Raw genomic sequence first — 59,265 nt, 5'->3', positions numbered from 1 at the left:
TTGTATTTGGTTGAGGTCCCGGGGGCTTCGGGTGAGTTTCAGATGGTTAACGGGTTGAATTTTGGACTTGGAACTCTGCTGGAATTTTTCTAATGCATTGTCTGGTTTCCTTCTTCGTGTTCGCGATAGAGGTCTCGCGTTCGCGAAGAGGAACTGGAGCCAGGCAAAATTTAATCTTCGCGTTCGCGAAGAGGGGACCGCGTTCGTGAAGGGGTATAGGGCAGTGTTCATCGCGAATGCGTGGGAGCGTTCACGTTCGCGTAGAAGGGCGACGCCTGGCCGGGCACTAGGCGATAAGGCTTCGCGTTCGCGTAGGGGAGACCACGTTCGCGAAGGCCAAGTTTGGAAAGGCATCGCGTTCGCGAGACTGACCTCGCGTTCGCGAAGAAGAAATCTGGGGCAGCACAAAAATGTACTTCGCAAACGCGAAGAAGAAATTCCTGGATAGCAGAACTTAAGTTCTGGAAATGGGATTTCGTCCCATTTTTCATTAATCAAGATTTTGAGCTCGGGTAAGGCGATGTTTTGGCGATTTTTACGGGAAAACATTGGGTTAAGTAGTCCTTATCCTATATTGATTATATTTCATGATTCCATATTCATTTACATCATGAATCCGTATATTTATGGAAGAAAAATCAGATTTTTATAAAATCTTCCAAAAATATAAAATGAAGATTTGAAAGCCAATCCGATGTCGGAATTCGATAATTTTTGTATGGTTGAACTCGTATCGGAACGGGTGTTCGGATTTCGTGAGTTTTTCCGGGATTCAAGACGTGGGTTTCACTGTTGATTTTTTAAAATAAATTTTGGATTTTAATCCGAAAAATTAATAAATTCATACGGAATTAATTCCTACGATCTGTATTGAGTATATTGAATTATTTATGACTAGATTTGACAATTTCGGACATGAATTCATGAGGCAAAGGTTTATTAGATTCTTGAATTTGGTTGCAAAGCGAGGTAAGTGTCGTGGTTAACCTTGAATTGAGGGAATAGAACCCTTGAATTATTTACTACGTGAATTTCATGTGTAACGATGTATATTCAAGGTGACGAATGCCTATACTTTGTCAAATTAATTGGTTGCTTAATTATTTAAAATATCTTAAATTGTTTAAGACACGAATTAATTGTTATAATAATTGTTTCTCTCATAATTCTTGCCAAATATTAATTCTTGAATTCCTGCAATAATTGTTACGTGCTTATTTGATTTATGTGTCTTAATTGCTACTTGATATTTAGCATATTAAATATTAAACTGCCTATTTTCTCCCTGATTTCCATAATTAATTGCTACTTGTCATTGTTGTTTCATAAATAAATTATAATTATTGTATGCCTTGATGCTTAACAGTTTCTCATTGAATGTGGTATTTATTGGAGTATATTTATTACATTTAAGAGTTGTTAAAATATATTGGGGGATCGGGTTGCACGCCGCAACGAAAATGAAAATAAATATATTGGGGGATCGAGTTGCACGCCACAACAGATTTATTTAAAGTTTATATTTGGGGATCAGATTGCACGCCGCAATGGAAACAAGTTGAGGAATTGTAACTGCTGAATTGACTTTAATTATTGATATTATTTACTGGTCTTACTACTATTCTCGTTATTATTATTATTATTATTATTATTATTATTATTATTATTATTATTATTATTATTATTATTATTATTACTATTATTATTATTATTATTATTATTGTGTACAGGTTAATGTAAGCGACCTGCCTTAGCTTCGTCACTACTTCGTCGAGGTTAGGCTCGGCACTTACTAGTACATGGGGTCGGTTGTACTGATACTACACTCTGCACTTCTTGTGCAGATTTCAGAGTTGGTCCCAGCGACGTACTATAGACTTGCTCGGATTTCAGTTACCTAGAGGAGACTTGAGGTATAACTGCACAACGTCCGCAGTTCTGAAGTCCCCGTCTACTTTATTTTACCTGTGTATTTTCTTTCAGACAACTTTATTTTATTCAGACCCTTATTGTATTATTCTAGAAGCTCGTGCACTTGTGACTCCAGTTTTGGGATGGTATTTAGACATCGAGATTATTATGGATTATTTACTATTATTTTAGACTTTATTTGCGCATTTGTTTCTTTGTTATTAATTAATTTAAAACTTTGTTAAAATGGTTAATTATATTCTAGCATTGGCTTGCCTAGCAAGTAAAATGTTAGGCGCCATCACGGTCCCGTAGGTGGAAATTTCGGGTTGTGACATAAACCCATATTGATAATTAAAATGATGAAATCAATATTCAAAAAGCTCAAAATAGCAAAAACTGCTAAAAAGAGTAAAAGAAACGTCTACTATAGCTGCTGATGTCAAAACTTGACCTAAAAAAGTAAAACTCTTCTATTTATACGGTGCTGAAATTTTAGGACAAAAATGCCCTTTCAGAGGTTCAACGGCCGCACAATTCTATGTGCGGTCCGCACTTTGCTTCAGGCTGACAGGAATGGAAACCTGCGGCCGCACTTCTCTCTTTCTGCTGTCCGCGCACTTCTGAGTAAGGCCTCACATTGCTTTTTTGCGGACCGCACAAATGTGACTGCGGCCGCGTAGCTGTTCTTCTGCGGCCGCACAATAATTGTGCGGTCCACACTTCTGTTGAACTTGAGATGCAAGTTCTCTAAACTTTTGCTCTTGCCTAGGTTCTGCAGCCACACATGTCATGTGCGGACCGCACTTTTCACTTGTATCTGATAGGAGTGTCTTCACAATCTACGGTTGCAGATAAAAATTTGCGGTCCGCACTTCTGAGCTTCTGTGCATGCTTGTGTCCTTGAGTTCATATCACTCCTTGAGTTGGATTTTATCTTGGGGGCTCATTTTCCACTATTCCTGCAATGAAGCATATTTCATCAGTTTTCGAGAACACAATTAAATATTTTTGGACTAAAACGAAAGCAAAAAGGTGCTAATAAGTAGTCAAAATCGCCCACTTATCACCTGTGTCGCAAATGCGACATCTACAGCTGGTTAAAGGGCTGAGAGACGGGATTTTTGAATTCATTATCTTATTTTTTAACTCTAAACTCGGTAGGAGGCGATTTGGAGAGGAGTTTTTCACCTACAAACCACGGGTAAGTGATTCTAATCCATTTCTAATCATATTCCATCAACAAATCTTAGATTTTAACATCAAAATCATGTGAATCAAAGTGAAAATTTATTAAACTTTGTCAAGTTTTTGAAAAAATAAGAAATTGAATTTTGAGAGTCGATTTGGACTCGGATTTTAAAACTAATCACATATATGAACTCGTGGGGTCATGGGTAGAACAGAATCTACCATTGGACCCAGGTTTTTACCACTCGGGCCCCGAATTGACTTTCGTTGACTTTTTGAGAAAAATATAAAGATCTTAGCTATATCTATTGCAATTTAATTCTCTACCATTGTTTGATGATATTAAGTCGATTTTGGTTAGATTTGAGCCGTATGGAGGCGTATTTTAAGGAAAAAGCTATTTTCAAGTGTTAAATTGGCCTAGTTGAGGTAAGTGTCTTGCCTAACTTCATGTGAGGGAACTACCCGTTAGGATTGTTATTGTTTGATTCAATTGTGCTAAGTGAAATCCGTGTATGCAAGGTGACGAGTGGGTACACTGGTTGTACGTGACATTTGACTGATTTAGGCTACTTAGACTATTTCCATGCTTTAATTGAATTCCATATCATGTTCTAATTCTATTTGTCAATCTATTCTTACTTGTGTTAGTCTATCCTTACATGCCTTAAATTATTTTGTTAATACTTGTTCTACCTCTTAATTGAAAATTTGTTCTCATTCTTTAGTTGAATTGTTATCTCTTCTATTGTTACATGTTATCTTGTCATTGTTGAATATCATTATTTGAAGTCATTATACATGTTGTCTCTTTTATTATTGAATATCATTAATAGAAGTTATTGTTCCTCTTACCTCTTTCATTGTTGATTACCGTTAATTGAAGTTATTGTTCATGTTATCTCTGTTGTTGTTGAATTTCATTATTTGAAGTTATTGCTATACGTTATCTTTTTCATTGTGAATTATTCTTAACATCGTGGTTATATATTGTCTCTCATTGTTGAATTATTGGTGATGAGGTAGTGAAAGTCGTTATCACGTTGAGGTGAAATTGTTATTGTTGAAACATCTCCCTTTTGAGCATTTTACATTCATTGTTGTTGTTGATATTCTTTAACCCGTTGTGGTGGAGCCGTGGGCCATTGTTGTGGAAATATTGATATTGTAGATTGTTGGAAAATTATAATATATGGGCACATGTGGTGCGAGTTGTTATTATAATGTGATATTGACGCGCCTGCGGTGGTATAAGCCTTGGGGTTGTTGTGCATGCGGCTGTATAAGGTGGGACTAATGTGCGTGTTGCTTGTAGGGAAACTACGTGAAGCCACGCATGGTCATAAGGTGGGATAAAGTGCGTGTAGTTATTTCGAGAAAACTGTTTTCAAAACCTATTTCAAATGTAAGGCTCAAGCGGCGGTATAAAGAAAGATTGAGATTGAAATTGAGAAATGTGAATAAGAGGCGATACCTCGGTTGTAATTCTTGATTATACGAGGTTGTACTTCGGTTTTGATTTCATTATACACGAAGCGGTACCTCGTTGTGATTCTTGCTACTATTCATGTTGCAAAGAGTTTTGGTGGGAATACTTCTTGTTGTTTCCTTCTTTATTGTTCTAGCAGATGTTGTCCGTACATGATCACGGTAGCCCCTTTAGTTGCTTCTTTTATGCTATTTCCATTGTTGATTTACGGTACTAGTTCATGCTATTATCTTGTTTCGTATCAGTTATTCCTTTATTTTCCATTACATACCCGCATTACATTTTCATACTACTTATTTATATCCTAGTAGGTGTCTTGACCTAGTCTCGTCACTACTCTATTGAGGTTAGGTTTGATACTTACTGGGTACCGTTGTAGTGTATTCATACTACGCTTCTGCATATTTTTTTGTGCAGATCCCAGTACTTCTGCTCGTTCCGGTCATTAGAGATTATTTGTAGCTGCTTCTTGGGAGACTTCAAGGTATACCTGCTCCATGCCCGCAGGCCTCGGAATCACCTTCTCTTTTATTTTGTTTGTTGTTGTATTTCTTTCAGACAGTGATGTAGTAGTTATACTAGATTTACTCTATAGATCTAATGACTTAGTTCCACCAATTTTTGGGGAGCGTACTGTTTAGATTATATTTTGTATCGGACGGTTATATCCATATTCAACTTTGTTTTAGTATTTTGTTAAATTGTTTCTGCCAAGTTATTATTATTTGCTTGGCTTACCTAGTCGTAGACACTAGGTGCCATCATGATATCCTACGGAGAGAAATTAGGGTGGTGACATCTGGTTGACTACGCTCCCTTCAGGATTTACCCGACGTCGATTGCAATTGTTTTATTCGGTATTGATTGTTACTACTTGCCTTTTACCTATCTTCGGTTTCACATGTCATTATACCATTGGACCATTTATTATAAACCAATTATACCCCATACAAATAGTCCTCCTGCTTTCCGGTGACATATCTTTGTGCTACCAGGAAGTTGGTGAAGATTCCTTTGTTGGCGAAAAAGTTCTTGAACAGTCTCTGACACTTGAAAGGGCGCACGTCTTCTCTCATTTAATTCTCTGAACACGTGTTGCCCCACGATTCAGGAAATAATTTCGCTGATTTTCGAGGTAATCATGACCACAATTCTTTCCGTATAACTTCACTTCTACTCATTATTTTACTTCTTTACTTCTAAAATTTTCGTAAGTCTTTCTTTTTCTTTACTCTCACTCTGCACCTGCTTAGAAAACTTTCCACCTTCTCCAACTCCCTTAGCAGAAAGTTTTACTGACCTTTTATTCTCATGGCTTCATTCGCTACACTTTTTGGAAACTTATGTCTTCTCTTCGGTAGAGGACCAAAGAAGAACATGGATAAAGAAGCCGATGTTGATTCTGAACCTCCCACTGTAAGCACCATTATACCAAAACATGTCAATACTTCTAATGACTTCCAAGAGAAAACCCCTTCTGCGTCTTTACAGACTTAGATTGTTAGTAGGTATCCCTCCTCCATTCGCCCTCTAGTATCCCAACTATGAAGGAGGACTGCAACTGCACTAATCTTGAAATCCTCGCTTCTGATATAATAGAGCGAGTTACCTTCACCAAGGAGGGTTTTACGTATATCTATATATATCTCTTTACCTTGGGTCCATTCTCCCTGAGGTCGAATGAGGGGCTCGACCCTGTAATTTTGGAGTTTTGTCACCGATATCGGGTCTACTTAGCACAAGTAGGCCCATCTATATGGAAAACAGTGTCTTGCCTTCGCCAATTATACACAGAGATCGAGGAAACCCTAACCCTTGCACACATGATATATCTTTACTCTCCCAAAACTTTCTGTGGGGGAGAAATAAACTTCAGCAAACGTGGCCACCACGCTTTTCTCACTAGTGTGGATGATGACAATGATCACGGGTGGATGAAGAAATTTTTCATCATCACTACTAGGGACATCATCCCGACCACAACTCTGTCTTTTCCTGAATCGTGGAATTACTTTCGTAAGTTTTTGATTTATTCATTTTCTTCCTTTGTAATAAGATTACTTTCTGTTGTTTCTGACCCTTTTGTTTCTTTTGTTCAGCTACTAAGTGGGAACCACCACTGTTTTAAGGCCTGGACCAGTAGGTTCAGAAAATTCTAGAAATTATGACACCAGAATTCTGCCGGTGTAAGAAAATGGCCCTCAAATATGGGTGGAAGGCCAAGAATCATGGTAAACCGAGCCCTTATTCTTTTTATCTTGTATGAATGTAGGTAAGTTCATCAAAAAGTTGCTAACTCTGCCCTTTGCTTGCTTTAGGACTTCCGTAGGACACTGTCATCTGTCCTGAGGTTGACGTTTTAGCTAACCCCGAAGAGGCCAGAAGGGTGTTGCAAAGTGCCCTTTCTTGAAGCATTTCTCGCGGATCTGCTTCCTGTGAGGGTGCCTCATCTCGGAGTCCCCATCCCGAGAACAAACAACCAAAAAGGCGATGTTCTTCCTCAGTTGGGACTCAAAATAAGAAATTAAAGAAAGCAACAACCGAGCCGGCCACAGTGGTTGTTGTGGATGATGGGGAAGCCAGTGATGAAGTGGCTCCCCTTCAAAGGAGAAAAACATCTTCATCAACTCAACCGGATGCTTAGCCGGGAAGGATTCAAAACATGACCGCATAAGAGATCCAAGCATTTTGGGGTGAGCTGGAACTAGTAGATAATGCTGATTATCGCTTTCCAGCCCCCATTGTTGTCTCTGGTCCAAAGAGTTTGGACCCTCGGCCTCTTTTGCCTCCAACCACCGAGCAAGAAATAATCAGCGCTTCCCCTACCACAGCTGCTTCTCATCCTTCCACACCAACAACTTCGTGCCCATCAACACCAGTTGGTCCTTCGCCACCAGTACCAACTACATCTCCTCCACCAGCAACAGATGGACGAGAAAGGGGTGCTTCTCCTCCTCGGTCGCCCGACCACAGGAATTTGGGGCATAATTATTCAACCTCTTCCCTAGATCCTTGAGGGAGGAGAAGTGACACTCTTTCGGTTTCGAAAGAGTGCCATCTTTTATCCAAGCTGGTGGAGCTTGCGAATTATGGCGTTGGCTTCAGAGAAAGATTGGAAGAAATTGCGCTCTCTTTCTGGGGAGTGCTTGATGAACAATGCCATGCACAGCGCGGCGCAGGTACCATACTTGTTTTTTTATATCTTCTTTTTAATTTTCATGTTGCAATAAAAAACCTAACTTCAATATTCTTTCCCATAGGCCAACTTTCTTGCTTCTGAAGGCCTGCAGAGATTGATCATGGATAAGCAAGAATTTGATGCCGAGCGGGATCAACTGTTGGCCTAAAGGAACTAACGTGCTAAACGCCTCCCGGTGTTGGAGGCAAAAGCTACTAAGGCGGGCAAGCTTAAAGCCTGATTGCAGAAAAGTGAACAAGATAAGATGGCCCACAACTAAGAAGCCACTCAATTACATGAACAACTTCAAGAGGCTAAGGCTACGTGGGCCGAGCTCCATGATGTTGTGCTTGCTTCTGCCGAGCGCGAGTCTGCCTTCGAGGAAAAAATAAATAATTTGAAGGCAGACTTAAGCTCCAAAACCGAGGAAGCCAATGCTGCCGAGGAGAAGAGGGCCCAAATAGAGGAGGGGATAAAGAGCTCGATGGACCTAAACTGGCTTCATTCGGCTACGAATGTTGAGCGCGATGCTTGCCTTAGTGCCCTGAGATCTGAGAGGGACAACCTCCAGGCCAAAATTGAAAAACTTCACCCAAAGCTCATGGACCAAGATGATTCCCTCGTATTTGAGAAGACTTATGCAATATATCATATGAGGAGGAAGACCTTGGAAGAGGTCAAAGTGGGAATCACTAATATAAATGATTGTATTTCCAGGCCCGAGAACTGGAGTTGTATGCTCGTGAACGCCTAGGACCTTATACCACTGCTCCCGGGAAACCTTTCATGAATGTTGCTCATGCCTCACGTTCGCGAAGCACAAAACGTCATTGCCCAAAGAATAATCTTCGTGTTCGTGGAACCTATCTCGCGAACACAAAACACAAGGATGCCAACCCTCCGCGAATGCAACATTGACTTCGCAAACGCGAAGGCAACTCCACCAGCTCCCAGCTTCCTAACGCGAACGCGACAACCTTATCGCAAACGCAAAGAGGAAAAGTGCCCAACCCAACAAGCACCCTTCGCGAACGCGGTCCCTCACCTGGGAACGCGAAGAAAAAATATTTTCCGGTCCATTCCTTATTCGAAAACGCGATGATTCCCCACGAACGCGATTCACAGCTGACACCAGCAAAAACCATAAATGCATACATGAGAGAAATGGTCTGAAATCATCTCGAAACTCACATAAGCCCTTTGGGACCCCATCTGAACATACCAACAAGTCTCAAATCATAGAATGGACCTACTCGAGGCATCGAATCACACATAACAATATCAAAACCACGAATTGCACATCAATTCAAGCTTAATGAACCATTTCAAAATTCAAAATTCTAAACTTACGCCGAACACGTCAAAACAACTCAGAATGACTCCAAATTTTGCACACAAGTCATAATTCACCATACAAACCTATTCCAAGGCTCAAAATCCTAAACGGGCATTAATAACCTCAAAGTCAACTATGGGTCAAACCTATCAACTCTCCAAACCTTCAAACTTCTAACTTTCGGCAATTAGCCTCAAAATCATCTAGGAACACCGGAATTCAAATTCAGGCATACACCCAAGTCCATAATCACCATCCGAACCCAACAAAACCATCAAAATTCCAATCCGAAGTCAAATATAAAAAAGGCAAATTTGGTTAACTCTTCCAACTTAAAGCTTCTAAATTGAGGTTCATTCTTTCAAATCAATCCCATCGAAAACTCAAACCGACCATACATGCAAGTCATAATACATCATATGAATTTTTTCAAGACCTCAAACCGCTGAACAGAATACTAATGCTCAAAACGACCGATCGGGTTATTATAAAAAATCAACCCCAGGTATGCATCTCGGAACCCGAGAAAACTCAGAAATTCCGAACATTCATTCCAATAAGAGTTCAAATATATGTGTTTCATCCAAATCTGACCTCAAATCGAACCCCAAATCACCCATTTTCACTCTGCAAAAACCATGGCACCCCCCCCCCCCCAGTTTCTTATTTAAATTACATAATCTAGGTGTAATAATCCATAACATCAAAATTAAGTAAAGATTACTTCAATTAGTAGAAATCACCTCTAAACGAGCTCCAAAACTCCAAATAATGAAAAATAACCAAACCCTCGAATTACGTATTCTGCCCCAATATCTGTAGAAAACCCATCGCAGATGCAGGAGTCACTTAACTCACATCTATCCATTTTTGCGGACTTCTCATCACAATATGCGCATCAGCTTGGAAGTACCTTCGCACCTGTGACAGCGCATCTGCGGTCCTACCTCATCCAGCCTAACTTTGCTTGTGCGGCCCCAGGTCCGCTTCTTCGGACTCGCACCTGTAACAAATAACCTTGCAGGTGCGATAACACCAGAACAAGACTGCCAAACAACATGGAAATGATTTGAAACTCATCTAAAACACACCCGAGACCCACGGGACCTCGTCTAAGCACACCAACCAGTCCTAGAATACAACATGGACCTATTAGAGGCCTCAAATCACACAAAATTATACGAATTATACCTCGATTTAAGCCTAAGGAACTAATCAACTTTCAACTTTCCAAAACGCAGGCCGAACCATGTCTAATCAACTCGGAATGACCTCAAATCTTGCGCACAAGTCCCAAATGACATAACGAACTAAATCCTTCTCTCAAAACAACAATACGAACCTCATATCAACAAAGTCAACTCTCGGTCAAATCTATGAACCTTCCAACCTTTTAAATTGTCAACTTGCGCCAAATAGAACCAAATCAACCTAGGAACCTCCAAATCCAAATGCGGGAATACGCCTAAGTCCAAAATCACCATACGAACATATTGGAACCATCAAACCACCATTCAGAGGTCTTTTACACACGAGTCAAACCTTGGTCAACTCTTACAACTTAAGCCTTCAACCATGGGTCTAAGTGTTCCAAATCACTCCAAAACCTTCCCGAAATCAAACCAACCACATACGGGGAACATAAAATAGGGGAAACATGCTAAAATACACAAAACGATCGGCCGGGTCGTTACATTCTCCCCCTCTCAAACAAACATTCATCCTCGAATAAGTTTAGAGCCATACCTGAAATGCCGAAAAGGTGAGGATATCTGCTCCGCATATGATGCTCTGTTTCCCAAGTCGCCTACTCAACCGGTTGACCCTTCCACTGAACCTACACCGATGCAATATTCTTCGACCTCAACTTACAAACCTGCCTATCCAAAATGACCAATGGCTCCTCATCATAAGTCAAATCGTTGTCCAACTGCATCGAATGGAAATCTAACCATGTAACGGATCCTCATAGTACTTCTGAAGCATAAAAACATGAAATACGGGATGAACTCCCGACAAGCTAGATGGAAAAGCAAGTCTGTAATCCACCTCACAAACCCTTTCCAAGCCTCAAAAGGACCAATATACCGAGGGATAAACATGTCCTTCTTCCCGAACCTCACCACACCCTTCATGGGAAAAACTCTTAGTAGAACCCTCTCAAAATGCCACATCATGAGCCTTCCTATCATCATAAATCTTTTGCCTGGACTGTGTTGTACGAAGATACTCTAAAATAAATTTCACATTCTCCAAAGTATTATGAACTAGATTAGCGCCAATAACCTAGCCTCCCAAAGCTCAAACCAACCAACCGTAGAATGACATTGCCTTCTATATAAGGCCTAGTACAGAGCTATCTGGATGCTTGACTAAAAGTTGTTATTGTAGGTGAACTCTACTAACAGAAAAAATTGATCCCACTGACCCCCAAACTCAATGACAAAGGTTCGCAACATGTCCTCCAAGATCTGAATAATACGCTCGGACTGCCCGTCCGTCTGGGGATGGAATGTCGGCTCGACCTGTGTGACCAACTCACGCTGCACTGCTCTCCAAAAATGCGATGTAAACTTATTGCCTCGATCGAAAATAATAAAAGCAGGCACACCATGAAGGCAAACAATCGCTCTAAGATAAATCTGAACTAACTGCTCTGGAATATAGGTAGTCATGACTAGAATAAAGCGTGCAGACTTGGTCTGTCTGTCCATAATGACCCACACAACATATAATCACCTCAAGTTCTATGGCAGCCCAACCACAAAATCCATAGTGATACGTTCCAACTTCCACTTTGGTATATCTAGCCTCTGAAGCAAACCACCAGGTCACTGATGCTCATACTTAACCTGTTGATGGTTCAAACACCGTGCAACATACTCAACATCATCCTTCTTCATCCTCCGCCACTAATAGTGTTGCCTCAAATCAAGTTACATCTTTGTGGCACCCGAATGAAAGGAATACCGCGAACTATAGGCCTCGTCAAGAAACAAAACTCTCAAGCCATCCATATTAGGAACACAGATCTGACCCTGAAGCCTCAATGCCCCATCATCACCAATAGTCACCTCCTTGGCATAATTGTGCTACAACGTGTCCCTAAGGACAAGTAAGTGGGGATTATCATACTATCGTGCCTTGATGCGCTCAAACAAGGACGATCGTGATACAACACAAGCAAGAACCCTACTAGGCTCCAAAATATCAAACCTCACGAACATGTTGGCGAAAGCCTGAATATCCAAAACTAACGGACTCTCCCTAGCTGGAATGAAAGCACGACTCCCCACGCTCTCCACCGTCCTACTCAAGATGTCGACCACCACATTGGCCTTACATAGTGACAAAGAATGGAGATATCATAGTCTTTCAATAGTTGCAAGTACCTTTTTTGCCTCAAGTTCAAATCCTTATGCTTGAATAGATGTTTGAGACTCTGATGATCTGTATATACCTCACAAGACACGCCATAAATATAATGCCTTCAAATCTTGAGCACGTGAACAATGGATGCTAACTCCTAATCGTGCACTGATATTTCTTCTCATGGGGCTTCAACTGACGTGATGCGTAGGCAATCACTCTACCATCCTACATCAACACAGACCCAATTCCAACCCGTGAAGCATCATAATAGAATGTATAAGAACCCGATCCCAAAGGCAAAACCAAAACTAGAGTTGTATTCAAGGCGGTCTTGAGCTTCTGAAAGCTCTTCTCACACTCATCAGACCACCTGAATGGGGCACATTTCTAAGACAACCTAGTTGGTGAGGCTACAATAAATGAAAACCCCTCCACAAAACGGCAATAATATCGAGTCAACCTTAGAAAACTCCGGATCTCTATAACGGTAGAAGGTCAGGGCTAACTCTGAAATGCCTCAATCTTCTTTGGATCCACAATCCACTCACTAGACACCACGTGACCCAAGAATGCCATCGAGTCTAACCAAAACTCACACTTGGAGAATTTAGCATATAGCTTCTTCTCCTTTAAGGTATGGAGCACGATCCTCAAATGTTGCTCATGCTTCTCCTGACTGTGAGAATACACTAATATGTTATCAATAAATATAATGATGATGGAATCTAGATAAGGCTAAAATGCATTATTTATCAAGTGCATGAAAATATTTGGGCATTGGTCAGCCCAAATGACATCACCAAGAACTCATAATGCCCAGAACGGTTCTTGAAAGTCGTCTTAGGAATATCTGAAGCCCTGATCTTCAACTGATGGTACTCCGATTTCAAGTCAATATTCGAGCATACACTAGCACCTTGAAGCTATTCAAATAAATCATCAATACATGGCAGTGGATACTTGTTCTTGATAGTAACCTTGTTCAACTGCCTATAGTCGATGCGCATCCTTATAGAACCATATTTCTTCTTCACCAATAGTATCGGTGCACCCCAAAGCGACACACTAGGCCTAATGAAACCCTTATCAAGCAATTCCTATAATTGTTCCTTCAATTACATCAACTCCGATGGTGCCATGCGATATGGTGGAATAGAGATGGTTTGAGTACCCGACACTAAATCAATATCAAAATTAATATCCTTGTCGGGTGGCATGCCCGACAAGTTTGCAAGAAACACATCTGAACTCCCCCACTACTGGAACTGACTCAACAGTAGGAGTATCAACACTAACATCTCTCACAAAGGCCAAATATGCCAAACACCCCTTCTCAACCATCCGTTGAGCCTTCAAGAATGAAATCACTCTACTAGGAGTGCGACCAAGAGAACTTATCCACTCCAGCCTCTGCAACCCCGACATAGCCAACATCATGATCTTAGCATGACAATCAAGAAGTACAAAAATAACATATATATACGCAAAATCACCTCAAAGTCAACCATACTAAGCAATAAAAGATCAACACTAGTCTCATAACCCCAATGGTAACCACACAACACCGATATACATGATCCACCATAATAAAATCACCAACCAGTGTAGATACAGAACAAGAATATCAAGAGAATCACGAGGTATATCCAAATAACGAGAAAAATATGATGACACATAAGAATAAGTAGAACCAGGGTCAAATAACACTAGCGCATCCATGTGGCACACTGAAACAATACATGTGATCACGGCATCGGAAGCAACTATCTCTGGCCTCACTGGAAATGCATAGCAACGGGCCTATCCACCACCTGACCGACCTTACCATCTAGGGAGACCTCAAATCGACTGACCCCCCCTCCCCAACTGGTTGAGCGGATGATGTAGATAGTGGTACTAAAACCATAGATTGTGTTCTATGATGTGGGACACCACTCAGAATTATGGGGAAATCAATCTTGAGATGACTCAAGTCTCCACACTCGAAACAACCCCTCCTCTGACGAGGTTGTTGACCGTGCGACTGACCCTGATAATCCGAATACCTGCCTATGGAACCCTGAGAAGATTAAGCACGGTAAGAACTCTATGCTGGCATTGCACTAAATGATGACTAAAATGGGCGAGTACAGTATGAATTGTGGATAATTGACGAACTATAGGGAATCTAACGAGTTGCCTGAGTGGGCCTAAAAGGACGGCCTCTGCCATGACTGGCCTCCAAACGAGGCACCACCAAAACCACCTAAACCACGGGGCCTCTTGGACTTCATCTCCTCTCACTCAAGTCCACAAACATGCTCCAAGCGTCTAGAAATCTCAAACACCTAGTCAAATCTAGCATCAATCTCGGCCTCTCGGGCCATACCATATCGAAGTCCATCGTAGAGGCCATCAATGAATCTCTTGATCCTCTCCCTTTTGGTATGGACCAAAAATACTGCATGACATGCCAACTTTGTGAATCTTATCTCATACTGGGTAACAGTCAAGGCCTCCTGACGTAGATGCTCAAACTCCCTACGCAGCTCCTCTCTGTGAGTCTGTGGGATAAACTTCTCTAAGAAGGGCCATGTAAGTGGTTCTACGCCAGCTGGTCTGCCTGACTCATAGGTCTGCCACCACATGTAGGCTGGCTCCATCAGCTGAAAAGTAGGAAAGTCAACTCTATTAGAATCCATAAGCCCCGCTATGTGAAAAATCTGATGACACTGATCAAGAAAACGTTTAGCATGCTCTGACTCTCCTATATTGAACTGGGGTGATGAAGCCTCTGGAATCGCTTTAACCTCTTCTACTCTTCATCAATCAAAGATGGTCCAACCACGGCATGTGCTGAAATAACTGGCTATACTGGCAAAACCCCCAGTGTTTGATAACCCTGAGCTAGTTGCTCCGGTGTACGGGCGACAGGAGTTGGAGCTCCTCCCCCAGTTTGTGAGGTAGCTAGTGCAACTGGTATCATACCTACCTTAGCCAATCTTGTATACACACTCAAGGTCTGGGCCACAGTCTCCTAAAGACCATTTATAGCAATAGGTACCATCGGTGTCTGAGCTGGTCTAACCGGCTCAACAATATCCGGTAGTGTGTACGTAAAACATACCTCTACCCTAAGAAGGTAGCGAGGCTATTTCTGGAAAAACCTCGGTTCGAGAGGATGAATAGAAACAATCAAATAATAACAACAATATCCAAAAAATGATAACAACAATGTAAGAACTAGAAAAAAATAGATGAAGAAAAGCAATAGCACCAAGTAGCAACCACAACAAAATACTAAAAAATTGAAGCGGAAGATAGTAAGAAATAGTCGTAATATTAGCAATCTAGGAACAATGACAAAATACTACTAGACTAGCCCTAAAAAACCCGGTAAGGATTAGTAAAATACTTGACTACCTGCTACCCTTCTACCATAATTCTCGACCTCTACACCCTCCTTTTAAGGGTCATATCCTCGGTGAGCTGAAGTCGCGTCATGTCTTGCCTAATCACCTCTCCTCAATACTTCTTACGCCTCCCTCTACCTCTTCTCGTACCCGCCAAAGTCAACCATGGAGGCCACACCCACATTTGCTTGAATATCCTCATTCCTATCCTTATCCAACCTAGTGTACCCGCACATCTATCTCAACATCCTCATTTCAGCTACGTTGATCTTCTGGATGAGGGAGTTCTTGACTGGCCAAGACTCAGTCCCATACAGCATAGTCTGTCTAACCACCACTTTGTCGAACTTACCTTTTAGTTTTGGTGGTACATTCTTGTCACACAATAAGCCGGATGCTAGCCTTCATTTCATCCATTCCGCCCCAATGCGGTGTGTGACATCCTCGTCAATTTCCCCATTCCCTTGAATAACTGACCCAAGATACTTGAAACTTTCTCTTTTGAGGATGGCTTGTGAGTCAAGCCTCACGTCAATTCAATAACGTTAAATAAAACCATAGGAACCAACCCCAAACAATAAAGCTTTGATCTTGATACAAATACACAAAGTCAATCAAAACGTTAACCCCGGGCTCGTACCTAAATCCAAAAAAATCATAAATTTCGAATATCTATTTCAATACGAGTCCAAATATACGTGTTTCATCCAAATTTGACCTCAAATCGATCCCCAAATTACCAATTTTCACTCTCCAAAAACCATAGCAAAACCCCCCAAAATTTCTCCTTTAAATTACATAATCTAGGTGTAATAATCTATGGGGAAACAATATCTAACATCAAAATCAAATAGTGATTACATAAACTTTAATTAGTAGTGAAAAACTCTTCAAATATCGCCTCTAGATGAGATCGAAAACTCCAAATAATAAAAAATAACCAAACCCTCGAAATAAGTATTCTGCCCAGAAGTCTTCATATTTGTGGACCAATATCCCGCTTTTACGGTACCGAATCTACAAAAAAACCAATCGCAGATGCGGGAGTCACTTAACTCTCGTTCATCCGCTTCTACAGACTTCTCATCGCAGATGTGCATTTGCTTATGCGAAAGTACCTTCGCACATGCGATAGCGCACCTGCGATAGCGCATCTGCGCTCCATGAGCTGCATCTGCGGTTCGTGCCTCATCCAGCTTAACTTCGCTTCTGCGGCCTTAGGTCCGCTTCTACGGACTCACACCTGCGGCAAAAACCTCACAGGTGCGCTAACACCAGAACAAGACTACCAAATAACATGAAAATAATTCGAAACTCATCCGAAACACACCCGAGACCCCCGGGACTCCGTTCAAGCATACCAACCAGTACTAAAATACAACACGGACCTACTCAAGGCCTTAAATCACATAAAATAATATCAAAACCACGAATTATACCTCGATTCAAGCCTAAGGAACTAACCAACTTCCAGCTTTCAAAAATTCATGTTGAACGCGTGTAATCAACTCGGAATGACCTCAACTATTGCGCACAAGTCCCAAATGACATAACGAACCTATTCCAACTTCCGAAACAACAACACGAATCCAATATCAATAAAGTCAACTCTCAGACACCTTCAAATTGTCAACTTTTGCCAAATAAAACCAAATCAACCTAGGAACATCCAAATCCAAATCTTGACATACACCTCGGTCCAAAATCATCATACGAACCTATTGGGACCATCAAAATACAATTCCGGGCTCATTTACATACGAGTCAAACCTTGGTCAACTCTTACAATTTAAGCCTCAAATCATGAAACTAAGTGTTCCAATTCACTCCCAAACCTTCCTGAACCAAATCAACCATCCTCGCAAGTCATATAGCACTAAATACACATACGGGGAGCATCAAATAGGGAAACAGGGTTAAAATACATAGAACGACCAGTCAGGTCGTTACAGTGGTGCTCCTTTCTCTGCTACTGCTTAGGATTTTTTCTTATTCTTATTCTTCTTAATTGTAAAATAATTTTGTTAGATTTGTTGTTATTTAATAAATTGATGATTGGGGTTTGTTCTTTATGATACTTGGAGGTTATGTTTCAAATTTGAGCTCATTTGGAGTAGATTTAGGTGTTGAATTATGTGTTGGTTTGTTAAAATTTGAAGAACAACTTTCTGTTTTTAGTCAATTTGCACTTTAAGCCTATTTGGCCTTAAGTGCATGAAAACATTGGTTGTACTTCAAACCTATTTTGCCTTAAGTGCATCGTAAGTGCAATTTTTTCACTTCAGACCTATTTGGCCTTAAGTCCATGAAAATATTTGTTGCGCTTCAGACCTATTTGGCCTTAAGTGCATCTTAAGTGCAAGTTTTGTACTTTAGACTTAATTGGCCTAAAGTGCATTGTACTTCAGACTAAATTTTGTTTTCCTCAAATTCAGACTCGAAGTTTGAAGTTGATCCAAAAATAGGTAGACTTGTAATTTTTGTGCAAGGTGGGTATAACTTCAATGGTGATCTCAAAATTGGGTAGATGCAACTGCCCCCTTTATAATGAGTGCCTTGTATTGGGCTTAAAAAGAGCTAGTAAAAGAGAGTGGCTCGCGCACGTTAGAAATAGGGCCAAAGGCAAAACTTATGGATTTTCCTACCATGCGCGCGAGATACACTTGAGGCTTAATCCAAATCTAGTTTTATAAAATTATTTTTAATATTTTTCAGCCTATCAGAAAATTATTCAAATACATACTTACGACAATATATCCCCCCTTGAGATTAAATATGCCTTAATTCCAGAATTGTCACTGTTGGCTCTTTATGAGAATTAATCGGGCTTATAACATTTAGATTTTCTCCACTCCTATATATATATATATGAGAGATACAATTTCGTTCCTATAAGCGATATACAAACGCAAAAAAATCAATCCTCTTTTTCTTTTGTTATTTTTCTTGTTCCTCTCAATTAATTTCTGGGCAATTATATTTTTGTAAACTCCAAACGTGCAGCCACTCGATCTCAGCTATTTGCACCCTAGTCAAAACAGTAGCTTATCACGACACAATATTATATTCGATAAATTGTTTTTGTTCTCCTTGTTCTTTGTCAATATTGTCGTATTTTTCAACAACTAAGATTATCTAAAAAAACAAAAGATTACCTTAAACTGGACACTCTTTACATAACAGTTATTGTATTAGGCCTTATAATATTCATCGCATTAACAATTCCTATATAGTTAATCTGTGAACTAAACGATCTTCGACGGAGCTTTGGACTTGAAGCACATTGAAAAGATTAGTTTAAGCCTACTTGATGTCTTAACCAAATAATTATGCATAATTCATGATATTTATAAATATTTCAAAAATTCATTGTCGAAGGGATTAAAGTTTTAAGTAGTAGTAAGGTGATATAAAATGGGACCTGAAAAATCACTTTTTAGCTTTCGTCCCTAATGTTTTGTCCAAATTTACTACGGAACATGAAAAACTTTATCCATCGTTAAGAAAAAATATCATTTTACCTTCGACTCCTAATAAAGCTCCAACCTGAAAATAATTTTATATTGAAATTTGAGTCGTAAAGTTCACCTTTTTCCTATTGAAACTAAAACAAGTACAAATAGAAAATCTAATATGTAAGAGTATGAACTAACACTACACGAAGGAAAGAAGTTGAGCAATCACGGTAGTACAAGTTAAATATGGACCTTTTCATTTGTTTCATGTGTCCAGATATTACTTCAATTTTAAGGAAGAAAGACAACTATCCACGGCCGATAATTGGACAATGCGAATTTAAATGAGAGCAACAGCAACAATAACCTGATTGAGTTGCTCTGAATCACACTAAACATGAAATACCAAATTGTCGTTAAAAAAAACATAAAATTGGGAAAAATCGCTGCCAAATGCTTCTTGAATTAACTATATTGCAATGCATTCCCACCTCGCTTATAGCTCTTTCATTAGTACAAAAAAGCAATGTTGGGAACTGCTGCAACAGATTGATCTAGATTTACAAGATAGGATTGGGAGCCAAACTAATAATAACAAGAACCCCACCCTTTAAAACCCAAATAACTTTTAAAAAAAGGGGAAAATTGACCAAAATAAGCCACAAGACGAAAACAAAATTATAAAAAAAATTATCCTAAAACCCAAACCAAGGTATGAAACCTGTCAGAAGCTAAAACCTGAGGGAAAATGGAGCTTCCATACTTCCTGAACTCTTAGAAACAGATTGAACTAGCCTTGCCACTATTGATTTATCTCCGGGGATTTCTTAATGCAAGAACCAACTCCAAATGCAGCTAGGATAAAAGGGGCAGTCCAATGGTTATGAGATCTAACCAAGCACTGGCGTGCATATCATGTAGTCAACAAGCTCCAATTTAGGGCTTCTTTAACCACAGACCTCCCCCTTCATTAGGTGAAGCTAGCATCCATTAGCAACTCCTTTTGCTATCCCTTTAGCTACAGGTTTCTTTTCCGCTACAGTGACTGATTTAGCACCCTTCATATCATCTCCCTTTGTAACTGATCCATTTTCTGTAAGCTTCACCTCCCCATTAGTCGGAGCAGCGGGTAAACTTTCCTTGTTCAAACCAGCAGGAACTTCTGAAGGTTTCTGGGACTTAGGTTCCACTTTCGTGTTTTCTTTCTTCTTCTCTTCAGTAGCTTTGCCTTCCCATACCTGCGACTGAGACAACCAAAGAAAACAACCATAATTAACTACCAAGTCGAAGATTATTATTATTATGAAGACATCGACCACTGCTAAATACACTAGTGAAAGCACCTCTTCTTGTTCCTTTTTTTTAAAAAGTTCATTTAATAGGCAGAAATTTAGTAATCTCAATTTATATGAACTCATCTGACTGGACACGGAGTTCAAGAAAAGAGAGAAGACTTTTAAACTTGTGGTGTAAAATGAAGCACATATATTTTGTGTGGCTATAAATCATTGCATAAAGGTTAAATTGTTACAAATAGGTAAAGGAGTCGTTCTTTTTGGCACGGACTAAAAAGGAAATAGGTTCACATAAATTGAAACGGAGGGAGTACATAATAAGCTACCTGCTTCTGGAATAGCTGCTGCTTGACCTTCTTTTCCTGAATTCTCTTCTGACGATCCTCATAGAACTCAAAATCATCAAGGATGCACTGTTTGCTAATATGATCCTTAAATATCTTAATCACCTGTAGGCCCTGCTCTATTTTGACCTGTACAAAGCAATGAAACTGTTGGTAAAAACCATCTTTTGGAATTGGTGAAACGGTTGGTAAAAACAGTAATCGACAATTATATGAAGGTCAAACGAGCCAAGACAGACTACACAGGATCACCCAAAAATCACTACTCTTCTATCTTGTTCATAATATTAAAACACGCGGCGTACCTCCTGAGTATCTCTACTGTTGGTAACAGGCTTGTTTTCGTTGTTCCCCAGCGTGATGTTTTTCAACAAGCTGTTTGGTACATCCTTCACAATGTGCCACTTTACAGGAAAGCAGCCGATCCACTTGTCTTGCTGCCAATACTCCAAACTCTTGTTGAAATCAACTGGTCCTACCATCTCTGCAACACCAACAAACTGACCACTTGTATTCACCTGGATAAAAAGACCATAAATAACCAATCAAAACAAGGAGAATGTGACTCAACCAAAAAAAGACTTGAGAATGATGTATCTAATAAAGCTCACCGAGAAGAAAAGAAAAACAGGGCAACCACCAGACTTTTGTTTAGCCTCCTGGTAAGCAGAATCAAGCTTCTTGTTACCATTTGGTGTGCTAGCCCAAACATTATATTTGATGCTTTTGTGCACATCATCCTCACTGTAAGACTTGATTATAAAAAACTTGGCATCAGTATATGTCACTGGAAAATCTGGACAGTTGTATTGTTCTCTGTCAGGAATCAGGCTTGGTTTTTCTTTCTCAGCATCATTGGTTAGGGTGAGCGGAATGTTCTGCCCCTTGACTGCCAGCGTTACTGGTGTAAAACCCTTTTGATTCTTGAAACCTTTACCTCTAGGTCCCCTGTTGAGCTCATTTAAACCATCCATGTTCTCATTACCGTAGAAACTATTTCCTCTACCCCTGGGTTTGAACTTGTTGTCAACCGTCATCCACCCACGACCTGTGGTACGGGTATCATATCCATTGGATCCAAAGCCCATGCCAGTACCGAATGTGTTACAATACCGCCCCCCATACAGTTTATTGGGGTACATCCTATTCATATACCCATTTGTTGTGTTCATGCCAGAAGAGGGCCTTGGGTGGTGGAAGCCCTGAGAATGAAAAGAGAGTCGGTGTCAACAAGAAAATGAGACCAGAAAATATATGGAGAAAACCCTTACACGCAGCTGCTTGGCTCCAATTACTGGAGTAGCTACTCTAAAGTCTCTTTAAGGAGACAGTAAATATGGAAGAGAAAGAACATATTCATGTTCTCAAATAACATACCATTAGATGCGGATGAACATTCTGATTTTTTGATGATGGAACGGCACTGCCATTTGAAAAAGATGTTGTAAAAGAATTGCTCGACACTGGCCTACCTTGCCCGTCAGTGAACATTGATCCATCTATCCATGGAATGGGAGATCGCACACCATCAAAACCTAATCTAGGGTCGTGATAACCTGAAGCAGCTCCTCCAGGCAACGCACCCCGCCCATAAGAACCATTAGCATTTACGGATGGGTTCTGGAATGCAGGCCTCACAAGCGTAGGCCCAGCATTTCCCTTTACACCACCATTGGCAATGCCATTAGAAATTCCATTAGCAGAATCAACAGACAACGATGCATGGTCAGCAGCAGCAGCAGAGGTGGCGATCTCACCTTTTGGCAGGGCAACTGGAGTAGTGTATGAATTACTGGTTGGAGGGAGGGGCTGGAAATACGGATAGTGGTATTGTTGTGATCCATAGAGCTGGCCATCATGCCCCAAAGTTGGGGCAGGGGATGTAGCACGTGAATATGGACTGTAGGGTGCATAACCATAGCCATGATGATAGATAAGCGACCCATTATCCCCATAAACTCCCTGCATTTTAACTCATTTAAAATCCACACACAGACCAATATTTGCTCGAGCTTAAAAGCAACTATAGACAGCAACAAAGAATTTCCATGACACAAAAATTAATACAGCAAACAGATTTAACACATTTAACGTTGTAGCAAGAATTCAAGCAGAATAACTTACAGGCATCTCAACTCCATCCGGATTCAAATATCTTGAATAGTCCTCCCACTCATTACCAGAAGCATCATATCCTAGAGCAGAACAAAAAAAATGTTACCATGAAACAGGTTACCTGTGGTTATAAGATGCCATACCATTTGCATGGTTACATAGTTAAAGAAAGAAACAAAGACTTTTGAACCTTGTGGTCTTAAACATGCCATAACGTTTGTGGTTGTAGTACTTTTGAAACTAGTAAGTCCTAAATTGTTTAAACATCAAGTTAAATTGTTTCCGTATTTAGAAGGTAGTTTTTTTTCTAAACGAACTAAAAAAGAAATAGGTCACATAAATTGGATAAGAGGGAGTACCATAATAGTATGCTGCAGTAGAGGGATAACCATTAGGAAGATAACAAAAATTCGGATCTATGAATTCCGGCAACAGAGGGGTCACAGACCGATTCATGGACTGGATCTGACCATTTCCCACATCTTTTGAGTCCACAGAAGGCTGAAAAGGGAACAAATTTCAGATTAAGAACTGTAGACCAATTGACTGAAACAAAGCATTTAGAAAAAATACAACTAAAAGGAAAATCACCTTCTTTTTTGGCTCTGTAATTTCAAGATTCCTATTCTGAGAATCCAATGACAAATTCTGCAGCAAGCCTGCAGCTTCTATAGCAGTAAATCGTAAAGGAATGCCACTTCTCCATAGAATTTATCAAACGAGTTCATTAACAACTAAAGCCAAGACAAACTTCCACTAATACTTATCAAATTTGGAATCAACAAATAGGTCATTTTAAATTATGTAAATAACAAAATTTACTAAAATTAGGTAAACAATAAATTTACTAAAACACTTAGATATTTTATTTTTTTCATTATTAATTTTATTTTGTAATATTGGCCTGAGACGAGTTTATAGGGAATAACATAGTAACTGAGGATTCATATAGCTGAGACTGAGGCATAGCTGTTGTTGTATTTGTACTAAAATTAGCACAGAATTCTAAACCGAACTAAATATCTGCTGTTGTTTAAAAGAAAATATCAACGTATAAATCGCCAAATCAGCTACTCAATTCCCCAACATATATAAGCTGAATTAACCAAGCATAAAAAATCAAAAAACAGCTGAAAAGCACATCCTTTATTATAAAAAAAACTAACAGCCTACACTTAAAACCAGCAACAAATATCCAGATCTATAAAGGCCCAGATAAAAAGTCTACCCCATAGAACATAATTTTAAGCATACATAAATCTACTCATACGTTCACAAACAAGTAAAAATCAAAACTTGGGTCGATTTTAACAGAAAAAACATTGAATAGCCATATGTAAATATATAAGCTAAGGATACGATCAACAGGAGGAGCACCAGCAGCCATAAGAAAAAGATAGATCTCTCAAAAGGAGGAGGAGTAATGAAACCCTGAAGATTTTGGAAAGGGTTTATGGGAGGAGAGAGAAAGAAACCCTAGAAGAGAGAGCGGAGACAACGGATTTTAGAGAGAGAGAGAGAGTTTCAGCCGCCAACAAAGCGAGGCTAAATATATAGAGAGAGAAAGAGGGTTAGGTATTGGGAGAGAGAAACTATAAAAAGGAGGGGATTTTTTGAACCATAAATGGGATGTGATTCAAATAGCACCACGGGTTTTGCTCTTAAAGGCCCCTTAATTTTTCTCGTATTTCCAGATCTGACCCTATTCTTTTACTTCACCTGCGGGTGATGCTGCCAGCTCATAGCAACTTACGTGGCAGTGTTTCAGTGGTTTGTGAGATAGTTTGGGTACTTAATTGAATGTTTCGCTTTTAGAGTCTTTTTTAATAGGACGAAAAAGTCGCTTTTGGGATTCCTTTGGGTTTTACTCGGTGGACTCTTTGCAATTTCGTTGCAGTTGCATTAACCCCTCCCCTAAGGAACCAACAACAAAAAAAGAAAGGGAAAATATTTTTGGTTCTTGAATTACTTTCCATGTCTTGTTTTATTTAGGGTGTGTTTGGTGGGGAGGAAAAAGTTTTTCATTTTTTCCTAAAAAAAATAAGTAGTTTTATCACTTAGTTTTCATATTTAATTAAGAGTATAAAAAAAATCAAAAGATATCTTTAGTATTTGATTGGTGCCAAATACTCAAAGGTAAGTTGAACAGTGGTTAGACCGGCCATGTTGTATGGGATAAAGTATTGGCCGGTTAAAAATTCATATATACAGAAGATGAAAGTAGCAGAAATGAGGATGTTGAAGTGGATGTGCGGGCACACTAGGATGGATAAGATTAGGAATGAAGTTATTCAGCAGAAGATGGGCGTGGCTCCTATAGATAACAAGATGCGAGAAGCGAAGCTCTGATGGTTCGAGCATGTGCGAAGGAGAAGTTATGATGCCCCGGTAAGAAGGTGTGAGCGGTTGGTTTTGGCAGGTACGAGAAGAGGTAGAGGGCAGCCTAAGAAGTATTGGGGAAAAGGTGATCAGGCATGACATGACGTGGCTTCAGATTTTCAATGACATGACCTTTGATAGAAAGGTGTGGGGTTTGAGCATTAGGGTTGTAGGTTAGGAGGTAGTTGAGCATTTTTCTACTTCGTATCGGGTGTGAGACTAGTCTAATAGGGTTTGTCTCACTTCTCGGGAGAATCGATGACTGCATCTTTGATGCAGTGCTAGTACATCTGAGACTTCTTAATTGGCTAGTTGTAAATAGCCCCAGGGCTATGGAACAAAGGATTATATCGGACCTAGACCGAGGTATTGATGGTGATTTTATAATCTCGCATAACAGAATGTGATACGATGAGATAAAATGTAATAGAAACAAAGACAGGGAACGGGTTACCTACTCTTAACGGGTAAAGCAAGCCCCTTTATTCTGAATTCTTTAATTCAGAATCAATCAAATCTCCCCAAGTAGGATTCGAACCTACGACCAATCGGTTAACAGCCGACCGCTCTACCACTGAGCTACTGAGGAGCAACAGGAGATTCGATCTCATAGAGTTCAATTCTCATTCCCAACCTATGACCAATATGAGCTTGAAGCTTCTTTTGTAACTCTCAGAACTTCTTCGTAGTGGCTCCCTTACATGCCTCATTTCAGAGGGAACCTCAAAGTGGCTCTATTTCATTATATTCCATTCATTTAATATCCCTTTGGTGTCATTGACATAACATATGTCATTTCTAGTCTATCTCTTTCTATATCTTTTCTATATCTTTTCTATATATGGAAAGTTGAAAAGTCATCATATAATAATCCAGAAATTGCAATAGAAAAGAAATAAGGGAGGTTTGTGATGATTTTTCAATCTTTTCTACTAGGTAATCTAGTATCATTATGCATGAAGATAATCAATTCGGTCGTTGTGGTCGGACTCTATTATGGATTTCTGACCACATTCTCCATAGGGCCCTCTTATCTCTTCCTTCTCCGAGCTCTGGTTATGGAAGAAGGAACCGAGAAGAAGGTATCAGCAACAACTGATTTTATTACGGGAGAGCTCATGATGTTCATATCGATCTATTATGCGCCTCTGCATCTAGCATTAGGTAGACCTCATACAATAACTGTCCTAGCTCTACCATATATTTTGTTTCATTTCTTCTGGAACAATCACAAATACTTTTTTTGATTATGGATCTACTACCAGAAATTCAATGCGTAATCTCAGCATTCAATGTGTATTCCTGAATAATCTCATTTTTCAATTATTCAATCATTTCATTTTACCAAGTTCAATGTTAGCTAGATTAGTCAACATTTATCTCTTTCGATGCAACATCAAGATCTTATTTGTAACAAGTGGTTTTGTTGGTTGGTTAATTGGTCACATTTTATTCATGAAATGACTTGGATTGGTATTAGTCTGGATACATCAAAATCATTCTATTAGATCGAATAAGTACATTCGATCTAATAAGTACCTTGTGTTAGAATTCTTTTAGCTGCAAGGGAACCGTCAGGTTGTAGTGGTTGAAGTAGAGCCAAGCAGCGATGGAATTGAGAAATTCTATGGTTCGGATCTTTAGTATTCTCTTATTTATTACCTGTGTCTACTATTTAGGTAGAATACCCTCACCCATTCTTACTAAGAAACTGAAAGAAGCCTAAAAACAGAAGAAAAGGTGGAAAGTGAGGAACAAAGAGATGTAGAAATAGAAACAGCTATTCCGTTTTTTATAGCACCGAACTTTATTTACTGGTTATTGTTATTGTGTTTCATCTATTTTTTTAGTTCTTATGATGTTGTTATTATTTCTATAGTTTCTGTTGATATGGTACTGATATATTATCTCTTTTCATCTTTTGCTTTTTCTTGAGCCGATGATCTATCGAAAATAACTTATCTACTAGCTCCATCAGGGTAGGGGTAAGATCTGCGTAGACACTACCCTCTCCACACCCCTCACCTGTGGAATTTTACTGGGGTGTTGTTGATGGTGGTGGTTAGTGAGTGGAAAAATATGGTTTTAAAAAATATATAATTTTGGTAAATACATGGGATGTGGGTGAGGGGGTTGGGGTGCGAGATTGGGGGTAGATGGCGGGGGTGCAAGATTGGGGGTGGGTGGTGGTTTGAGGGAGAGGGGTTGGGGCAGAGGGGGGGTGGTGGAAAATAGGGTGGAAAAGGTTGAAAAAAGGTTTTGGAAAATATTTTTCCTCCTTTTGGTAGGGAAATTATTTTTCTCCAATTTAAAGAAAAGGAGCTCATGAGGAAAATATTTTTCAAAATATTTAAATAAATCCAACAAGAAAAAAAATTAGAAAATATTTTCTTCGTACCAAGCACACTCTTAATGGCTATTTGGCCATATAAAAAAAATCACTTTTTCGAATTTTTTTTTATTTTTTTCGAAATCAGTGTTTGGTCATAAAATTTTTAATTTTCACTTGAATATGAATTTTAGAATTTTTCGAAAATTTAAAAAATTTCAAAAAACTATTTTTCAAAATTTCACTTCAGATCACTCACAAAAATTCAGAAACAGCCTAAAATTGTATTCATGTCCAAACACAACTGCAATTATCAAATACCATTTTCACTTTAAAACACTTCACTTTTTTCAAAATTTTACCATTCTTATGTCCAAACGCCCACTTAATCTCTACATTACAGGAATATGAATTAACACATTTACCTGTTGATTAAAGTAACTATTTTTTTTCTATGAACTAATAATTAAGTATTCTTATACTAAAATTTACTAAGTATTATGAAACAATAAAAGATGACGAAGAGTATTATAGAGAAAAGTAGGGAGAGGGAATTCTTATTAATTTGGAGTGAATTATAATTGAATAGAATCTCTTTATTTATAAGGAAAAAGTGACTCAGCCACCAAGTAACAAACCATAAGATCACTCCCCCTTGAATGTCTATCCAACGGATAATATGCCTCGTTAAAACCTTAACTAAAATAAAATCCAATGGAAAAAAATTATAGTGAAGGAAAAAGAGTACACATGTTTAATAATAGGTCTTCTAGTTGCCTCGTTAAAAACCTTGCAAGGAAAATCCAGTGGGACAAAACCTTGTAAGAGAAAAAGAGTACAACGCGTATTAACTCCCCCCTGATGAGAGCATCGATTCACATCCTTGAGTTTTCGCATCTCAATCATGTGCACTAGCTTATTGAAGGTTAACGTCGGCATAGATTTGGTGAATAAATCAGCCATATTAACTCCAATCAATATGTTGCACCTTAAAAATTCTCGCTATCACATTATTAGGATGTAGTACTTCATGACCAAGAATTGTATATGCTTTGAGCAATTTAAATCCTTCATGGATTGTCATATAAGTTAAATCATATAAGCCATATGAATGGACTTTAGATGCATATCAAGTTTTTTATGTCATGCTAGACATAAGATAGATAAAAGTGATTGCACACACCATTGACCTTATACTTTCGAGTGTTTGAACCGCATGTCCAAAACTACATGTCTTTCATATGAAACTAATCCTACTTGAATTGTTTCCTAGACTTAAGATCCTCGTATATATTTAGCGCTATCATAGATGTCGTTGACGAACATTTTATATCTGTTCCAACCTCTCTCTTTTTTCATAAAGACATAACAAAGAGGTCTTTTCATTTATATTTCAGGTGCCTAAACCTCTCATGAGATTTTATAAAGTATTACCTCATGTGATCTTTTAGATCACGTGCCTCCTTATTATGATCATTTAGATCATTTGCTCATCTTCTTTATCAAGAATTTTGAAACTGATTAGTCTATACGCTTCAAGCGTACCATAGACTTTGTCCTTCTATGACTTATTCTGATAGGACCATTTGCAGTGAGAATATAGTTTTTTTTGGGTAAGCAAATGCGGCTGACATGCTTTGCAAATTATCTTTTATGAACTTCAAGTTCATATGATCTTATTCGAGGATCTAGATGTACAAATGATAATTCATTACACGTAACTTTTTCTCAACTTTTATCTTGTCTCCCCCTCATGTTAGAAAAACTAACTTGCTTCCTCAACTTTGAAAACTCACCTTTGTGTGTTATGGTGTTAATCAAAATATACACAACATATTAATAATAATAATATGAAATTATTTGGTTCCTAACCCTGAACCACTTGTGAGGGAAGAATGTAATATATTTTCGTATATAACGTACATCAAACCGATATAGATACATTTGTTCTTATAAGCAATAGTTTAGCTATTAAGTTGAAGAACTCAATAAATTATTTTGCTAAACCAATTGTGATGTAACCCAACTTATCAAGATGAACTATCTTCAATAAAAGATCTGGAATATACTCTAAATTAAATTATTGAGGTTATCTGAGAAACACCGTATTAATCGCACATGTAACCATCTCATAGATGCTTCTTATGTGGTATACATGCAGGTGAATGTGCCCATATTCACCTCTGATATTTTCAAAATTTATGAGATTCAATCCCAATTTTAGTTGGTCTATTAATTAATGAGAACAAGCAACACAAGAGAATTTTAAAGAACTTTCAAGTTCTTTAATGTGTACCCATATGAATTCTCTTTTATTTATGCACATCATACTTAAAAGAACATGGCTAAAACAATTATGCAAGATGGATAAATTATCAATATTGATAAACTTCAGGTTTACACTGTGACGTGTGCAATTATTAATATACTCCAAGTTTATTATGATATGAGTTTTTATATCAATAAACTTCTACTTTACTATGACATTTTTTTTATTTATGTAGTACAAATTGGAGAATAAAGCGGGTAACTTTTCACATACATATTACCCTGCTATAAGTTGTAGTAATAGAAGATAAATCTTTCCTATATTTATAGTCTCAATATAACCAACCGCTTTCGTGAATACTTTAGAAACTAAATAAGTTTCTTTGAGACTTACTACGACATAATACCTTATTGATAATCAATTTTATTTCTCCAAAATGGTATAATTGACTCTTTCAGAGCTTTCAATTAATTTTTTACTACCACATATTCATCAACGTCTATACGGTGAATATCTCTTTCAAGGAGAAAGTTATACCATTATGGTCATGGTCAAAATCATTAAAGACAAGATATGTTGCTTCTATTACATTTTCCATATAATAATCGCATTGCCATAATATTTTGGCTAATCACAATAGGTACATGACCAATGACCATTCATGTCATAATAATGAAATTATTTTCTTGTTTCATCTCAAACCTCCTTCTAGAGGTGAGTGTGATTTATTCACTACCACTAGCACGTTCATATTCTTGCAAGAATGAATATGTATTTATAAATCACATGTTGTCACATTCACATCATGAATGTACCATAATCATATATATGTGCTTTACAAAATCTCATGTCAAATCGATGACAAATATTACTTTCGCAAAGTGAAGGATTATTTTGAGAATCCTTATTGTCCCCATTACTACAATGATGACAATTATAATTTCGTTTATTGCCACGTCCACATCCATTTATACCTTCACGGTAATAATTCTGTCTTCTTTTAGACTTATCACATGTTGCTACCACATTCTCTTTAAGGGAACGAGAATGAAGCAAATTCAATGGGATGGGCTTCCACTTCTTGCGCTCACAATCGTACATGAATTTGATCATGGCAAGACATAGAAATTTTACCACTTCGGGTAGTTATAATTTTTTACAAACTTTATTAGTGTTATAATCAAAATTTATTATCTTTGGTTGTATTTAAAATCAAATTATAGAATTTCAAGAATTTAAAAGAGAAAAATAGATAAAAATACTTACCTTTAATCCATAATTTATTATTGAAGGAAGTTCAAATATCAATTGACAATCATTTTGCTCAATATTATGTAAAGGTTGAGCCCCATACACATATCCCAAAGCCTGGTGACCAAAGCATATGCCTCTACTCAATTGGTTAGAGTCTCGTGCTGATAACGTGTTATGAAACAATAAAAGAAGAAGAAGAGTATTGAAGAGAAAAGTACGGAGAGAGAATTCTTATTAATTTGGAGTGAATTACAATGGAATAGAATTCCTTTATTTATAGAAAAAAAGTGACTTAGCTACCAAGTAAAAAACCCTAAGATTTTTTTAAAATATAGACATTCACCTTATATACAATTCTATTTATAACACCAAGGGCAATTTTGGCTTCTTAAAATTCTTTGAGGTTAAAATGGCACTATGATATCTCTTATGTTGAGGCTATTGTTTCCCGCCCTTTCTTTCTAGTCCGATGATGAATTTAGAACTAATAATTTTTTCAAAAATGAAAATGATAATGCCACTAATGCTAAGAAACTAGATTAATACGGATTCTAAAATTCAAGAGAACTACAACTACTATGTTGACCGACCTTATGCACTTGATTTTGAGATTTTATTAGAATTTTAGAACTACAAAGATTGAGGATCCGCTCCAGTACAATTAGCTTCAGTATTTTTCAATGGCGTTGTGGATGACTGCCATATGCTTACAAGAATTTTAAAACGCCAAAATCTTTTTTTATATTTTTCATGATTCAGTTAGCATTAAATAAATATTTATTTTGAAAAAATATAAAGCAAGATCTTAGCCTTTTAAAGTTCTTTTGAGCATGTGGCAGTTATCCACAGCCCCATTAAAAAATACTGGAGCTAATTGTACTGAAGTTGATCCTCACCCGAAGATGGGTTGAGCTCATTTAGACCTTTGCAAGTAATTTATTGAATTTAATTCTTACTTTTAACTCCGGGTAAGAAACTTCATTTGCTCTCTTACGCGTGAAAATTAGTAGGCATTAAGTCGGCACTGGCTACGAATAATCTCATATTGTGATATTACCATCAAATGAGGAGGATTAAACTATTTGGTGTAATATTGATGACAATTGGGACGACATTTTAGATATATATATTGTGTAATAATGTAAAGCTAGTCATATTTTTCTAGTAGTATATGATCGTGTCTTTTTTAGTGGTGACAATGATTTAATAGTCATAATTATTAGTGATTGATGAAAAGATTACTTTGCTGGGCAACCATCATCATTAGTCAAAGTGAAATATTTTTCCACGTGTGCTAGTTTGGGAGATTTTGGGATAGAGGGTCGTTTGGTACGGTGGTTAAGCAAAAATAATTTGGGATAAAAATTTAGTATCGTCTTATTTCTTGTTTGGTTAATAATTTTGAGATAAGTTATCCCATGATTAAAAATAGTATTGGGATAACTTATACATGTCAGATGGTGAAATAGTAATTCCAAGATAAAACAATAAAATTGACAATCTCTAGATTAATACAACAAACCAAACAGTCAATAAAAAATAATATTAGGTTAACTAATCTCAGCATAACTTATCTTTCAAACCTAACGATCCATTAGTAAACGGCTAAGCCACACACAAATCTGCTTCTGCCAATTAATAGCCAAATCCATCTCAATCCTTAGCATGACGTTTCTTTAAAACCTTGCTCCAGTCTTTGAACTAGAGAGGTGATGATAATCGTTGAGTACGATTCAGATGTGTGCAGACTTGCTTGCAATACTTCTGTTTTTTCTTTACAGGCACATGTAAGATTGACATGGGGAATACAAGCTAGCATTTGACTCCTCAGTTTATACAGTGAACCCGCTTTCTATTCCAGTAGATATCTACGACTCTAATTAATTATATACTATATTTTTTTAAGACCTAGCCATCGAAGCTCCGTCTTGTATTTATGTTTAGACTTTAGACTATTGTTATTTTATTCGCTAAATTGCCTCCCAGTCACGAACCTATTGGGACCATCAAAATACGAACCTATTGGGACCATCAAAATACAATTCCGGGCTCATTTACATACGAGTCAAACCTTGGTCAACTCTTACAATTTAAGCCTCAAATCATGAAACTAAGTGTTCCAATTCACTCCCAAACCTTCCTGAACCAAATCAACCATCCTCGCAAGTCATATAGCACTAAATACACATACGGGGAGCATCAAATAGGGGAACAAGGTTAAAATACATAGAACGACCAGTCGGGTCATTACAGTGGTGCTCCTTTCTCTGCTACTGCTTAGGATTTTTTCTTATTCTTATTCTTCTTAATTGTAAAATAATTTTGTTAGATTTGTTGTTATTTAATAAATTGATGATTGGGGTTTGTTCTTTATGATACTTGGAGGTTATGTTTCAAATTTGAGCTCATTTGGAGTAGATTTAGGTGTTGAATTATGTGTTGGTTTGTTAAAATTTGAAGAACAACTTTCTATTTTTAGGCAATTTGCACTTTAAGCCTATTTGGCCTTAAGTGCATGAAAATATTGGTTGTACTTCAAACCTATTTTGCCTTAAGTGCATCGTAAGTGCAATTTTTTCACTTCAGACCTATTTGGCCTTAAGTCCATGAAAATATTTGTTGCGCTTCAGACCTATTTGGCCTTAAGTGCATCTTAAGTGCAAGTTTTGTACTTTAGACTTAATTGGCCTAAAGTGCATTGTACTTCAGACTAAATTTTGTTTTCCTCAAATTCAGACTCGAAGTTTGAAGTTGATCCAAAAATAGGTAGACTTGTAATTTTTGTGCAAGGTGGGTATAACTTCAATGGTGATCTCAAAATTGGGTAGATGCAACTGCCCCCTTTATAATGAGTGCCTTGTATTGGGCTTAAAAAGAGCTAGTAAAAGAGAGTGGCTCGCGCACGTTAGAAATAGGGCCAAAGGCAAAACTTATGGATTTTCCTACCATGCGCGCGAGATACACTTGAGGCTTAATCCAAATCTAGTTTTATAAAATTATTTTTAATATTTTTCAGCCTATCAGAAAATTATTCAAATACATACTTACGACAATAACCTGATTGAGTTGCTCTGAATCACACTAAACATGAAATACCAAATTGTCGTTAAAAAAAACATAAAATTGGGAAAAATCGCTGCCAAATGCTTCTTGAATTAACTATATTGCAATGCATTCCCACCTCGCTTATAGCTCTTTCATTAGTACAAAAAAGCAATGTTGGGAACTGCTGCAACAGATTGATCTAGATTTACAAGATAGGATTGGGAGCCAAACTAATAATAACAAGAACCCCACCCTTTAAAACCCAAATAACTTTTAAAAAAAGGGGAAAATTGACCAAAATAAGCCACAAGACGAAAACAAAATTATAAAAAAAAATTATCCTAAAACCCAAACCAAGGTATGAAACCTGTCAGAAGCTAAAACCTGAGGGAAAATGGAGCTTCCATACTTCCTGAACTCTTAGAAACAGATTGAACTAGCCTTGCCACTATTGATTTATCTCCGGGGATTTCTTAATGCAAGAACCAACTCCAAATGCAGCTAGGATAAAAGGGGCAGTCCAATGGTTATGAGATCTAACCAAGCACTGGCGTGCATATCATGTAGTCAACAAGCTCCAATTTAGGGCTTCTTTAACCACAGACCTCCCCCTTCATTAGGTGAAGCTAGCATCCATTAGCAACTCCTTTTGCTATCCCTTTAGCTACAGGTTTCTTTTCCGCTACAGTGACTGATTTAGCACCCTTCATATCATCTCCCTTTGTAACTGATCCATTTTCTGTAAGCTTCACCTCCCCATTAGTCGGAGCAGCGGGTAAACTTTCCTTGTTCAAACCAGCAGGAACTTCTGAAGGTTTCTGGGACTTAGGTTCCACTTTCGTGTTTTCTTTCTTCTTCTCTTCAGTAGCTTTGCCTTCCCATACCTGCGACTGAGACAACCAAAGAAAACAACCATAATTAACTACCAAGTCGAAGATTATTATTATTATGAAGACATCGACCACTGCTAAATACACTAGTGAAAGCACCTCTTCTTGTTCCTTTTTTTTAAAAAAGTTCATTTAATAGGCAGAAATTTAGTAATCTCAATTTATATGAACTCATCTGACTGGACACGGAGTTCAAGAAAAGAGAGAAGACTTTTAAACTTGTGGTGTAAAATGAAGCACATATATTTTGTGTGGCTATAAATCATTGCATAAAGGTTAAATTGTTACAAATAGGTAAAGGAGTCGTTCTTTTTGGCACGGACTAAAAAGGAAATAGGTTCACATAAATTGAAACGGAGGGAGTACATAATAAGCTACCTGCTTCTGGAATAGCTGCTGCTTGACCTTCTTTTCCTGAATTCTCTTCTGACGATCCTCATAGAACTCAAAATCATCAAGGATGCACTGTTTGCTAATATGATCCTTAAATATCTTAATCACCTGTAGGCCCTGCTCTATTTTGACCTGTACAAAGCAATGAAACTGTTGGTAAAAACCATCTTTTGGAATTGGTGAAACGGTTGGTAAAAACAGTAATCGACAATTATATGAAGGTCAAACGAGCCAAGACAGACTACACAGGATCACCCAAAAATCACTACTCTTCTATCTTGTTCATAATATTAAAACACGCGGCGTACCTCCTGAGTATCTCTACTGTTGGTAACAGGCTTGTTTTCGTTGTTCCCCAGCGTGATGTTTTTCAACAAGCTGTTTGGTACATCCTTCACAATGTGCCACTTTACAGGAAAGCAGCCGATCCACTTGTCTTGCTGCCAATACTCCAAACTCTTGTTGAAATCAACTGGTCCTACCATCTCTGCAACACCAACAAACTGACCACTTGTATTCACCTGGATAAAAAGACCATAAATAACCAATCAAAACAAGGAGAATGTGACTCAACCAAAAAAAGACTTGAGAATGATGTATCTAATAAAGCTCACCGAGAAGAAAAGAAAAACAGGGCAACCACCAGACTTTTGTTTAGCCTCCTGGTAAGCAGAATCAAGCTTCTTGTTACCATTTGGTGTGCTAGCCCAAACATTATATTTGATGCTTTTGTGCACATCATCCTCACTGTAAGACTTGATTATAAAAAACTTGGCATCAGTATATGTCACTGGAAAATCTGGACAGTTGTATTGTTCTCTGTCAGGAATCAGGCTTGGTTTTTCTTTCTCAGCATCATTGGTTAGGGTGAGCGGAATGTTCTGCCCCTTGACTGCCAGCGTTACTGGTGTAAAACCCTTTTGATTCTTGAAACCTTTACCTCTAGGTCCCCTGTTGAGCTCATTTAAACCATCCATGTTCTCATTACCGTAGAAACTATTTCCTCTACCCCTGGGTTTGAACTTGTTGTCAACCGTCATCCACCCACGACCTGTGGTACGGGTATCATATCCATTGGATCCAAAGCCCATGCCAGTACCGAATGTGTTACAATACCGCCCCCCATACAGTTTATTGGGGTACATCCTATTCATATACCCATTTGTTGTGTTCATGCCAGAAGAGGGCCTTGGGTGGTGGAAGCCCTGAGAATGAAAAGAGAGTCGGTGTCAACAAGAAAATGAGACCAGAAAATATATGGAGAAAACCCTTACACGCAGCTGCTTGGCTCCAATTACTGGAGTAGCTACTCTAAAGTCTCTTTAAGGAGACAGTAAATATGGAAGAGAAAGAACATATTCATGTTCTCAAATAACATACCATTAGATGCGGATGAACATTCTGATTTTTTGATGATGGAACGGCACTGCCATTTGAAAAAGATGTTGTAAAAGAATTGCTCGACACTGGCCTACCTTGCCCGTCAGTGAACATTGATCCATCTATCCATGGAATGGGAGATCGCACACCATCAAAACCTAATCTAGGGTCGTGATAACCTGAAGCAGCTCCTCCAGGCAACGCACCCCGCCCATAAGAACCATTAGCATTTACGGATGGGTTCTGGAATGCAGGCCTCACAAGCGTAGGCCCAGCATTTCCCTTTACACCACCATTGGCAATGCCATTAGAAATTCCATTAGCAGAATCAACAGACAACGATGCATGGTCAGCAGCAGCAGCAGAGGTGGCGATCTCACCTTTTGGCAGGGCAACTGGAGTAGTGTATGAATTACTGGTTGGAGGGAGGGGCTGGAAATACGGATAGTGGTATTGTTGTGATCCATAGAGCTGGCCATCATGCCCCAAAGTTGGGGCAGGGGATGTAGCACGTGAATATGGACTGTAGGGTGCATAACCATAGCCATGATGATAGATAAGCGACCCATTATCCCCATAAACTCCCTGCATTTTAACTCATTTAAAATCCACACACAGACCAATATTTGCTCGAGCTTAAAAGCAACTATAGACAGCAACAAAGAATTTCCATGACACAAAAATTAATACAGCAAACAGATTTAACACATTTAACGTTGTAGCAAGAATTCAAGCAGAATAACTTACAGGCATCTCAACTCCATCCGGATTCAAATATCTTGAATAGTCCTCCCACTCATTACCAGAAGCATCATATCCTAGAGCAGAACAAAAAAAATGTTACCATGAAACAGGTTACCTGTGGTTATAAGATGCCATACCATTTGCATGGTTACATAGTTAAAGAAAGAAACAAAGACTTTTGAACCTTGTGGTCTTAAACATGCCATAACGTTTGTGGTTGTAGTACTTTTGAAACTAGTAAGTCCTAAATTGTTTAAACATCAAGTTAAATTGTTTCCGTATTTAGAAGGTAGTTTTTTTTCTAAACGAACTAAAAAAGAAATAGGTCACATAAATTGGATAAGAGGGAGTACCATAATAGTATGCTGCAGTAGAGGGATAACCATTAGGAAGATAACAAAAATTCGGATCTATGAATTCCGGCAACAGAGGGGTCACAGACCGATTCATGGACTGGATCTGACCATTTCCCACATCTTTTGAGTCCACAGAAGGCTGAAAAGGGAACAAATTTCAGATTAAGAACTGTAGACCAATTGACTGAAACAAAGCATTTAGAAAAAATACAACTAAAAGGAAAATCACCTTCTTTTTTGGCTCTGTAATTTCAAGATTCCTATTCTGAGAATCCAATGACAAATTCTGCAGCAAGCCTGCAGCTTCTATAGCAGTAAATCGTAAAGGAATGCCACTTCTCCATAGAATTTATCAAACGAGTTCATTAACAACTAAAGCCAAGACAAACTTCCACTAATACTTATCAAATTTGGAATCAAAAAATAGGTCATTTTAAATTATGTAAATAACAAAATTTACTAAAATTAGGTAAACAATAAATTTACTAAAACACTTAGATATTTTATTTTTTTCATTATTAATTTTATTTTGTAATATTGGCCTGAGACGAGTTTATAGGGAATAACATAGTAACTGAGGATTCATATAGCTGAGACTGAGGCATAGCTGTTGTTGTATTTGTACTAAAATTAGCACAGAATTCTAAACCGAACTAAATATCTGCTGTTGTTTAAAAGAAAATATCAACGTATAAATCGCCAAATCAGCTACTCAATTCCCCAACATATATAAGCTGAATTAACCAAGCATAAAAAATCAAAAAACAGCTGAAAAGCACATCCTTTATTATAAAAAAAACTAACAGCCTACACTTAAAACCAGCAACAAATATCCAGATCTATAAAGGCCCAGATAAAAAGTCTACCCCATAGAACATAATTTTAAGCATACATAAATCTACTCATACGTTCACAAACAAGTAAAAATCAAAACTTGGGTCGATTTTAACAGAAAAAACATTGAATAGCCATATGTAAATATATAAGCTAAGGATACGATCAACAGGAGGAGCACCAGCAGTCATAAGAAAAAGATAGATCTCTCAAAAGGAGGAGGAGTAATGAAACCCTGAAGATTTTGGAAAGGGTTTATGGGAGGAGAGAGAAAGAAACCCTAGAAGAGAGAGCGGAGACAACGGATTTTAGAGAGAGAGAGAGAGTTTCAGCCGCCAACAAAGCGAGGCTAAATATATAGAGAGAGAAAGAGGGTTAGGTATTGGGAGAGAGAAACTATAAAAAGGAGGGGATTTTTTGAACCATAAATGGGATGTGATTCAAATAGCACCACGGGTTTTGCTCTTAAAGGCCCCTTAATTTTTCTCGTATTTCCAGATCTGACCCTATTCTTTTACTTCACCTGCGGGTGATGCTGCCAGCTCATAGCAACTTACGTGGCAGTGTTTCAGTGGTTTGTGAGATAGTTTGGGTACTTAATTGAATGTTTCGCTTTTAGAGTCTTTTTTAATAGGACGAAAAAGTCGCTTTTGGGATTCCTTTGGGTTTTACTCGGTGGACTCTTTGCAATTTCGTTGCAGTTGCATTAACCCCTCCCCTAAGGAACCAACAACAAAAAAAGAAAGGGAAAATATTTTTGGTTCTTGAATTACTTTCCATGTCTTGTTTTATTTAGGGTGTGTTTGGTGGGGAGGAAAAAGTTTTTCATTTTTTCCTAAAAAAAATAAGTAGTTTTATCACTTAGTTTTCATATTTAATTAAGAGTATAAAAAAAATCAAAAGATATCTTTAGTATTTGATTGGTGCCAAATACTCAAAGGTAAGTTGAACAGTGGTTAGACCGGCCATGTTGTATGGGATAAAGTATTGGCCGGTTAAAAATTCATATATACAGAAGATGAAAGTAGCAGAAATGAGGATGTTGAAGTGGATGTGCGGGCACACTAGGATGGATAAGATTAGGAATGAAGTTATTCAGCAGAAGATGGGCGTGGCTCCTATAGATAACAAGATGCGAGAAGCGAAGCTCTGATGGTTCGAGCATGTGCGAAGGAGAAATTATGATGCCCCGGTAAGAAGGTGTGAGCGGTTGGTTTTGGCAGGTACGAGAAGAGGTAGAGGGCAGCCTAAGAAGTATTGGGGAAAAGGTGATCAGGCATGACATGACGTGGCTTCAGATTTTCAATGACATGACCTTTGATAGAAAGGTGTGGGGTTTGAGCATTAGGGTTGTAGGTTAGGAGGTAGTTGAGCATTTTTCTACTTCGTATCAGGTGTGAGACTAGTCTAATAGGGTTTGTCTCACTTCTCGGGAGAATCGATGACTGCATCTTTGATGCAGTGCTAGTACATCTGAGACTTCTTAATTGGCTAGTTGTAAATAGCCCCAGGGCTATGGAACAAAGGATTATATCGGACCTAGACCGAGGTATTGATGGTGATTTTATAATCTCGCATAACAGAATGTGATACGATGAGATAAAATGCAATAGAAACAAAGACAGGGAACGGGTTACCTACTCTTAACGGGCAAAGCAAGCCCCTTTATTCTGAATTCTTTAATTCAGAATCAATCAAATCTCCCCAAGTAGGATTCGAACCTACGACCAATCGGTTAACAGCCGACCGCTCTACCACTGAGCTACTGAGGAGCAACAGGAGATTCGATCTCATAGAGTTCAATTCTCGTTCCCAACCTATGACCAATATGAGCTCGAAGCTTCTTTTGTAACTCTCAGAACTTCTTCGTAGTGGCTCCCTTACATGCCTCATTTCAGAGGGAACCTCAAAGTGGCTCTATTTCATTATATTCCATTCATTTAATATCCCTTTGGTGTCATTGACATAACATATGTCATTTCTAGTCTATCTCTTTCTATATCTTTTCTATATCTTTTCTATATATGGAAAGTTGAAAAGTCATCATATAATAATCCAGAAATTGCAATAGAAAAGAAATAAGGGAGGTTTGTGATGATTTTTCAATCTTTTCTACTAGGTAATCTAGTATCATTATGCATGAAGATAATCAATTCGGTCGTTGTGGTCGGACTCTATTATGGATTTCTGACCACATTCTCCATAGGGCCCTCTTATCTCTTCCTTCTCCGAACTCTGGTTATGGAAGAAGGAACCGAGAAGAAGGTATCAGCAACAACTGATTTTATTACGGGACAGCTCATGATGTTCATATCGATCTATTATGCGCCTCTGCATCTAGCATTAGGTAGACCTCATACAATAACTGTCCTAGCTCTACCATATATTTTATTTCATTTCTTCTGGAACAATCACAAATACTTTTTTTGATTATGGATCTACTACCAGAAATTCAATGCGTAATCTCAGCATTCAATGTGTATTCCTGAATAATCTCATTTTTCAATTATTCAATCATTTTATTTTACCAAGTTCAATGTTAGCTAGATTAGTCAACATTTATCTCTTTCGATGCAACATCAAGATCTTATTTGTAACAAGTGGTTTTGTTGGTTGGTTAATTGGTCACATTTTATTCATGAAATGACTTGGATTGGTATTAGTCTGGATACAACAAAATCATTCTATTAGATCGAATAAGTACATTCGATCTAATAAGTACCTTGTGTTAGAATTGAGAAATTCTATGGCTCGGATCTTTAGTATTCTCTTATTTATTACCTGTGTCTACTATTTAGGTAGAATACCCTCACCCATTCTTACTAAGAAACTGAAAGAAGCTTAAAAACAGAAGAAAAGGTGGAAAGTGAGGAACAAAGAGATGTAGAAATAGAAACAGCTATTCCGTTTTTTATAGCACCGAACTTTATTTACTGGTTATTGTTATTGTGTTTCATCTATTTTTTTTAGTTCTTATGATGTTGTTATTATTTCTATAGTTTCTGTTGATATGGTACTGATATATTGTCTCTTTTCATCTTTTGCTTTTTCTTGAGCCGATGATCTATCGAAAATAACTTATCTACTAGCTCCATCAGGGTAGGGGTAAGGTCTGCGTAGACACTACCCTCCCCACACCCCTCACCTGTGGAATTTTACTAGGGTGTTATTGATGGTGGTGGTTAGTGAGTGGAAAAATATGGTTTTAAAAAATATATAATTTTGATAAATACATGGGATGTGGGTGAGGGGGTTGGGGTGCGAGATTGAGGGTAGATGGTGGGGGTGCAAGATTGGGGGTGGGTGGTGGTTTGAGGGAGAGGGGTTGGGGCAGAGGGGGGGTGGTGGAAAATAGGGTGGAAAAGGTTGAAAAAAGGTTTTGGAAAATATTTTTCCTCCTTTTGGTAGGGAAATTATTTTTCTCCAATTTAAAGAAAAGGAGTTCATGAGGAAAATATTTTTCAAAATATTTAAATAAATCCAACATGAAAAAAAATTAGAAAATATTTTCTTCGTACCAAACACACTCTTAATGGCTGTTTGGCCATAAAAAAAAATCACTTTTTCGAATTTTTTTTTATTTTTTTCGAAATCAGTGTTTGGTCATAAAATTTTCAATTTTCACTTGAATATGAATTTTAGAATTTTTCGAAAATTTAAAAAATTTCAAAAAACTATTTTTCAAAATTTCACTTCAGATCACTCACAAAAATTCAGAAAACAGCCTAAAATTGTATTCATGTCCAAACACAACTGCAATTATCAAATACCATTTTCACTTTAAAACACTTTATTTTTTTCAAAATTTTACCATTCTTATGTCCAAACGCCCACTTAATCTCTACATTACAGGAATATGAATTAACACATTTACCTGTTGATTAAAGTAACTATTTTTTTTCTATGAACTAATAATTAAGTATTCTTATACTAAAATTTACCAAGTATTATGAAACAATAAAAGATGACGAAGAGTATTATAGAGAAAAGTAGGGAGAGGGAATTCTTATTAATTTGGAGTGAATTACAATTGAATAGAATCTCTTTATTTATAAGGAAAAAGTGACTCAGCCACCAAGTAACAAACCATAAGATCACTCCCCCTTGAATGTCTATCCAACGGATAATGTGCCTCGTTAAAACCTTAACTAAAATAAAATCCAATGGAAAAAAATTATAGTGAAGGAAAAAGAGTACACATGTTTAAAAATAGGTCTTCTAGTTGCCTCGTTAAAAACCTTGCAAGGAAAACCCAGTGGGACAAAACCTTGTAAGAGAAAAAGAGTACAACGCGTATTAACTCCCCCCTGATGAGAGCATCGATTCACATCCTTGAGTTTTCGCATCTCAATCATGTGCACTAGCTTATTGAAGGTTAACGTCGGCATAGATTTGGTGAATAAATCAGCCATATTAACTCCAATCAATATGTTGCACCTTAAAAATTCTCCCTATCACATTATTAGGATGTAGTACTTCATGACCAAGAATTGTATATGCTTTGAGCAATTTAAATCCTTCATGGATTGTCATATAAGTTAAATCATATAAGCCATATGAATGGACTTTAGATGCATATCAAGTTTTTTATGTCATGCTAGACATAAGATAGATAAAAGTGATTGCACACACCATTAACCTTATACTTTCGAGTGTTTGAACCGCATGTCCAAAACTACATGTCTTTCATATGAAACTAATCCTACTTGAATTGTTTCCTAGACTTAAGATCCTCGTATATATTTAGCGCTATCATAGATGTCGTTGACGAACATTTTATATCTGTTCCAACCTCTCTCTTTTTTCATAAAGACATAACAAAGAGGTCTTTTCATTTATATTTCAGGTGCCTAAACCTCTCATGAGATTTTATGAAGTATTACCTCATGTGATCTTTTAGATCACGTGCCTCCTTATTATGATCATTTAGATCATTTTCTCATCTTCTTTATCAAGAATTTTGAAACTGATTAGTCTATACGCTTCAAGCGTACCATAGACTTTGTCCTTCTACGACTTATTCTGATAGGACCATTTGCAGTGAGAATATAGTTTTTTTTTTGGGTAAGCAAATGCGGCTGACATGCTTTGCAAATTATCTTTTATGAACTTCAAGTTCATATGATCTTATTCGAGGATCTAGATGTACAAATGATAATTCATTACACGTAACTTTTTCTCAACTTTTATCTTGTCTCCCCCCCATGCTAGAAAAACTAACTTGCTTCCTCAACTTTGAAAACTCACCTTTGTGTGTTATGGTGTTAATCAAAATATACACAACATATTAATAATAATAATATGAAATTATTTGGTTCCTAACCCTGAACCACTTGTGAGGGAAGAATGTAATATATTTTCGTATATAACGTACATCAAACCGATATAGATACATTTGTTCTTATAAGCATTATTTTAGCTATTAAGTTGAAGCACTCAATAAATTATTTTGCTAAACCAATTGTGATGTAACCCAACTTATCAAGATGAACTATCTTCAATAAAAGATCTGGAATATACTCTAAATTAAATTATTGAGGTTATCTGAGAAACACCATATTAATCGCACATGTAACCATCTCATAGATGCTTCTTATGTGGTATACATGCAGGTGAATGTGCCCATATTCACCTCTGATATTTTTAAAATTTATGGGATTCAATCCCAATTTTAGTTGGTCTATTAATTAATGAGAACAAGCAACACAAGAGAATTTTAAAGAACTTTCAAGTTCTTTAATGTGTACCCATGTGAATTCTCCTTTATTTATGCACATCATACTTAAAAGAACATGGCTAAAACAATTATGCCAGATGGATAAATTATCAATATTGATAAACTTCAGGTTTACACTGTGACGTGTGCAATTATTAATATACTCCAAGTTTATTATGATATGAGTTTTTATATCAATAAACTTCTACTTTACTATGATATTTTTTTTTATTTATGTAGTACAAATTGGAGAATAAAGCGGGTAGCTTTTCACATACATATTACCCCGCTATAAGTTGTAGTAATAGAAGATATTAAATTTTTTCTTTATTTATAGTCTCAATATAACCAACCGCTTTCGTGAATACTTTAGAAACTAAATAAGTTTCTTTGAGACTTACTACGATATAATACCTTATTGATAATCAATTTTATTTCTCCAAAATGGTATAATTGACTCTTTGAGAGCTTTCAATTAATTTTTTACTACCACATATTCATCAACGTCTATACGGTGAATATCTCTTTCAAGGAGAAAGTTATACCATTATGGTCATGGTCAAAATCATTAAAGACAAGATATGTTGCTTCTATTACTTTTGCCATATAATAATCGCATTGCCATAATATTTTGGCTAATCACAATAGGTACATGACCAATGACCATTCATGTCATAATAATGAAATTATTTTCTTGTTTCATCTCAAACCTCCTTCTAGAGGTGAGTGTGATTTATTCACTACCACTAGCACGTTCATATTCTTGCAAGAATGAATATGTATTTATAAATCACATGTTGTCATATTCATATCATGAATGTACCATAATCATATATATGTGCTTTACAAAATCTCATGTCAAATCGATGACAAATATTACTTTCGCAAAGTGAAGGATTATTTTGAGAATCCTTATTGTTCCCATTACCACAATGATGACAATTATAATTTCGTTTATTGCCACGTCCACATCCATTTATACCTTCACGGTAATAATTCTGTCTTCTTTTAGACTTATCACATGTTGCTACCACATTCTCTTTAAGGGAACGAGAATGAAGCAAATTCAATGGGATGGTCTTCCACTTCTTGCGCTCACAATCGTACATGAATTTGATCATGGTAAGACATAGAAATTTTATCACTTCGGGTGGTTATAATTTTTTACAAACTTTATTAGTGTTATAATCAAAATTTATTATCTTTGGTTGTATTTAAAATCAAATTATAGAATTTCAAGAATTTAAAAGAGAAAAATAGATAAAAATACTTACCTTTAATCCATAATTTATTATTGAAGGAAGTTCAAATATCAATTGACAATCATTATGCTCAATATTATGTAAAGGTTGAGCCCCATACACATATCCCAAAGCCTGGTGACCAAAGCATATGCCTCTACTCAATTGGTTAGAGTCTCGTGCTGATAACGTGTTATGAAACAATAAAAGAAGAAGAAGAGTATTGAAGAGAAAAGTACGGAGAGAGAATTCTTATTAATTTGGAGTGAATTACAATGGAATAGAATTCCTTTATTTATAGAAAAAAAGTGACTTAGCTACCAAGTAAAAAACTCTAAGATTTTTTTAAAATATAGACATTCACCTTATATACAATTCTATTTATAACACCAAGGGCAATTTTGGCTTCTTAAAATTCTTTGAGGTTAAAATGGCACTATGATATCTCTTATGTTGAGGCTATTGTTTCCCGCCCTTTCTTTCTAGTCCGATGATGAATTTAGAACTAATAATTTTTTCAAAAATGAAAATGATAATGCCACTAATGCTAAGAAACTAGATTAATACGGATTCTAAAATTCAAGAGAACTACAACTACTATGTTGACCGACCTTATGCACTTGATTTTGAGATTTTATTAGAATTTTAGAACTACAAAGATTGAGGATCCGCTCCAGTACAATTAGCTTCAGTATTTTTCAATGGCGTTGTGGATGACTGCCATATGCTTACAAGAATTTTAAAACGCCAAAATCTTTTTTTATATTTTTCATGATTCAGATAGCATTAAATAAATATTTATTTTGAAAAAATATAAAGCAAGATCTTAGCCTTTTAAAGTTCTTTTGAGCATGTGGCAGTTATCCACAGCCCCATTAAAAAATACTGGAGCTAATTGTACTGAAGTTGATCCTCACCCGAAGATGGGTTGAGCTCATTTAGACCTTTGCAAGTAATTTATTGAATTTAATTCTTACTTTTAACTCCGGGTAAGAAAATTCATTTGCTCTCTTACGCGTGAAAATTAGTAGGCATTAAGTCGGCACTGGCTACGAATAATCTCATATTGTGATATTACCATCAAATGAGGAGGATTAAACTATTTGGTGTAATATTGATGACAATTGGGACGACATTTTAGATATATATATATTGTGTAATAATGTAAAGCTAGTCATATTTTTCTAGTAGTATATGATCGTGTCTTTTTTAGTGGTGACAATGATTTAATAGTCATAATTATTAGTGATTGATGAAAAGATTACTTTGCTGGGCAACCATCATCATTAGTCAAAGTGAAATATTTTTCCACGTGTGCTAGTTTGGGAGATTTTGGGATAGAGGGTCGTTTGGTACGGTGGTTAAGCAAAAATAATTTGGGATAAAAATTTAGTATCGTCTTATTTCTTGTTTGGTTAATAATTTTGAGATAAGTTATCCCATGATTAAAAATAGTATTGGGATAACTTATACATGTCAGATGGTGAAATAGTAATTCCAAGATAAAGCAATAAAATTGACAATCTCTAGATTAATACAACAAACCAAACAATCAATAAAAAATAATATTAGGTTAACTAATCTCAGCATAACTTATCTTTCAAACCTAACGATCCATTAGTAAACGGCTAAGCCTCACACAAATCTGCTTCTGCCAATTAATAGCCAAATCCATCTCAATCCTTAGCATGACGTTTCTTTAAAACCTTGCTCCAGTCTTTGAACTAGAGAGGTGATGATAATCGTTGAGTACGATTCAGATGTGTGCAGACTTGCTTGCAATACTTCTGTTTTTTCTTTACAGGCACATGTAAGATTGACATGGGAATACAAGCTAGCATTTGACTCCTCAGTTTATACAGTGAACCCGCTTTCTATTCCAGTAGATATCTACGACTCTAATTAATTATATACTATATTGTTTTTAGACCTAGCCATCGAAGCTCCGTCTTGTATTTATGTTTAGACTTTAGACTATTGTTATTTTATTCGCTAAATTATGTATAAAGCATAGATGGATCCAAGAATTTAACTTTGCGGGTTCAAGATTTAGAACCGTAGGACAAACCTCAAAGTACTATTGGATAGTAATCAAACAAAATATGAGTAATCATATCCAATTTATATCTAACAAATATCGAACCACCTAATATAACATATATTCAATAAACATCACCATTATAGTTATGCCCAGTGACTTGTCATATTTTGAAAATGATCAATAATCGCATCATTAAGTACAATTTCAAATACTTCATCTTTTATGTAACAAACTAAACAGCCATTCAAAAATTCATCACCAATTCAGCTACACAAGTTGTTTTTGATGTACTTCATTGGGGAAAAAAATCTCTTTCTACCGTTGCAGTAGCGACATATAATATTAGATTTAACTTCACAAATAAATAAACAAGTCCCCAAGTCTTGTACAAAACTATTTCAACTAGTGTTTCTGAAAGATCTCTAAGTCCTTTAAAGTTAGAAAAATCATTGTCTTCTCTCACAAAGAGAATATAGTTTCATAATTATGTCTTTATAATAATTTGCAAAAGAATTATCTAGACTTAAACTAGCCATACCAAGAAGTAGATCACTATTCACCACATCAAAATAACTATGAAGCTCCAAAAGTTGCAAATCAATAACAACGTTAAAAACTTCTACACATAAATGACGAGAAAATGTAATACTTGAACTCCTATGCTTTGACTACCAAGATGATAGTTCTTATCCATTTTAGGGATCACAATACCATGCTTGACACAAAATGAAGAGGCGTCATCTATCAAAAAATCTCATTAGATTATCTCATCAATTGCAATTGCCTCTTAGCGAAACTAACGAGCTTCATAGCATTTACAATATCTTGATTTTTTTTTTTGCAAAGCTATATTCGAATTATTTATAATTGCCAATACTTTTAACATCAAATTTATCATATGCACCAACTCCAAAGAACTTATGTCATTTAGTAGACCTTTTTGTCACTAATCTCTCAAGAAAATTTTCACCCTCACTTGTAAGAAACTCAAGTACATTTATGATTGACAAGAATAATGCAATAACAAACTTACACAATGTCTTAAATTGAGATTCCCAGCGAGTATAACATGGCCTTTGGAGTCCAGATTCTTGATTTAGTCTACTTCCTGTATGAACAACACCTAGCACTTGTAACTCCTTTAGTTTTTTTGCTCAATTCGCTCGAAGCATATCCCTATGCTTAAAAGAACTTCCAACAATATTCAAGACATTATCAACAATAATATAAAAAAATTGATATGCATCATAATATTTCTTTGTAATGGCTATAAGAGTCAATTGCAACTGATGAGCAAAGAAATGTATACAATATGCTAAAGGATTATCTTTTAGAATTAAAGTTATAAGACTATTGATTTCTCCTTGCATGTTATTGGCTGTATTATAATCTTGTCCCTGTAGTTGAGATGGACTCAATGAATGCTCTAAAAGCAAATCATAGATTGCTTTTTGCAATAACAGTGAAGTTGCAATTTTAACATGAACAATACTAAGGAATCGTTCAATGAATTTGCCCTCTTTGTTGACATACCGCATCACAAGAGCTATTTGTTCCTTATGAGAGACGTCCTTATATTTAACAACCAAAATTTCAAAATAGTCTCCATTTAGATTTCCAACTATTGCTTTCATTGTTTTTCTCGCACAAGCATTCACGATCTCTTTTTGAATATTTGGAACAATCATCGTGTTATTTTCTGGAGTATTTTGTAGCACAAATTTATTTCATCATCCCTGTCTGCATTTGTAAGAGTTTTAAAAAGTTTTCTCTTTTAGTAGAAGTTCATCCTTCATTGTGGTCCCGAAAAGGCATTTCTTGTTTTAAAAGAAATCTCACCACATCAATCAAACATTCTATCCTTACTAAAAAGATCCTAAAAATCACAAAAATAAATTATATTTTACGTTCTAATTTAAATTTCATCTAATTAAATTGATAATTCAATAACTTAAGTACTTATAAAGATGGAGTTAATATGATATAATATCTACAATTTCTACAGCATAGCAAGAATGTAGTTATCTCCTAAGCCTACCTGGCATAACACATGTACTTGTGAACCTTTCTATTTCAAATTCTTAGAGAGTCATCCAAAAGGAAATAAAAGAAAATAAAATAAAGATTGGTTTAGGCAGGGGATTGACTAGTAACTAAAATGATACAAAAAGGTAAATTTATTCTCACATGCTGAAATACAAAAAACAAATCATAGCAAGTGCAAAAATTCACTATTTGTGTCTTATTATGTGAAACAGAAACGCAAGAGCCAGGAAGGGGCCATATAACTTATAATTAATAAATATTGTGAGCTAAATATGAGTTTAACAATTAAAACAAATGAATCCAAAATAAAGTCTTTCATTAGTAAAGTAATGGAGTAAAATATTTGACCCACTTCTTATTATGTGAAACAGAAACGCAAGAGTCAGGAAGGGGCCATATAACTTATAATTAATAAATATTGCATTATAATAGATAATAACCATAGAAGAAGAGGATTGATTGTAGTTTATATACAAGAAAAAGAGCCTTTGCTTTGATTCTTTTGAAACCCTAGTTTAAAAATTTGTGAAGACCAAGAAGAATAAGAAAGAAGCCTCTATTTTTTTTTTTATAATTATTAAAAAGCCTCATAAGCCAATGAAGTACACAATAAATGAATAAAAATAATTATGTGGTTCCTCATCTTTTAAGGGTAAGAAATGGACCCTCTTTTAAATAGGAAGGGACAAAAAGAGTTCCAAGTGCAGTAACAAATAGGTCAAACAGAACTCAAACCAAATTCCAATAAAAGATGTAAACACAAAGATTCGAACGGCAGTCTTCTCTGAAATGAGCAGAAACTTTGCTCAGTTTTTAACCCCTGTACCATGACCACATTTGGTCTATAGGTTGAAACATTAATATATAATAACATTTCAGTCATTTTGCACAGTATATTCATGGATCATACGTACATATAGGCATACATCCCACTTAGGGATCATTCCTATATGCATACATCCATACATTATTATTCTCGGTCGACGTGCATCCTATATGATTATCTTTCATTTATATGCATATATCAGTGCATATGGTTCTCGAATATGAAGTTATGAACTGAGTTGATGGAACAGGATTTTGCCGTGCGGATATTGTGGTTTATTATTGTTAGGGCAAAAGGTCTTTGCTATACGCCTATTATTGTGACACAAGGTATTTGTCGTGCAATTGTAATGATATTGTTATTGGTAAGGCACGAGGTCTTTGCCGTGCATCTATTGTTATACACCAAGTTTTATACCGTGCAACGTGTGGATAAAGATCCATCCTCATAGGATCGTCCTCTCATGTTTCTCTCTTAATGGCGTATATGTGGATTGTGGAAAACTGATCAGTGTTTGATTTTTGCATCTCTTCTCTATTTGCAAACACCTTGTGTGTATATATGATTTTATCGCATATCTTCTCTATATTCCAGTTATGGAATGCATACATGCCTCTTTATGCATATGTTCACTATATGCTGCTTTGACTGAAGGATCAAGGCACAATATCTTCTCTATATGCTAACTCGTGCACATTAACTTAATTATTATTATATCTTCTCTATATGCAAATGTTGATGATTCGTGGGTGATAGTCGTTTATCTACTCTATATGCTCAGCTGTTAAATTGTTATAAGACTTGCACATATTTTCTCTATGTTCACTGACTAGTTATACCAGTATGTCATGCTTAGTTTGGCACCGTTGTTGTATACTTGTATATTTATGTACTGAGCAGGTTGTTAAGTGAGTATCATTGGTAATTCTTGCCACTACTATCTCGCCGAGATTAGTGATAATACTTACAGAGTACATGGGATCGACTGTACTCATATTACACTCTACACTTAATTGTGCAGATTTTGGAGTTGGATCTAGCCGAGCTTTGTGAGCAGCAGCTGTTAGCTGTGTTGTGGAGACGGAAGTAGAATTGTTTCCTGATCGCAGTCCCTAGCGTCTCTTCCTATATTTCTTTATTGTTGTTGTTATTTCAGACAATATTTCTATATTTCAGACTTGTATTCGCATTATAGAGCTCGTGATTCAGTGTTATCAATTTCGGGGTGTTGTATTATGACTTTAAACAATATTATCACTTCTAACAATAACAAGCTCATAATCGTCTCATCTCTATTAGTTACTTAGACAATAGAGGCGATTGCATGGGTGAATATGCTCAGGTTTGTATTTTCGCTCATCTAAATCTTCTCTACAATCATCATTAGTATAGCCTTTGAGTCGCAGATCCTTTCCTTACAACATAAGAAATAATTGTTGTGCCTTTGAGATACATCTGTATCTTTTTAATTGCTTTCCAGCATAATTGTCATAACTCATAACAGATATTAGACATCACGACATATATCTTATTATAGATGCAACTGAAATAAGGAACCATTTTCATTTGTTCCTTCTTTTGTGGAGTCTAAGTGGGCGTTTGGACATAAGAATTGTAAATTTCCATAAAAGAGTGAAATTTTTTCAAGTAAAAATGATATTTGAAAATTAGAGTTGTGTTTGGACATGAATATAATTTTGGGTTGTTTTTAAAGTTTTGTGAGTAATATGAGTGAAAATTTTGAAAAATAGCTTTTTATAGTTTTTCAAAATTTTAAAAAATTTCAAAATGCATCTTCAAGTGAAAATTGGAAATTTTATGAACAAATGCTGATTTCGAAAAAAAGTGAAAATTTTTTGAAAAAAAGGAAAAAATTTCTTATGTCCAAACGGGCTCTAAGTGGGCGTTTGGACATAAGAATTGTAAAATTCCAAAAAAGAGTAAATTTTTTTTTCTAAGTGAAAATGGTATTTGAAAATTAGAGTTGTGTTTGGACATAAATATAATTTTGGGTTGTTTTTGAAGTTTTGTGAGTAATATGAGTGAATTTTGAAAAACAGTTTTTATAGTTTTTCAAAATTTTGAAAAATTCCAAAATGCATCTTCAAGTGAAAGTTGAAAATTTTATGAACAAACGCTGATTTCGAAAAAAAATAAAAAGTTTTTGAAAAAAAAGAAAAAATTTCATTATGTCCAAACGGGCTCTAAGAATACATCCTCCCACTTAAAACTTCACCTCTAGAAATAGGAGTGTTTAACTACAATACTATCATTAGCCTTGCGCTTGACTTTGAGAATCCACTTATTCCCAAAACTTTTATGACTCATAGGTAGATTAATTAATCCCACGCTTGGTTTGATTTTATTTACTCTATTTTATCTTTCATTGCTTAAACTACTTATCATTAGCAGGGGGCATTTAAAAGCCTCATTCATATTTTGTGACTCTTTTTCATCTTGTAAAGTAACTATATATACTTTCCCTTCGATAAAAAATTGATGATAGGGAATATGTGAACGGCTTATTCGTCGAGGTTGAGATTGACAAATTGATTTATCAATTGATAAGTTATTTCCAATGAGACTAGGGATGTACCGACAAACTATACCAAACCGATAATTCCAGTCAAATCGAGAAAAAAATCCGACTATAATTTGGTGTTGAAAAAAAAACCCGATCATAATTGATTTGGTTTGATTTTAACTGAAAAAATTCAAACCGCAATCAAACCAACCCGACATTACATGTATAGAAGTTTTAAATATATTTAATAAATAAAAGTATTTATTGTAGTGTAATTTATAAATATTTCTTAAATTTTTTCATAATTTTTTCTTTTAATGTATTATTTCAAGTTTGAACTTTGAATGCTCCAATAAGTTCTATACTCCATAAATGTTAGTAACTCATATAAAGTCCAAATCAAAATCAAATCAATATTAATGCTAACAAAAGACATTCAATTCAATTGTACTAGGAATGACCATAGTCTTGGATATCTATTTTTTTTAGTTTTTTCATGGTTTAGATAAAATGCATAATTCTTTTTGGTGTTTAGTCATGTAAATAATAGTATTTATTAGTCGTTCTGATTTTAGCAACTTTGTACTTTTAGATTATGTTCATTTTTATTATGGCTTATTGATAATATTTTTTTATGCGATTTTATTATCTTAATTATTAAATATTTTAGTACAATATCACGAATCATCTCATATTTTATGTTATTTTCTTGAAAAATACCTTATATAGTTCTGTCGTACTTGGATTAAAGAAATATTTGGAGCACAAATTTTATATTTTGTGCTATGAAGACTTTATAAAAAAAACCGAAAACCTGAGATTAAAAAATTCGATTTTTATTGGTTTGGTTTGTCTTTATATTTAATAACCCGACACAATTAATTTGGTTTGTTAACTGAAAAGTTCGAACCAACCCGAGTACCCGACCTATCAAATGGTTTCTCTTTTGATGATATATGGGTGGTAATTGGAACAGATCCACTATCACCAAAGACTTCTACTCTGATCCATTTCTATCTATAGCGGAAACAATATGGTCCGTAGTTTCTTTAAGAGACAAGTCTTAACATATCTCACCCTACTTAGGAAATATGAATGTAACATCAGGTGCTTCAAATTCAGTTGTCGTGCCAATATGTTGTTCACTTATGTACTCATTATCTTGGGTTCGTATAGAGTATCACAGAAAGGTATAGTTCCTTCCCCTTGCATCTAATTTTTATGTGGAGAAAAAGTAATTATAATCCAAAATAAAAAGCACAAACCCAAGAGTTCCAAAAGCTCAAATCAGGTTTTATTTCGTCTATAACTCATATGGAGTATAAGTAACTAACTTAGAAGGATTACATTATTTGGATCACAGATGTCAGACTGAATTAATTATAGTGGATACTAGCCACTGCCACATCTTATTTGTGTGAAAAGAAAGTCTAGACTATATTTATGGGAGACCAAATGAATCACTAAATTAATCAACATATGACTAAGATCAAATTCTACGAAGGCATCTATATTCTTTTTTACATGGTTGATGGTGTAAGAATAATGACATATAATATAAACCAAGATCAAATATGATATTAAAACACAAAATAAATCAAGATTAGCAAGAACATATACATATCGCGGATTGACGAAGGACTAGATCTTCCACTCTATTACCTTTTCTTCAATATGGCGGCGTCAATGGGACAACTACCACACACAACAGATGTTCTGAAATAACTCTGACTATGTGTTTATATAAGGGCTAGAGAGCGGACCTAGCTGTAATTAATAAAACTCTGATGGGCCATCTCATTACGAACCTCATCGAGTTGAGCCTATACTCACCGCCATACCCACCCAAGCACATAAAGTGCACATCCTAATAACTAATTATCACACTTATAATTGGACTCACGTTTATGGGCTATCATCAAACCTAAATATTTAAATATAAATAAAATATTTAATAATATAAGCTCATTTTTCTTACAAATGGCTCTTGAGTCTACAATATAGTATCTGATAGAGTTAGGTAAGTAGAACAAGAGTAACTTACATCACGATGTAAATCGATAACAAAACCATATCCCTTTCTTAGACTTGGGAAATCATGAGCAAGGTGTCCCTTGTTCTGGCAGTTGAAGCACTAGAGCTTTAGCCACATTCAATATCTTTTAAGATAAAAAAAAAGCTTTTTTAAATCAAGCTTAGGCTTCTTTTACATTTATCTCTTCTCCTTCTTGCGTAGAGACCCACTATAGACTTATAGTAGCTTTTCCATTTCGAGGCGTTCTTCCTCAAGTTTTAGATAATGCTTAGCATCTTCCATAATTTTAATGCTAAATTGTGGGTCAACTTTGGGGTACGAAATGAAACACAACTTGGACTTGTTGCTCATCGGTCATCTTATGACTGCATTATTTAGTTTGTTCGCCATATGCGATATATGGTGAAGACACTTGTGCATGGTGTTATTAGGGCATTTTTTGTAAGTGTCAAGCTTAATAGTAACTAGTAAGAGACCTTAACTTAGCAATAGAAGTATTTCTAAAGAATTTAGGTTCCTTTCTTTGCAACTAGAGGAAACAAGATTAAAGAAGGGTACAAAATTCTGCTTTTGCAGCTGTCATGTATCTTACGGGACTACAAAGTCCCTATGTTCCATTCTAATTGGTGCAGATCAACAAGAAACAAGAACCCATATCTGATAAAATTGCTTTCTGGATGAAAGATTTAGTATAACTATTGCCATAATTCGAAGGGAGAGTTTTGGAGCAACATTCAAGTTGTGTTTGTGAATTCGAGCCGTGAAATTAGTCACTGAGGCTTGCATCACGGTAGACTCCCTATATTACACGGGTGCGGTCCTTTTCCGGACCCGACATAAAAAAGGGATACTTTATCCACGAGAGTGCCCTATTGCCAACACCCTGAAACGAAAGAATTTCTTGAACTCAACGCCAAAACAAATTTATAAACTAATGAATTGACTGGTTATTAAACAGTAGAAATAACTCAAATTACCGTTGGTTCATCTGACGCCCAACAACGACTCTTTTTGTGATATGAGCAGTCACGAACCATCTTTGTAAAGGCAGAGTCTTAGCAAATTCTATAGCATCACAAAGTTTACTTGGTTTGAAGTTTTGAAATAGTAATTTTCAATCGTTTGAAAGACACCAACGTGTTTAGGCCAAACACCAACACCTTCAATTCAATAACATTAAAGAGTTTCACCATAGTACATACAAATATTTTAATCTAAAATAGTACTGTTGTTTTTGTTAGAAAAAATAACAGAATATAAGATGAAATAATTAAGCCTTGATAGTGTAGTCACTGTCCTTAAGGAATTTAAGCCTCCCAATTTCGTTGCGACAGGAATTGTGGCATAATTTCTCCAGGATTCTACAACGCCTCTGAAATTCGAGTATCAATAATTAACTCGAATTTGCACTAGAACAAACTTTATGAATTGTAGATAGCAGAAAGAGAAGAAGATGAAAAACTGTTGTTTTTCTGATGATTTTAGTTGTGGAGAGGAATGGGGTATTTATAAACCCTTTTAGGTGTCTGTTAGAATTAACTAACTCAACCTTTGCCAACATGCAATCTTTTTAAAACCAATAGTCACCTTTTTAAAATTAGTAAAATGTTAAAACATTTTATTATATTAAATAACAAAATTAATAAGTGACTAAAAAAGTAAATTTCGGAATTTTTAATGGTGGCATTAATGGGACAACTACCACACATAACAAATGTTCTGAAATAATTCTGACTATGTATTTATATAAGGGCTGGAGAGAGGACCTAACTGTAATTAATAAAACTTTGATGGGTCATCCCATTACGGACATCATCGAGTTGTGCCTATACTCACTACCATACTAGACCCACCCAAGTACATAAAGTGCATATCCTAATAACTAATTATCACACTTATAATTGGGCTTACGTTTATGGACTATCATCAAACCCGGATATTTAAATATAAATAAAATATTTAATAATATAAGCACATTTTTCTTACAAATGGCACTTGAGTCTACAATATAGGATGTGACAGAATTAGGTAAGCAGAACAAGAGTAACTTACATCACAATATAAATCAATAACAAAGCCATACCCCTTTCTTAGACTCGGGAAATCATGAGCAAGGTGTCCCTTGTTCTGGCAGTTGAAGAACTTGAGATTTAGCCACATTCAGTATCTTTTAAGATAGAAAAAAAAGAAGCTTTTTTAAATCAAGCTTAGGCTTCTTTTACACTTATCCCTTCCCCTTCTTGTGTAGAGATCCACTATAGACTTATAGTAGCTTTTCCATTTCGAGGCACTCTTCCTCAAGTTTTAGATAACGCTTAGCATCTTCCATAATTTTAAAGCTAAATTGTGGGTCAACGTTGGGGTATGAAATGAAACACAACTTGGACTTGTTGCTCGTCGGTCATCTTATGACTACATTATTTAGTTCGTTCGCCATATGCAATATACGGTGAAGACACTTGTGCATGGTGTTATTAGGGAATTTTTTGTAAGTGCCAAGCTTAATAGCAAGAGCCCTTAACTTAGCAACAAAAGTATGTCTAAAGCAATTGGGTTCCTTTCTTTGCAACCAGAGGAAACAAGATTAAAGAAGGGTACAAAATCCTACTTTTGTAGATGTCATTTTTCTTACGGGACTACAAAGTCCCTATGTTCCATTCTAATTGGAACAGAACAAGAAGAAACAAGAACCCATATCGGATAAAATTTCTTTCTGGATGAAATATTTAGTATAACTATTTCCATACTCAAAGGGGGAGCTGTGGACCAACATTCAAGTTGTGTCTGTGTGATCTATAGGTCACGGATTCGAGCCATGAAATTAGTCACCAAGGCTTTTATCATGGTAGACTACCTATATTACACCCTCTTGGGTGCGGTCCTTCCTCGAACCCTGCATGAAAAAGGGATACTTTATCCACGGGACTGCCCTATTGCCACAATCCTAACACGAAAGAATTTCTTTAACCCAACGCCAACGACTCTTTTCACGATATGAGCAGTCACGAACCGTCTTTGTAAAGGCGGAGTCTTAGCCAATTCTATAGCATTACAAAGTTTACTTGGTTCGATGTTTTGAAATAGTGATTTTCAATCCTTTGAAAGACACCAGCGTGTTTCGGCCAAACGCCAACACTTTCAATTCCACGACATTAAAGAGTTGCACCATTGTACATAGAATTTTTTTAATCTCAAATAGTATTGTTGTTTTTGTTATAAAAAATAACATAATATGAGACGAAATAATTAGGCCTTGATAGTGTAGTCACTGTCCTTAAGGAATTTAAACCTCCTTATTTTGTTGCTGCAGGAATTATGGCAGAATTCCCCCAAAATTCTACAACGCCTCTGAAATTGGAGTATCGACAATTAACTCGAATTTTTACTAGAACAAACTTTGTGAATTGTAGATAGCAGAAAGAGAAGAAGATGGAAAACTGTTATTTTTCTGATGATTTTCGTTTTGGAGAGGCATGGGGTATATATAAATCCTAGGTGTATGTTAGAAGTAACAGACTCAACCTTTGCCAACTGACACCTTTTTAAAACCAATAGTTACCCTTTCAATATTTGTAAAATGTTAAAACATTTTTATTAAATAACAAAATTAATAGGTGACAAAAAAGTAAATTTCGGACTTTATAATAGCGGCGTCGATGGAACAACTATCACACACAACAAATGTTCTGAAATAACTCTGACTATGTATTTTTATAAGGGATAGAGAGCGGACCTAGCTGTAATTAATAAAACTCTTATAGGCCATCCCATTACGGACCTCATCGAGTGGAGCCTATACTCACCGCCATACCAGACCCACCCAAGCACAAAAAGTGCACAATCTAATCACTAATTATCACACTTATAATTGGGCTAACATTTATG

At 36.4% G+C, this 59,265-nt stretch overlaps 2 protein-coding genes, 2 long non-coding RNA genes, 2 other non-coding genes and 2 pseudogenes across 6 annotated transcripts; 4 read left to right on the top strand and 4 right to left on the bottom strand.

Annotated features, from left to right (window-relative positions):
• Positions 1-19,757: 19,757 nt before the first annotated feature.
• LOC138891463 (YTH domain-containing protein ECT4-like) lies at positions 19,758-24,686 on the bottom strand. Its single transcript, XM_070177650.1, has 9 exons — positions 24,438-24,686; positions 23,670-23,746; positions 23,438-23,579; positions 23,088-23,158; positions 22,341-22,925; positions 21,575-22,165; positions 21,269-21,481; positions 20,946-21,092; positions 19,758-20,568 (listed from the first exon to the last, which is right to left on the bottom strand). Exons 1-9 carry the CDS (start codon positions 24,463-24,465, stop codon positions 20,305-20,307), a joined length of 2,118 nt encoding a protein of 705 aa, XP_070033751.1. The 5' UTR covers positions 24,466-24,686; the 3' UTR covers positions 19,758-20,304.
• LOC138893389 (uncharacterized) lies at positions 22,081-22,460 on the top strand. Its single transcript, XR_011408776.1, has 2 exons — positions 22,081-22,188; positions 22,267-22,460. It is a non-coding gene; the product is annotated as an uncharacterized lncRNA (long non-coding RNA).
• A 1,288-nt stretch (positions 24,687-25,974) lies between the features above and the next one.
• Positions 25,975-26,046, bottom strand: TRNAN-GUU (transfer RNA asparagine (anticodon GUU)). The gene has a single exon. It is a non-coding gene; the product is annotated as a tRNA-Asn (tRNA).
• Positions 26,047-26,321: 275 nt separating this feature from the next.
• Positions 26,322-27,346, top strand: LOC138894514 (putative protein TIC 214 N-terminal part; annotated as a pseudogene).
• Positions 27,347-34,432: 7,086 nt separating this feature from the next.
• Positions 34,433-39,276, bottom strand: LOC104093384 (YTH domain-containing protein ECT4-like). The gene is made up of 9 exons (XM_009599118.4): positions 39,115-39,276; positions 38,347-38,423; positions 38,115-38,256; positions 37,765-37,835; positions 37,018-37,602; positions 36,252-36,842; positions 35,946-36,158; positions 35,623-35,769; positions 34,433-35,244 (listed from the first exon to the last, which is right to left on the bottom strand). Exons 1-9 carry the CDS (start codon positions 39,140-39,142, stop codon positions 34,981-34,983), a joined length of 2,118 nt encoding a protein of 705 aa, XP_009597413.1. The 5' UTR covers positions 39,143-39,276; the 3' UTR covers positions 34,433-34,980.
• LOC138893388 (uncharacterized) lies at positions 36,758-37,137 on the top strand. Its single transcript, XR_011408775.1, has 2 exons — positions 36,758-36,865; positions 36,944-37,137. It is a non-coding gene; the product is annotated as an uncharacterized lncRNA (long non-coding RNA).
• Positions 39,277-40,651: 1,375 nt separating the features above from the next.
• On the bottom strand, positions 40,652-40,723 carry TRNAN-GUU (transfer RNA asparagine (anticodon GUU)). Its single transcript has one exon. It is a non-coding gene; the product is annotated as a tRNA-Asn (tRNA).
• A 275-nt stretch (positions 40,724-40,998) lies between these two features.
• Positions 40,999-47,814, top strand: LOC138894513 (putative protein TIC 214 N-terminal part; annotated as a pseudogene).
• The last annotated feature ends 11,451 nt before the right edge of the window (positions 47,815-59,265 follow it).

Source organism: Nicotiana tomentosiformis, chromosome 6 (genome assembly GCF_000390325.3).
Source record: "Nicotiana tomentosiformis chromosome 6, ASM39032v3, whole genome shotgun sequence".
Classification (NCBI taxonomy): Eukaryota; Viridiplantae; Streptophyta; class Magnoliopsida; order Solanales; family Solanaceae; genus Nicotiana; species Nicotiana tomentosiformis.
Note: the sequence above shows the minus strand (reverse complement) of the source record. Positions and strands in the feature narration are given on the sequence as shown.

What these genes read in the sequence shown, in the direction of transcription:
- LOC138891463 (XM_070177650.1), bottom strand. Translation starts at nt 24,465, where the DNA reads ATGGCTGCTGGTGCTCCTCCTGTTGATC. An exon ending in CGGATGGAGTTGAGATGCCT is followed by an intron (nt 22,926 to 23,087) that starts GTAAGTTATTCT and finishes GTTAAAATGCAG; the next exon opens with GGAGTTTATGGGGATAATGG. An exon ending in ACAGTAGAGATACTCAGGAG is followed by an intron (nt 21,093 to 21,268) that starts GTACGCCGCGTG and finishes TGCTTTGTACAG; the next exon opens with GTCAAAATAGAGCAGGGCCT.
- LOC104093384 (XM_009599118.4), bottom strand. Translation starts at nt 39,142, where the DNA reads ATGACTGCTGGTGCTCCTCCTGTTGATC. An exon ending in CGGATGGAGTTGAGATGCCT is followed by an intron (nt 37,603 to 37,764) that starts GTAAGTTATTCT and finishes GTTAAAATGCAG; the next exon opens with GGAGTTTATGGGGATAATGG. An exon ending in ACAGTAGAGATACTCAGGAG is followed by an intron (nt 35,770 to 35,945) that starts GTACGCCGCGTG and finishes TGCTTTGTACAG; the next exon opens with GTCAAAATAGAGCAGGGCCT.